At 42.4% G+C, this 63,830-nt stretch overlaps 2 protein-coding genes and 1 pseudogene across 2 annotated transcripts; 2 read left to right on the top strand and 1 right to left on the bottom strand.

Annotated features, from left to right (window-relative positions):
• Positions 1-14,562: 14,562 nt before the first annotated feature.
• Positions 14,563-16,161, bottom strand: LOC149284974 (uncharacterized; annotated as a pseudogene).
• Positions 16,162-26,012: 9,851 nt separating this feature from the next.
• Positions 26,013-37,757, top strand: LOC149284973 (zinc finger protein 311-like). The gene is made up of 5 exons (XM_089495907.1): positions 26,013-26,167; positions 26,456-26,614; positions 27,352-27,472; positions 30,612-30,755; positions 37,753-37,757. Exons 1-5 carry the CDS (start codon positions 26,075-26,077, stop codon positions 37,755-37,757), a joined length of 522 nt encoding a protein of 173 aa, XP_089352033.1. The 5' UTR covers positions 26,013-26,074.
• Positions 37,758-45,974: 8,217 nt separating this feature from the next.
• Positions 45,975-49,792, top strand: LOC149284972 (uncharacterized). The gene is made up of 2 exons (XM_089495957.1): positions 45,975-46,060; positions 48,335-49,792. Exons 1-2 carry the CDS (start codon positions 45,988-45,990, stop codon positions 49,639-49,641), a joined length of 1,380 nt encoding a protein of 459 aa, XP_089352083.1. The 5' UTR covers positions 45,975-45,987; the 3' UTR covers positions 49,642-49,792.
• The last annotated feature ends 14,038 nt before the right edge of the window (positions 49,793-63,830 follow it).

Below are 63,830 nucleotides of genomic sequence, written 5' to 3'. Positions count from 1 at the left end.
TTTTTAACTCAAGAGACAGTTAAATGGAGAGTCAAAATAACGAATATTGTTTATATCTCCTCAAAATGAATATATCTTAACTATACCCTTCTCAACGAAGAGGAATGGAACTTACCTAAGTTGATTAAAAAAGTAAACATTGAATTAAAGGAAAGGAAGGAAGCTACCTTTGAAGTGGGGAGAAGCTTGGAAGCGGGGAGTAGTTGTCTTTTTCCCCTCCTTTCTGTGGGAGCAAAGTGAGGAAATAACTTTGAAGACGCCCTCCCCCTTTGTTGTTTACTTTTATTTCGAAATATTGCTGGGAATTCCGCTGGAAACACCCTGGAGTCTACATAAAATCCTTATCTCTCCCCCCATGGAAGAGGAACTCATATTAAAGTAGAAAAGAAAAGCAATATAGACTAAGAAGCTTGCAACTATATTGGCTCCAGCTGTGGTTTGTTTCAAATAGAGACTCTGAAAGAGATTTAATCGGAGTATTTGCACTGCAGCCTCTCTTAGCCTGGGAAGGCAGCAAGAAGGACTGGGTAGGGAATAGAAAAGGACTGGGAGAAAGTGAGTGAAGGCTTTTAAAACAAAATAGTAAGCCAAGGAAAACAAAATAGCAAGCTAAGGAAAAAGAAGATCTCGGATTGAATCTGATGAAGGGCTTTCTCGGAAGGGCAGGCTGATTAGAGGCGCGGGTGAGGCTGCCCTCTACTGGATATCTTAAAAATTGCAGAGGCAAGAACCATCTAAGCTGCAGAAGCAAACGTGAGGCAGAAAAATAAAAGGAGTCAAAAGGAGAGGAGATCCGAGGGAAAAAAAAAAAAAAAGAAGGAACAGAGGAAGGGCTCTGACTTCTGTGTACCTCATCAGTGGGGAGAGAAAACCTATTGGAAAAGAAAGTAGGAAAGATCCAAACAAGCTGAATTACTTTGAGGCAACATTGCCCTAGGAGAATAGATACAGTAACAGTGAAAATAGCACTTAAGGCAACCTGAGAAAGAAACAAAATAACGGAGTAACAATACAGATAAACTGAAACTGTTGCAAAGGGGGGCAGTGAACATTTGAGACAAGAAGGCTATAAAAACCTGACAGGGAACTATAAGAATAATTATATTAACCACACTAAGAATAAAACAAAAAGGAATAATACCTAAGGGATAAATAATACAATAAATTATAAATAATAACAAGGTGAAACCAGTGCAGTACGAAAAGATAATGTATACAAGGAAAGCAAAAACAGAAGCCAGCCAACAAAGAAGACCATCATTTGGAACAAATCCCGGATCAACAGAACAGATGCAACTCTTAGAAGAATTAAAAAATCTTTATTATGAAATGAAAGAAGATATGAAGGCGATGAAGAGAGATATGAACGCCATGAGGAAAGAAATTAAACAAGAGATTCGTCAGGAGATAAGGGCTGAACTGAAAGATATTAAAGACACATTGGGCAGAGCAACAGAAGATATTACAAAAATGGGAAAAAATATGGAAAAAATTGAGAGTAAAACAGAAAAAATAAACAAAAAAGTTCTTGAAATGGAAAAAAACTACGAACGTGATCTTGATGAAAGAGCGCTACAAGATCAAAAGCAACGTGAACAGTGCATCAAGATCAGAGGCTTAAAAGAGAAAGATAACGAAGATTTATATGAATACCTCACACCGATTTTGGCTGAATATGTAGGAGCAGAGAAAGAACATTTTGAACAAGAAATAAGTAAAATGTTCCGCCTTAACTCTAAGATAGCGAAACAAAAAGGACTGTCTAGGGACGTGATCATTTATTTCACAAGGAAAAAAATTAGAGATGAAATCATTCAACTAAATTACGAACAACATCTTGAAGTAGAAGGGGAGGAGCTAATTCTATTAAAAGATATCCCTTTGAGGATCTTAAAAAAACGTAATGAGTACAAACCCCTAGCGATGTTGCTCAGGAAGAACAATATTCCATATAGATGGGATAGGCTGGAAGGGCTGATTTTCAAATATAAAACGGACTTATTTAGAATAAACTCAATTCCAAAACTAAAAGATTTCATGAAAAAACATAAGAGAGACCTGGAGAAATCGTCGAATACAGAGGAGAAAAAAGACAAAGATAACAATATAGGTGAACCTTCGGACTCAGAATTTGAACAGGAACAAGAAAGGGATGAGAATAAAGGAAAAGAGGAAAAAGCAAATAGTGAAGAGGAGGAAGAGACAGCAGAGGTGAATTGAGATAAGGTAAGAGATATAGCTTATTAACTATATATACAACTATGCATAACCTAAAAATACTCTCGTGGAACGTAAGGGGCATGAACTCCCCTCAGAAACGGAAAAAAGTAAATCACTATTTGAATAAAATTAAAGCTAATGTAATATGCTTGCAAGAAGTTCATATTAGAGAAAAAGATTTAAGGCTATTGAAAAATAAAAAATTAGGTCAAGAATTCACTTCAGTTAACATTAAGAAAAAGAATGGAGTAGTCATATATGTTAATTATAAATATAAAGCCAAAGAACTATTTAAGGACAATGAAGGCCGTTATGTCGGGGTAGAGGTTATGCTCCCAGGCGGTAAATATCTTATTGTTGGAATTTACGCCCCCCTGGATCAGAAAGAAATATTTTATAATAAATTGAGTGACGAATTGAGTAAAGTGAGTCTTGGAAAAATTATGATAATTGGAGATTGGAATGGTGTAGTAAATCCCGAATTGGATAGGAAATCAGATAAGGCAATCAAAAGGACACAAGGGAAACTACCCAAGTCTTTTGAAAACCTGTTAGAGGAACACGCACTTTATGATATCTGGAGATATAAATATAATGATTCTAGAGACTATACATTTTTTTCGGAACGCCACAAGTCATTTTCTAGAATTGATATGATGTTTGCAACTAAGGGGATCTGCAAGGAGACAATAAAGATAGATTCAGAACCGAGAACTATCTCCGACCACAGCCCTATGATTGCAACATTAAGACTAGAAAAGCAGGAATATTCTTGGAAATTAAACCTTGCCTTACTGCAAAATGAGGACATCTTAAAGAGAGCTAGACAAACGCTGAAACTATTCTTTAAAGAGAACCAAAAGGATGATATTGAGATGACGACCGTATGGGAAACCTCTAAAGCATTTATGCGGGGTTTCTTCATCCAGCAAAATCACATTTTACAAAGAATAAAGAGAGAGAAACTAGGTTGTCTATATGACAATCTTCAGCAAAAGGAGAAAGAACTTGAAAAGAAACCCTCAGAGAAAACAATCTTTAAAGAAATTAAAACATTAAAAAAACAAATAGAAATAATTGAAAATGAAGAGATTCAAAACAAAATAAAGGACATGAAGCAAGTCCACTTTGAGCAAGCAAATAAACCTGGACGTTGGTTGGCATACAGGCTAAAGAAACAAAGAGAAAGAAATATAATTTCAGAAATTGTGACAAAAGACAAGAGAAGGATAATGGATCAAAGTGGAATCAGAAAAGAATTTCAGAAATTTTATACAAACTTATATAAAGACAGCCTGACAAAGAAAGAAAATATTACAAGTTTCTTAGACAATATTAATCTATTAAAATTTAAAGATCATCAGAAGGACACTTTAAATGCTCCAATAACAATGGCTGAGATAGTGGAGGCAATCAGAAACGGGAAGAAGTCCAAAACCCCCGGACCTGACGGCATACCTATAGAGTATTATCAGAAATTGGAAGACGAACTGTCAATATCTCTAAAAGATACTCTAAATGCAATCGGATTAGAAAAATACCCTGCAACATGGCAACAAGCCAACATTACACTCATCCTGAAAGAAAACAAAAATCCCGAGGACGTAAATAGCTACAGACCCATCTCACTCCTTAATGTGGATTATAAAATCTTCACCACAATACTCGCAGAAAGAATGAAGAAAGTCCTTATGGAATGGATAGGGAAAGAACAAGCAGGCTTTCTCCCAAACAGACACATTAAAGACAACACTCGCATTGTCATAAACACACTTGAATATTATGAAAAACATAACGAAAAAGAAATGGCTTTACTTTTTGTGGACTTTGAGAAAGCTTTTGATAATGTGTCTTGGGAGATGATTTTTGCCATGTTGGAGAAAGTGGAGGCCGGGTTTCAATTTCAGAGATGGATCCATGAAATATATAACAAGCAGATGGCAAGGCTAATAATAAACAATAGTAAATCGGAAGAATTTAAAATTAAGAGGGGAACTCGCCAGGGGTGTCCTCTCTCTCCACTTCTATTTATCTTTGTTTTAGAAGCCTTAAACCACCTGATCCGAAATGAAAGAAGAATTCAAGGAATGAAGGTCAAGAATTATGAATACAAAATGAGACTCTTCGCTGACGACATTGTATATATTTTAGAAAACCCTTTATGTAGTCTGAAATACCTGACTAATATACTTAAAAATTTTGAAGAGATCTCTGGTCTCAAGGTAAACAAGGGGAAAACTAATATGCTAGTTAAAAATATGGAGGAAGAAAATATGAAACAGTTAGAACGGGATTCAGGATTTAAAATAGAAAAAAAGATCAGATATCTGGGTATTATTCTGACAAATAGGAACATAGATTTATTTCAAAATAACTATACCCCAACATGGAAAGAGATACGAAAAGATTTAGACAGATGGGGAAATATTCAATTATCATGGATGGGTAGAATCTCGGTGATTCAAATGTTAGTCTTGCCTAAACTTCTTTATCTATTCCAGACAATCCCAATCTTACATTCCTTTAGACCTTTAGATGCATGGCAAAATAATATAATGAAATATATCTGGAATAAGAAAAAGGCCAGAATTAACAAAAAAGTAATGTGTGATGATAGAGCAAGAGGAGGCCTGGGTGTCCCTGATATAAAAATGTACTACTTCTCAGCAGCTCTTTGGTGGATATCTGATTGGATACTATTGGAAAATGATCACCTATTAGCATTAGAAGGGGAAAATCTAAGATTCGGATTCCATGCTTATTTATTTTATAATAAAGACAAAATTCACAAAGAATGTAAACATCATGTAATTATAAAAGCACTATTGAAAGTGTGGGAGAAATGGAAACCTAGATTGTCAAACCAAATAGTGCAGCACTGTTCCCCACATGAGGCGTTCTTCAGTAGGGAAGGCATTCCGAAAGGGAAATGGCTAAGATACGTAGATTTAACCATAGAAGCTCAAGATAAAATAGACTTTAAAAACCAAGAGCAACTGTATGAATCAGGTATTGAATGCCATTGGTATCTCTACTTGCAACTGAGACAGAGATGGAAACTAGACATGATAGAGCCTGGATTAAAAAGAGAAATTACGGATTGGGAAACAATAATGGTAAAAGGGCAGAAAAAGAAAATGGCTAAACTGTATAAAATGATCCTCAGTTGGAATACTGAGGAGGAAATTATACGACACTGCATGATAAAGTGGGCTCAAAATGTAGGACATAGTATATCATACGAAAAATGGGAGAAAATTTGGAAATTAAATCTGAAGCATACAATATGTCAGGATCTTAAAGAAAACACTTATAAAATGATTTATAGATGGCATCTCTCGCCAAATAGAATTGCGTTAATCTATAAAACTAGTAACCCATTATGTTGGAAGTGCCAAAAGACTATTGGTACTTACTATCACATGTGGTGGACATGCGAACTTGCCAAATCCTTCTGGCAAAGAGTATATGACATTATCTCCAGAGAATTAGAAATTCAAATACCTTGCACACCAGAAGTTTGTTTGTTAGGTATCTTTGAGGATAAAGTTGGAAAAAAATTTGGTAAACTCTTATTTTATCTATTTACTTGTGCTAGAATTGTTTATGCAAGGTTTTGGAAATCGAATCAAATCCCCTCCATGGATAAGTGGTTGATGAAAGCCCTAGAGACGGCAGAGATGGACAAGATCTACTGCGGATCAAAAGAAAAAGAAAATGATGCAGAAACAAAAGGCATTTGGCAACCCTTATATACATACTTGAAAAGAAGATGGAACAATTTTATTCTGACATAAAGTAATGTTGTTATGCTGCCGTGCTCTATGTTACTTAGTAGATTAGAGTAGTTCACTCTATATGGGGGGGGCGGGATACAGGGGCGGAATACAGGGAATGCAGGAACTCTTAGAATGAGACTCTGTGTTTAAAATTTGTTTACAAGTACTTTGCGATAATTTAAGTTAAATAAATTTTGAAATCTAGGGTTGTGTAAAAAGTCAGGATGTCTCTTTAGAAAGACATATAGGGGAAAATAAGGACTAGGAATGTCCCAAAATGTTTACTATTTCATCTAAAAAACTAAAGTATATCTTTCTTTTTAAACGTATGTGAAGAAGGGCTTTTACTTAAGTTTCGATTCAAGATAGAACGAATAAATATAACAGATTAACATGGAGAGCTAAGCAATAGGAAGTATTTATGTGTTAAATGTTGTTTTAGGGAAAGAGGTGTGAAGGTACCCAAGTTAGATGGTCTGTATAGTTATGTTTATATTGTTACAAGATATACCTTTGTAATGTCTTTATGTGTTGTTTGTTGTATGTGCTATATGTGTAGAAAAATGCAAAAATAAGAATAAAAAAAAAAAAAGGAATGTGTGGGAATCACTCTTCTAACAGAGGCTTGAGTTTAAAAGACTGGTCTCTGGAAAAGGAGGGGAAACATAGAGAGTTATGGATATTTTTATATTATATTATGTTGCTATGGGTTTAGGCATATTATATTTTCATGTGGTATCATATTATGTGGAGATTGATAGGGTTTTATATTATAGATAGCTATATATATTGCTAAGCCATAATGCAAATTAAAACCGTTGTGTGGCTGAGTTCTGTGGTCCAAGGCCAGAGGTGCAGTGGTTGAGAAAAGGCACATGAGAGCTTCATTGCTTTTAGGAAAGCTGCCAGAATCCCGGATGGGAGGACACTGCACCTAAAAGGGCGGGAGAACGCTGTGCGGGAAAGGGCTACCCGATTAATTAGCTTCATTGGTAAATGGAGTGAGGTGGATGCATATGGTTATAAAAGGGATATGTTTATACCTTCTTTAATTCCTGACAAAAAAGTCACTTCCATTACTTCTTCTTCAATAAAAGCTATTCCTTTTTCAAAGTACTGCCTTTTGTGTTACAAGATGGGCTGCAATTAGGACCCTGACAGATATCTCTCTCCCCTTCCATTCACCCTTCTATCCCAAAAGGGCTGGAGAGCATACCAAACCAACCATGTGTAATGCCAGGTCAGTCAAAAATACAACGCAGATAGTCTAGGATCTCCTACTGGACGAAGAGGCTGACCTGGCTTGTTTCATGGAGACCTGGCTGCGTGATGATAGCTCAGCCACCTGGGATCAGGCCTTACCAGCCGGGTTCTCCATCAGTGAGCAGGTAAGGGGACATCGCTTTGGTCCATAAAGACAATCTTGCCTTGAGCAGGATACCTATCCATATGATCGACCACATCAAATGTATTTGCCTCAGCTTAAAGACTAGGCGAAGTCTAGGGATTCTGTTGGTTTAATGTCCACCCCGTTCCTTAACAGACTCCCTAGCGGAGCTGACACAACTGGTCTCTGAGATGCTGCTGGAGTCACCTAGGCTTTTGGTCCTGGGCGACCTCAACATCCCCCTCGAGGCCCCTCCTCAACATGCGCAGGATTTGCAAGGGCCTCTCTGCTGCTGCTGCTTATTCCACTGCTGGCCTTTGCGGGAAAGGAAGGTATGCGCTGGGGATTCAGCAGTCTCCCCTTTCTTCCCTTCTTTCTTCCTTTGAGGAGACTCCAGGCGAGCCCAAGGTGCAGAGCTGGACTCAGGAGGAAAAGGCAGGAAAGGAAGGCTCTGCTTTGGAAATAAAGCTCTCTCTGTGTATCTTCTATGTTTGTGTTTGTGTGTGTTTGCCTCTGCTGTTCTTATGGCTGGGAATGGAACAGAAAACTGAGGAGGGAATAAAGGGTCAGTTTAGCACAAATTCACAACTTCTGTGCATTTAAGAGTCCAGTGTGTTGAAATAGTAAAGAACTTTATTGAGAACACAGAGTCAAAAATTCAGTGGTTAAGCCAGAACTGCCCATTCCAAGCAAACAATACATTAAAACCCCAAACACCTAAAACTGCTCCCTCTTCCAAGCCTAGCTCCCCCCTCCAATTCCTACAGTCTATGCCCCACAGGTAACAAGCCCCCCTTTGCCATCCCTAGAAACTAGCCCTTTCTGTTAATACCAGCCTCCGACTTTCTTCAGCCAACATCCCACACAATGCAAAAGCTATCATTCCCATAAATATTCTAGACAGCTGCAACAAATCCCAGCCCCTCATCTAGCTAACCTATACCATGACCCACAATCCCCAGCCAAATAGACAACCCATAGCAACTATCTATACTATTAGCAAATAAAACCTAAACTTAACAAAATACAACTTTAAAACAAACAGACATATGGACAGAGAAACCTTACAAACAAAATCACAAGGGCCTTTTCTTAGCACCGTTGGATTGAAAATATTTTATATTCCTTACTGACAAAAATAATGTTAGTTTACTGCTGAGATTTGTGTGGCTTCTCTCCTGTGTGGACTCTCTGATGTGTCACTAGGTTTGACCTCTGAGAAAAACATTGCCCACAGTGCTGGCATTTGTATGGCTTCTCTCCTGTGTGGACTCTCTGATGTGTCACTAGGTTTGACCTCTGAGAAAAACATTGCCCACAGTGCTGGCATTTGTATGGCTTCTCTCCTGTGTGACCTCTCTGATGTCTCACTAGGAGAGTCTTTGAAGAAAAACATTTTCTACAATGCTGGCAGTACAAAGACACTGACTTCTTCAGCCCCAGAAAGGCCTCTTCTGAAGCCCTTTATGGCCGGAGCTTCCCTGGGTCAGAGGCCGTCCCCTCAGCCGTAGAGAAGGGTTGCTCTGAGTGCGAAGGAGGAGGAGGTCCACAGGGCTGAGGGAGGGAAGGCAATGGGAAAAGGTCAGTGCCAAAGGCTATGGAGGGCAGAAGGTAACAATGCCTAGGAAACTCCTCTGAGTCCCAGCCATTCTAGGAATGAGTGGCAGGAGTGAGTTCAGGGGGCTGAGGGGGTCTCCTTTCCCAAAGGGGGGGGCAAGGACCGGTGGGACCCCCCCAGCTAGGGCCCAAAGGGAAGGTCTCTGTCCCAACTCTCTGTCCCAGCCCCCAAAGCCCAGCCTCCCCACTGGCCCTGAGTCCCCAGAACATTATTCCCCACAATCTCAAGCAGCACAAAATGGCCACCAGAACACAAAATGGCTGCCTCTGCCTCAGCGCTTGGCAGTTGGCAGTTTGAGGCCTTCTGGGAACCCAAAATGGAGGATGAAAGGGCCTCAAAGTCGGAAGGGCCCCAAACAGGATTTCTGATCCTAAAGAAAGGTTTTCCTGATTGCACCCGATGGCTGTGAGAACACAAAAAGTCCCCAAACAGTCCCTTATCCTTGTTGTTTGTTTATATGTTTGCTTGTTTGTTTCATTCTTGATAATATGAGATGGTCTGGTCTTCCTTCTTGCCTGAAAATCTATTAATAAGGAAAATGGGGAGACTTTTAAAACCTCCCAAAGGAGCTCCTTTTGGCCTTTTTTGGGGAACAAGCCTTCTCTTAGAAGCCAAAGCCCAATGTTTGTGAAGAAGAAGAATAAGGCTTGTATTAAAACTCCCTATTTCTGATCCCTCTTAAAACCCATGATCCCCAGAAGAAGCAGAGCTGTGTAATAAGAAAACCCTCTCAGAAAAGAGACACAATGAGACACACTTCCTTCCTTTTGGCCCAAGGAGCCTGGCCTCCTTCTGACTCTGGAGCCTCAGGAGAGAAAGAGAAGCCTCTGTTCAACTGAGGCTCAGAGAAGGTTCTGGAACATTATTCCCACAGTCACAAGCACCACAAAATGGCCGCCAGAACACAAGGAGGCTGGGACTGAGACTCCAGCCAATCAGGGCCAAGGATGGTGGGAGGGACTGGGATTCCAGCCAATCAGGGCCAGGGATGGCTCATAAAGGTATAAGTCTGAGTGCACTTAAATAGAGATGCCTACACATACATATACATATATATACACAGATGTACAGATGTATATACACAAACACACATGCACACATACATCTCACCCGGAGGCCCAGCACCAGGAAGGCCAGTCCCCCCACCTTCACAAAGGCCCCATTCCCACTCCCTCATTTGCCCTGGACAGAACTGGGCAGATCCAGGTGCCCCCATATCGAATCTCCCCGGAAACAAGTTCCTACTACCCTTTACCTCAATCGGGGCAATCTACCCCCTGAACTTGATCTGATCATGACCGGGGCTGAGTTCATATTTGCCGGCAGCAGGGAAGAGCCGGTTGTTTCCAAAAAGAAAGGGTCAATAGTCTGCTTTCAGAAAAGCCGCGCTAAGGGGGATTTGCCCTGGATCTATTGCGCAAGCCCCTGATGGAGTTGTGTTAAAATCGGCGAGAGTGTGAACTTCCAACTTTTAAACCGGTTTGGGAAGCAGGGTAAAATGTACTCTGAATGGCCCCTACATTTAAGGGTGAAGGGAGCAAGAAACAACAAGCAAAGTCTAAACACTTCCTTTGACCATTGCAGCGTTGGAGCGTGTCGCCACCCTCGAACTGTCAATCGCTCACCTGCAGCAAAGCCAGGAGTAGCACAGAATGTGGCTATACAACTTGGTGTGTGGCGCTCCCCACAACAACGATGTGGGTCTTCCTTTTTTGACTTTCAAAAATGTTTATTACACTGAGATATTCCCATGATAGTATTTAAATTACTAAATATCGACCAAATATTAACTATTAATTTAACGGAGTGTTATCACCCGTTTCTTCAAATGTTTTAAGACAACTCCATTCCATTTCTAAATATCCTTTTGGTTTCCCTCTTAGTAAGGCAGATACTATGTCCATATTTCTAGCTTCATGTATCTTAATCAACCAATCTTCGATAGAAGGATTAACTGTAGATTTCCAAACTTGAGCAAATAAGATCCTTGCACATGAGACCATATATAAAATAATGCTATTGTATTTTACTGACTTTATGTTGTGTGTCATGTTTAGTAAAAATAAATTTGGTTCAAAGGGAATATTTATATCAAGAATGTTTTGGATAGTTCCATGAATCCTTTGCCAGAATCCTTTAGCTTTAATGAGTGTCCACCAATATGAAAGAAGCTTCCCTCAGGTTCCCCGCATTTCCATCACTTAGTATTGACAGTTTTGTATATCTGGTGGGTTTTGGGGGGTCAGATACCACCTGTATAACATTTTGATATAATTTCCTTTATAGTTTTGGCACAGAGTGAATTTATTTGTTCCTTTCCATGATTTTTCCCATTCCTCTATAGTTATAGTTCTATTTATATCACGTGCCCATCTTACCATGCTGTGTTTAATAATTTCATCTTCTAGATCTCTTTCAATAGTTTATAATATTTGGATATGTGTTTACCTTTTTTGTCCATCATAATTTTATCTATTTCATTGTTATCCATCGTTAACCCAGGAGCTTTATTGTCTGCCTTAAAACAATTGTTTAATTCGTTGTATAAAAACCAGTCCTTCATGTTTCCTCTTTCATTAAGTCCTTCCATAGATTTCATATTGTATTTTCCTTCTGGTGTTTGGTTTATTAAATCTCCGTATCTTAGTCATGGAGTATCTTTGTCCTTTGTTCTATTGTAATAGGCTTCTTGCAGTGACATCCAAAATTGATGTCTCATTTTATACCATACTTTAAGCAATGATCTTCTTATAAAATGATGGTTAAAAGTATTATTATCTTTTGGTTTTGTATACCACATATATGCATGTATACCAAGATTCAGGTTAGCTTTTTCTATATTCAATAAAGTCTTGTTTTTTAATTTGAATCATTCTTCTAGCCATTTCAGACAAGCTGCATAATAATACAGCTTAAGGTTTGGTAAGTTACATCCCCCCCTTGAAGCAAAGATCATTTACTAAGGCAACCATAACATTTCGACTCCGTATCCCATACTGAAGCCAGTTTGATATGGGTCCATATAATCTGTTTCATCCAAGACCTCTTGGAGATGAAGAGCAACTATCCTCAAAATTATGTTGGTTAGAAATAGAAGACAGGAGACCGGTCTGTAATTGTTCATGTCCAAGGGATCTAGGGAGGGCTTTTCCATAAATGGCCGTAACACTGCTTCTTTTAAACATGATGGAAAATAGCCCTAACTAAGAGATGCATCTATGATATATTTCAGGTGATATAAAAAGGGCAAGGGTTGGGAGGGCAAGTTATCCTCTTCACACTTACAAGGAGCTTGGCCACATCCTCAGTACTCAAATTCAAATTGATCCAGTATGATCTTACTCATGGACACCTCACTTATAGCCTCTGCAATAATGCTGATGTCCAATTTGGCTCTTATCTGAGACATTATCTGTGAAATAGTCATTTAAAGCATCATAGTTAGCTGTGAAAGGCTCTAATAATGGGTTCCAGGAGGAAGGTGCCTGAAACAGGTCCCAAAACACCCCCCCCCCCGACTTCAGCAGTCTCTTTATGCTTCTCTTCCCTTGGCACTTTTATTCCTTTCAGATGCCCCAAAGACCCCTTCTCAGCATGCGCAGGGATCGTAAGGCCTTTGCTGCTGCTGCTGTTTATTCCATTGTCGGCCTTTGGAAGAAGGGAAGGACTACAGCCTTTTTTCCTTCCTTCCGGAATGGAGCCCAAGCTGCGGAGCTGGAGTCAGGGGGGAAAGGCTGGGAAGGCTCTGCTTTGTACATATAGCTCTGTCTCTCTGAGTATATACAGTGGTACCCCGGGTTACGAAATTAATTCGTTCCGCCGCCGCTTTCGTAACCCGGAAACTTTCGCTAGCCGAAATGCCCATAGGCGCTAATAGCGAAAGCCGCGATTCCGTGTGAAATCGCGCCAAAAAGCACCAAATTTTTTTTCGTAACCCGAAATAACCTTCGTAACCCGGAAAAATGTTTTTAAATGGATTTTTTTCGTAACCCGGAAATTTCGTAAGGCGGCGCATTCGTATCCCGGGGTACCACTGTATGTGTGTTTGCCTCTGTTTTTATGGCTGGGAATGGAGCTGAGGGCTGAGGAGAGAAGAAAGGGTACATTTTGTGCAAATGCAGAATTTCTGTACACCAATGAGTCCAGTGTGTTGAAACAACAAAAAAAAGTCAAAGAGCCCTCCTCCAACCACCATCTTGAGGGGGAGAGAGGCCTGGCCTGGAAGACAAAGAGCCCTCCTCCAACCACCATCTTGAGGGGGAGAGAGGCCTGGCCTGGAAGACAAAGAGCCCTCCTCCAACCACCATCTTGAGGGTGAGAGAGGCCTGGCCTGGAAGACAAAGAGCCCTCCTCCGACCACCATCTTGAGGGGGAGAGAGGCCTGGCCTGAAAGACAAAGAGCCCTCCTCCAACCACCATCTTGAGGGGGAGAGAGGCCAGGCCTGGAAGACAAAGAGCCCTCCTCCAACCACCATCTTGAGGGGGAGAGAGGCCTGGCCTGGAAGACAAAGAGCCCTCCTCCAACCACCATCTTGAGGGGGAGAGAGGCCAGGCCTGAAGAAAAAGAGCCCTCCTCCAACCACCATCTTGAGGGGGAGAGAGGCCAGGCCTGAAGAAAAAGAGCCCTCCTCCAACCACCATCTTGAGGGGGAGAGAGGCCAGGACTGGAAGACAAAGAGCCCTCCTCCAACCACCATCTTGAGGGGGAGAGAGGCCAGGCCTGGAAGACAAAGAGCCCTCCTCCAACCACCATCTTGAGGGGGAGAGAAGCCTGGCCTGGAAGAAAAAGAGCCCTCCTCCAACCACCATCTTGAGGGGGAGAGAGGCCAGGCCTAGAAGACAAAGAGCCCTCCTCCAACCACCATCTTGAGGGGGAGAGAGGCCAGGCCTGGAAGACAAAGAGCCCTCCTCCAACCACCATCTTGAGGGGGAGAGAAGCCTGGCCTGGAAGACAAAGAGCCCTCCTCCAACCACCATCTTGAGGGGGAGAGAGGCCTTGCAATTTTTTGTATTGTTTTGCAATTTTACTGTACACCGCTATGATCATTGCGGAATAGCGGTCTACAAATAAAAATTATTATTATTATTATTATTATTATTATTATTTATTGAAAACACATAATCAGAAATTCAGTCTTTAAGTCAGAGCTGCCCTCCCCAAACCAAACATTAAAACCCCAAAACCTAAAACATCACACTCGTCCAAACCTGGCCCCCACCTCCAAATCCCACAGTCTATGTCCCACAGATAACAAGGCCCCCTTTGCCATTCCCACAAACTAGCCCTTTCTGTTAATACCTGTCCCCAACTTTCTTCAGCCAACATCGAACAAATTCCAAATGCTATCATTCCCATAACTGTTCTAACCAGCTGCAGCCAATCCCACCCCTCTGTTTAACTAACCTATTCCACCACCATGATCGCCACTCAGATTTATAAACGAAAGCAATAAGCTATAATAAAGGCAAATAAAACCTCAAAATAACAAAATATAATTGAAAAACATAAACAGGCATATGGACACACAAACCTAACACACGAAATCACAAGGGCTTTTTCTTATCACCACAAGATTTAAAATATATTCTTTGTTTTGCTTCTTGATAAATATAATGTTAGTTCATTTCTGGAATTTGTGTGGCTTCTCTCCTGTGTGGACTCTCTGATGTCTCACTAGGTGTGACTTCGAAGAAAAACATTTCCCACAATGCTGGCATTTGTAAGGCTTCTCTCCTGTGTGGACTCTCTGATGTCTCACTAGGTATGACTTTGAAGAAAAACATTTCCCACAATCCTGGCATTTGTTTGGGTTCTCTCCTGTGTGGACTCTCTGATGTGCCAATAGGTATGACTTGGAAGAAAAACATTTCTCACAATCCTGGCATTTGTTTGGGTTCTCTCCTGTGTGGACTCTCTGATGTGCCAATAGGTGTGACTTCTGAGAAAAACCTTTCCCACAATGCTGGCATTTGTATGGCTTCTCTCCTGTGTGGACTCTCTGATGTGCCAATAGGTGTGACTTCTGAGAAAAACCTTTCCCACAATGCTGGCATTTGTATGGCTTCTCTCCTGTGTGGACTCTCTGATGTTTCACTAGGTCTGACTTGGAAGAAAAACATTTCCAACAACGCTGGCATTTGTATGGCTTCTCTCCTGTGTGGACTCTCTCATGTGCCAATAGGTGTGACTTCCGAGAAAAACATTTCCCACAATGCTGGCATTTGTATGGCTTCTCTCCTGTGTGGACTCTCTGATGTTTCACTAGGTCTGACTTGGAAGAAAAACATTTCCAACAACGCTGTCATTTGTATGGCTTCTCTCCTGTGTGGACTCTCTCATGTGCCAATAGGTGTGACTTCCGAGAAAAACATTTCCAACAACGCTGGCATTTGTATGGCTTCTCTCCTGTGTGGACTCTCTCATGTGCCAATAGGTGTGACTTCTGAGAAAAACCTTTCCCACAATGCTGGCATTTGTATGGCTTCTCTCCTGTGTGGACTCTCTGATGCTTGACAAGGACTGACTTGTAGGCAAATCTTTTTCCACAATGCTGACATTTATGTGACTTCTTTCTTGTGTGGACTCTCTCATGACTGACAAGTTCTTCTGTAAACAAGGACAATGACAGACAAGACTAAATCTCAGCATTAAGAGAGGAAGGTGTTACCCCAAGATTTAGCCCCATGTTCAACCCTCCCTATGTGAGATTAAATTAATAAAATTGGTGTGAGTGACCCTGGGAATGACACTGTTCTGGATGCCCCAAATCCATATAATGACTGTATTCTTACTCAGAGCTACCAAAGAAGAAATTGAAGGGGAACTGTCATGAGGAAATCAGTAGAAGCAGATAGTCAGGCATTTGAAAAATATTCCAATATATATATATGTAAAAATACTTTGATTGAAAAGTGGCATCATTTCCTGTGAGACTGCCATAGAGTGTTGAGTCAGAGCACATGGCATGATGCAAGCTAACTGCAGAGGATGCTTCATGCTGTGTGGCACCAGGAGATGCCTCACAACCAATACAGTATACAGCTCACATGTGGATTGATGTGGGTTGGAGTTGTGTGTACAAGAGATTGTGAAGTATAGGAAGGGCAATGAATTCAGCTTCCTTACCCACATAGGTCACATTTTGGTAATTCTCCATCATCACATAATTGTACATAAGTCTCTGCTTCTTTGTCAATAGTTTCCATTCATCCTCAGTGAAATATACCGCCACATCTGCAAAGGTCACCTGCAACAGAAAATAGCCCTCATTTAGAGAATGACTAAAAAAAAAAAAAGGGGGGGGGGAGGAGCACATGAAGCATCCCAAAAATTATTTGATCACCTAAGAATTTAGTCCAGGAAATAAACTTTAAATTCTGTCAGCAAGAAAAAAGCTACTGCCTTTGAAATCCAGTTTGTCTCAAATTCTTTCAATGTAATATACCATATATTAATCAATATAATTTAGGCCATGGCTGGGATATAGAGGATGGATTATGATACTGACTATCCCAACACATACAGTACATTTAGCCACCAAAGAATTATAGTGCATTTAGACATTTCTTGCCACATTTCAGAGGCAAAAGTTAATTTTAAAAAACTGTTCTGGGGAGCACTGTGGGGTTGAGGGCCATGGGGCCACCCCCACTTTATATCCAGTGATATTCTCCCATATCACCCAATGTTTCACAGCTGGGAAAAACAAGACACATGTGGAAAAGGAAAACCAGAAAGTGGTGAAGATGGTCAAAGTTGTTTATGAGGAAGATCCCACAAGCGGGAAAGGGCACAGCAGTTTGCTTTTGCCTCAGACTCCTAGCAAAGGAAAGTCCCTGACCCTTTCTGTCTTCTCCTCTCCCCACTTTTGAGTGGATGGGGTGCAAACTCCTTTGCACACTTTATGCAGAAATTGAAGTGACTGAAGACGGGGGAAAGTAGTAATAGGAGACAGAAACCAGAACATTTGAAAAGCCCCTGAAAAAGTGGGGTGACAGAGGATTAACCAGGACTGTCTCTGCCAAACTCCAACAGTATTTTATTTGCTTCCTTTCATAAATTGGCCCAGCAGTGACCCAGATGAAGCTAATAGGATAGTGACTCACCAAAGAGTTTTTGTTCCTGGGCAGCCTCTTTCCTTTGGAGCCCAACTCCCTCTGGTTGGCCTCTGTGTCGGCCATCAGGTGGGCAGGGGTCCTGGTGGTCCTGCACTTGGGTCACTTCCAGCAAGAGAGGCCCCAAAGCTGTGTCCAAGGGGGCCGAGATGAGGTTCCTGAGAAAAGAGACCAGAGATTCAAAAAAGGACATAAATTGGATCTCCTATAAAGAATCAATGCAAACAGATAGAACTGGTTATATAATAAATACATGAGAAGATCCTAATGATCTTCTCGTGTCTTGATCTTTCATGGTTCTTTGGCAGACAATTAAGAAAGCTCTTCCTAATGGATAAAAAACAATACGGTATTTGCAAATCAGACTCTGATCTAGAACAGGAAATAATTCCTTTAAAAGAAATAAACAGTTTGCTTTTCTGTCTAATTCTTATTTTTGTTCTTCTTGTTTGTTTGTATGTTTGTTTGTTTCATTCTTGGTAATATGAGATAGTCTGGTCTGCCTCCTTCCTTCTTGCCTGAAAATCTCTTAATAAGAAAAGTGAGAAGACTTTTAAAACCTCCCAAAGAAGCTCCTTTTGGCCTTTTTTGGGGGGCAAGCCTCCTCTTAGGAGCCAAAGCCAGATTTGTGAAGAAGAAGAATAAGGCTTGTATGAAAACCATGCTCCCCATTTCTGTATAAAAAAACCCTCTCAGGAAAGAGACACAAAAGACACACCAAGAAACACACTGACTCCCTTTTGGCCCAAGGAGCCTGGCCTCCTTCTGGCTATGAAGTCTCAGGGAGAGAAAGAGGAGGCCTCAGAGAAGGTTCTGGAAGATTATTCCCCACAGTCAGAAGCAGCACAAAATGGCTGCCGGAAGACAAAATGGCCCAGAACACAAAATGGCTGCCAGAAAACAAAATGGCTGCCGGAACAGAAACTGGATGCCTCTGCCTCAGAATGAACGTGGGGGGGGGGGTGGCATTAATGATGATTAAGGTCTGGCGGCAGCTTCATCCTCTCCCCCGCAGGCCTGATAATATCATCATCACCACCACCAGCACCATTGCTACTGCGTGAGAGCCACCATTAAAAGCATTGAAATCCCCTTTGGGGAGTCCCACTCTCCCACCTTCAGAGAGAGTGGGCCATGCCTAGAAGGACTCCTTCCTCCCCACCTTAATGGCAGTGGCCAAAGAAGAGCAGCAGCAGTAGACCCAAGCCAGCCCCAGCCAGACCTCAGTGCAGCAGTGAAGCCTAGTGGTTCCAGGCCTGGTCCCTCTGCTGTCACTTCACTCACCTCACTCCTTCCTCCCTCTCTGTCTGTCTCTTTCTTTCTATTACACCCTGCTCCTCTCTCCTCTTTCCTTCCTTCCTGTCTCTCTGTCTGTCTCTTTCTCTCTCTTACACTCTGCTCCTCTCTCCTCCTTCCTTCCTTCCTGTCTCTCTGTCTGTCTCTTTCTCTCTCTTACACTCTGCTCCTCTCTCCTCCTTCTTTCCTTCCTGTCTCTCTGTCTGTCTATTTCTCTCTATTACACCCTGCTCCTCTCTCCTCCTTCCTTCCTTCCTGTCTCTCTGTCTGTCTCTTTCTCTCTCTTACACTCTGCTCCTCTCTCCTCCTTCCTTCCTTCCTGTCTCTCTGTCTGTCTCTTTCTTTCTATTACACCCTGCTCCTCTCTCCTCCTTCCTTCCTTCCTGTCTCTCTGTCGGTCTCTTTCTCTCTATTACACCCTGCTCCTCTCTCCTCCTTCCTTCCTTCCTGTCTCTCTGTCTGTCTCTTTCTCTCTCTTACACTCTGCTCCTCTCTCCTCCTTCCTTCCTTCCTGTCTCTCTGTCTGTCTCTTTCTCTCTCTTACACTCTGCTCCTCTCTCCTCCTTCCTTCCTTCCTGTCTCTCTGTCTGTCTCTTTCTCTCTCTTACACTCTGCTCCTCTCTCCTCCTTCCTTCCTTCCTGTCTCTCTGTCGGTCTCTTTCTCTCTATTACACCCTGCTCCTCTCTCCTCCTTCCTTCCTTCCTGTCTCTCTGTCTGTCTCTTTCTCTCTCTTACACTCTGCTCCTCTCTCCTCCTTCCTTCCTTCCTGTCTCTCTGTCTGTCTCTTTCTCTCTCTTACACTCTGCTCCTCTCTCCTCCTTCCTTCCTTCCTGTCTCTCTGTCTGTCTCTTTCTCTCTCTTACACTCTGCTCCTCTCTCCTCCTTCCTTCCTTCCTGTCTCTCTGTCTGTCTATTTCTCTCTATTACACTCTGCTCCTCTCTCCTCCTTCCTTCCTTCCTGTCTCTCTGTCTGTCTCTTTCTCTCTTTTACATTCTGCTCCTCTCTCCTTCCTTTCTTCCTTCCTGTCTCTCTGTCTGTCTCTTTCTTTCTCTTACACTCTACTCCTCTCTCCTTCCTTCCTTCCTGTCTCTCTGTCTGTCTCTTTCTCCCTCTGACACTCTGCTTCTCTCCTCAGTCACTCTTCCGCACGCAGAGCTAAATAGAGAAGCAGAAGCTCCTCCTCTTCTTGAGGCTGGCCAATGGGGGCAGAGCAGCTGGAATACCCCGCCCCCTGCCCCAGACTCACATTTTGTGGTCTGGTGGCCATTTTGTGTTCCGGCGTGCATTTTGTGTTTTGGCAGCCATTTTGTGTGCTGCTTGTGACTGTGGGGAATGTTCCAGAACCTTCTCTGAGGCCTCCTTTGAACTGACCATTGGCTTCTCTTTCTCTCCCTGAGGCTTTAGAGTGAGAAGGAGGCCCAGCTCCTTGGGCCAAAAGGAAGGAAGTGTGTCTCTTTGTGTGTCTTTTCAGATTGCAATCCTATATATATACATATTATGAGACATAACTCCAGAGAGTGTTAGCCTTTTGGATGCCACAAGGTTCCTCTCATTCTTCAATGCAAGAAGCAACACCTCAGCTGCCTTCTAGAAGATAAAGCAAAAAGGCTTCCAAAAGAACTGAAGCCTTGGGCAAGTCACACTCTCTCAGCCTCAGAGGATGGCCATGGGAAACCCACTCTGAAGGAACCTGCCAAGAAAACCCCTTCAGAGACTCCCATCAGGTCACCATAAGACCTGGAAACAACTGGAAGGCACACACACACCAGTCACAATATTGGGAAATAGGCGCAAGTCTTGCCCTGGGCAAGTCACACACTCTCAGCCTCAGAGCACAATAGTTACAGGAAATGCTCAGCCAAGGGTGCCCCAGCCTTTCCCACTGCAGCAGCCATGGAGCACTTGATGGTGGAAAGGTCAACAGTGCCCCGGCCACCGGCCACTGCCTTCTTGGCTGAGGCAACAGTTGGACAGAGGCTCAAGTCCATGGCGGCTCCCTTGATCCCAGCCATTAAGCACCAAAGCTGACGGGAAGGTTAGGATTCCTTTCTTCCCTGGAGAAGTCACACTCTCTCAGCCTCAGAGGAGGGCAGGGACAGACCTCCTCCCTGGCCTAAATCTTGGCATTTAAGAATCAATCCAAGGACAGGATGGGCAGGAGACATCTGCCCCTTTTCTGGAGGGACTATTTTGGATCTAGGATCCATTTTAAGGCCACCAGGCTCAAACGTAAACACTGATCTCCGTCAGAGTCCTTGGTGAGGAGATAGGTTTGATCCTGCTATAAATCTGTGGATATAAGGATCCAATAGTACCAGCGGATCCACATATGCACACGTTCAGAACAAGACTGCACCTGTCTATTCACAAGCAAGTCTCACTGAGGTCAGGACAAGCATGTTGTTGTTGTTGCTGCTGTTGTTGCAGTGTGCCTTGGCAAGATTTCTTCAGAGTGGTTTTGCCATCATATCCATCCACTGACGGGTGAGAGAGTGTGGCTTATTGCCTCAGTTCATCCAGTGGGTTTATACAGCCAAGCCTGTACTCGAACCCTGGGCTCCAGAGTCACCCAGGACATGATTTGGTTTCCTAGAAATACAGTGCTCAGAGGAAGCCTTTTGGTGCTGGACTAGGACTCAGGAGACCAGAGTGTGGATCTTGTTTGCTGAGCTTCAGAGGGTGGCAAAGGCAAAAAACCAAGGAGTCTTTAACAATGTGATTTCCAGAACTATATCTCCCAATCCTCCCTCCTTCTAAGGATCTCTTTTGGCTGCCCTCCCTGCCAGGATCTCCCCCCAACTCTAGGATTCTGTGAATTTTGCATGGCAGAAGGAGGCTGGACTGGATGGCCCTTCATGGTCTAGGATTTTGGGTATTCCTGCATGGTAGAAGAGGGTTGTACTGGATGGCCCTTGGGGGTCTAGGGTTCTGTGTATTCCTGCAAGGCAGAAGGAGGCTGGACTGGATGGCCCTTCGTGGTCTAGGATTTTGGGCATTCCTGCATAGTGTTTTGGACTTAGGTGACCCTTGGCAAGTCACAGTTTCTCAGCTTCAGAGGATGGCAATGGCAACCCCTCTCTGAAGAAACCTGCCAAAAAACCCCATGATAAGGTTGCCTTAGGGTTGCCATAAGTTGGAAACGACTTGAAGACACACATGAAGAACAGAAAAAAATCTGCACTTATTTCTCAGGTTGTACATGGGAATGGGAGGCAGTGTTGTGCAGTGGTTTGAGTGTTGGGTTACAACTCTGGAGGCCAGGGTCCAGTGCCCCAATCCTCCATGAAACCAGCTGGGTGTCCATGGGCAAGAAGCCTGCCTTAGGGTTGCCATAAGTTGGAAACGACTTGAAGACACACATGAAGAACAGAAAAAAATCTGCACTTATTTCTCAGGTTGTACATGGGAATGGGAGGCAGTGTTGTGCAGTGGTTTGAGTGTTGGGTTACAACTCTGGAGGCCAGGGTCCAGTGCCCCAATCCTCCATGAAACCAGCTGGGTGTCCTTGGGCAAGAAGCCACACTCTCTCAGCCTCAGGGGAGGCAATGGCAAACCTCCTCTGAACAACTCTTGCCAAGGAAACCCCACGAGAGGCTCCCCAGAAGTCAGCAATGACTTGGAGCCACACCACAAAAAACTACAAAGACTCAAGAAAGAGACAGCATGGTTTAATGGATGGAGCATTGGACTATGACCCTGGAGCCCAGGGTTTGAATGCCCTCTTGGCCACGGAAACCCACTGAGTGACCTTAGGCAAGTCACACTCTCTCAGCCTCACAGGGAGGCACTTGCAAAACCACTTCTGGACAAATCTTGCCAAGAAAAGCCTGCGAAGGGCTTCCCTTACAAGTCAGAAACAACTTAGAGGCACACAATAACAACAAGAGGAGTAACACTAACAGGGCTTAATCACACCTCACAAGCCAGCTTTGGAGAAAGAAAGAAAGAAAGAAAGAAAGAAAGAAAGAAAGAAAGAAAGACTCTGACTATGTGTCTGGTCAAGAAGACGCTGGAGTTGTAATCCTCGGTTCAGAGGGATTGGAGGGGCCTTACTGCAGGGCAGGACCCCTCCTCTCTCTGGCCATGTGGGTGCTGGGAGATCCAGTCCAGGAAATACACTATAAATCCCTTTCGCAAGAGAAAAGGCTACTACTGCCTTTCAGATCCAGTTTGCCCCAAATCCTTTATGAGGCCAGAAACGCCTTTGTTAGGAAGCAAACCTCGAATATCTCAGGAAGGCCCTATATCTCCCAAGGCCCCCTCCCTCCAGGACCTCCTTCCTCTCTTCCCCTCAGTCTCTCTCTCTCCCTTGAAGGCCTCAAACTGATAACTGTCAAGCGCTGAGGCAGAGGCAGCCATTTTGTGTCCTGGTGGCCATTTTGTGCTGCTTGTGACTGTGGGGAATAATGTTCTGGAACCTTCCTCTGAGCCTCAGTTGAACAGAGGCCTCTCTTTCTCTCCTGAGGCTCCAGAGCAAGAAGGAGGCCAGGCTCCTTGGGCCAAAAGGAAGGAAGTGTGTCTCTTTGTGGGTCTTTTGTGTCTCTTTTTTGAGAGGGTTTTCTTACACAGCTCTGCTCCTTCTGGGGAACGTGGGTTTTAAAAGGGATCAGAAATGGGGAGGATAGTTTTAATACAAGCCTTATTATTATTCTTCACAAACATTGGGCTTTGGCTTCTAAGAGGAGGCTAGTACCTCCAAAAAGTTCAAAAGTAGCTCCTATGGGAGGTTTTAAAGGTCTCCCCAGTTTCCTTATTAATAGATTTTCAGACAAGAAGGAAGGAGACAGACCAGAATAACTCATATTACCAAGAACGAAACAAACAAACATAGAAACAAACAAGAACAACAAAAATAAGGATTAGACAGAAAAGCAAACTGCTTTTATTTAAAAAAGCAAAACCATTTTTAACAGGATAAAAAATCGACTTGGGTTCTTCTATCCTTTATAACCAACTGAGGCTGTATCTGAACTACAGAAATAATCCGGTTGGAAACCACTTTTTTTTCTTTTGTAATTTATTTATAAATAATCCTTTACAAACAAAAATGAAAAAAAAACATACCAAGACATTTCCATAACAAATACAGCTACAACAACAAAAAGTACAAAAACCTATAACATACACATACAACATGCAATATATAAATCCTGATATACAAAACTGTCAGAAATGTACTATTAAGTTACTTCCAAGTTAAGCTAAGGTGACCCTTTTATTTAATTTACTTAAATTCCTACAAGGTATCCATACGTGTTAAACCTCTAATGTTCATGTAGACTTTCCATATGATATCTGGAATTGTAAATTAATAATTAGTATTACAAAATAAATCAAAGCATGACCAGTCCTCTTTAGTTTTCTCAACTGGTTTATCCCTCATGATTGCGGTTAAAATGTCCAATCCCTTTGCTTCTCTTAGTTTAATTATCCACTCTTCTATTTTAGGAATTTGGATGTTTTTCCAATACTGTGAGTGACCATCTACAAAATTAGTCTGGAAAATCTTTTAGCTACTTCCTTTTCCAGTTTATATGTCATATTGAGCAAAAAGATCAAAGGGTTTAAAGGTATTTCTTCCTGTAAATTCAGTTAAAGAAAATATCATCAACGAAAATGCCATCAAAGAAAACCATTATCCTGAAACATGGAAACAAGCTAATATAACTTTGCTGCTAAAAGAAGATAGAGATGCAACTGAGGTAAAGAGCTATAGGCTAATTTCCTTATTAAATGTGGATTATACATTATTTCCTATGACTTTGGCCCATAGACTCAAAAAAGTTCTTAAACACTGGATTCATAAGGACAAGTCAGTGGTAACATTCAAAACGTCTGAAATATAATTGAATATTTTCAAAGGCACAACAAAAAAAACACATATCTTTTTAGAAAAGGCCTTCGATAACATAGGATGGGATATGTTATTTGTGACACTTGAAAAATGGAAATAGGAGCTTCTTATTATAGATGGATAAAGGCAATGTACAAAGATCAAAGACTAATTGTTAACTATAAAAACCAGAAGAGTTTAAGATTTTTAAAGGTAAATGGCAAGCTTTCCCACTATCACCCTTTTTCTTCATTCTGATCCTAGAAGCACTGAATAATAGGATAGGATTAGACAATAAGATCAATGGGATAAAAATTAAAAACAACTGAGTTTAAAATGAGAGTCTTCTCAGACGACATTTGTATTCCCTGGAGAACCCAGAAAAGAGCACAAGGCAATTGATGGATGTAATAGTGGAATTGGAATATGATTCAGGACTAAAAGGAAACAGAGACAAAACAACATTAATAAAAAAATATGGGGAAAAGGAAGAACAAATGCAGGAAGAAATTAGTGGATTTAAAGTGGGAAATAAAGTTAAATATCTAGGAATCAATTTAAGAAATACAAACACAGATCTATTTCACAATAACTATGAGACACATGGAAGCAAATCAGAAAAGACCTAGAAAAATGGGGGAAATTACACTTATTGCTATTAGGAAAAATATCACTGATCCAAATGAGTTTCCTTCCTGAAATACTGTTTCTGTTCCAAGCGATACCCATCATCCAGAATGAAAAACCCTTGAATCTATGGCAAAAGGAAATCTCAAAATTTATTTGGAATAAAGAAAAGAGCCAGGATAAAAACGAAAATACTTTGTGATGACAAAAGTAGAAGAGGACTTTATTATGCTGCTTGTTGTTTAGTTTGGATTAGAGAATGGGTTCTGTTAGAGAATGAACAATTGTTATGTCTGGAGGGTGAACATTTAAGATTTGGGTGGAATGGATACCTAATTTACGGCAAAGAGAAAGTTCATAAAGAAAGCACAAATCATTTAGTAAGAAAAGCTCTATTGAAGATCTGGGGGAAAACAAGTGTAGAATACGTCCAAAAATACGTTTATGGTGTTTGCCGCATGAGGCTCTTTTCGGGAGGAAAAGTATCCAGAAAACTAAATGCTTAAGATACAAGGATGTACTGAAAGAATCACAAGGAAAACTAGAGATCAAAACACAAGAAGAACTTAAAGAATCTGGCCTAGATTGTCACTGGTATCTTCATCGTCAAATGAGGGAGAGGTTTAAAATAGATGTGAAATTAGAAGGACTACAAAATGAAACATGGGAATTGTGGAAGCCATGCTCCATGTTCATTCCATGCCTGATGAGAGCGTTGGGTGCGAGGCATTGGAGAAGCATCCAGCTGTGTTTCTCTAGCCAGAAGCCAAAGGAAGGCATTCTCCTCTGAGGGCCACTGGGGAGGTCAGGAGGTTTCAGCAGATGATGCGCTCATTTCACATCTAGCTACAGGGACATAGCCAGGGTCCTCTCCAATTCCCCATCCCCTGACCCCCCTCCACTCTCACAAGGCATGGAGTGTCAGGACCATGGTGAACAGGTCTGAGGAAATGACAGGCATGTGGCCACTAGATGGAGCTCTTGTGGAAGTCATTGACAGCTCTAGTGGCAGTTAGATGTGTCAGCATTTAAACAGTGCATCATTGGAATGTTGATGCAACTGTCAGCTGTCATTCTCAACTGTCACTGAGGAAGAGTCAGACAGTGTGTGCCTCAGAGTGGGTTGTTACTGGTGTGGATGGTGGAAGGTGTCGATGTGTATAGTGTTGTACACAGTGGAACTTCTTATATGAATAAATGCCTCATCTGAGAGAAGATTACAGTGTCTCTTCGCTCATTGAGAAAGCGACAGGTGTTTCTTCACCTCACAAGCTACTGACTACAGTCAAGGTGCAGAATTTGGCGCCATACAGTAACGTGTTGCCTCACATGCTGTGCAACATAGCAACGTCAAAAATGTTTTAACATGGAGTATCTGTTGTGTAGGGGAGTTGCAGTGAATCTATGCTAGGTCCATTGGGCTGTTTGGTGCAGAGGGAGGAAAGAGACACCCACCTCTGCATTGGATCAAAGGCATATGTCACCTGCGTATCTCACCAGCAGCATGCTGTTCTCTTTGTCTTTGAGTGGTGCAGGATTTCTTGCCAAACCAAGCCTAACCCTAGTCTCTTTTCTCAGGAACTTCATCTTGGTCTCCTTGTACACAGCTTTGGGCCATATTTTACTGGAAGAGACCACCAGGACAACCTCCCCCTTGCCCACCTAATGGCCAACACAGAGGCCAGGCGGAGAAAGTTGGGCTCCAAGAGAAAGAGGCTGTCCAAGTACAACTCTTTGGTGAGTTGCCATCCTGACTATTAGTTTCATTTGTGTCACTGCTGGGCCAGCTGATGAAAGCAAGTGGAGAACATATTGTCCCAGTTTGGCAGAGGAAGTCCTGGTTAATCCTATGTCACCCCACTTTTTCAGGGGATTTTAAAAATGCCCCAGTTTCTCTCCCCTCCTCCCACTTTCCCCCTTCTTCTCAGCTGTTTCGGGTTGCTGCAAAATGACTTCCAAGGAGTTTGCACCCCATCAACTCAAAAAGGGGGACAGGAGAGGAGATAAGTTGCCAGGGTCTTCCCTTGCCAGGAGGCTGTGGCAAAAGCAAACTGTTGTGCCCTTCCTAGCTTGTGTGATCTTCCTCCTAAACAACTTTGGCCATCCTCACCACCTTCTGGTGTTGCTTGTCCACATGTGCCTTGCTTTTCCTGTCTGTGAAATGTTGGGGATATGGGAGACCACCTCTGGATCTAAACTGAGGGTGGGCCCAGTGGCCCTGAAGTCCAGAGTGCTCCCCAGAACTGTATCCCAGCCATGGCCTAAATTATATTGTTTGTTATAGTGTATATTATATTGAAATGATTCGAAACAAACTGGATCTCAAAGGCAGTAGCTTTTTGCTTGCTAACAGAATTTAAAGTTTATTTCCTGGACTGAATTCTGAAGTGATGAAATAATATTTGGGATGCAACATGTGCTTTCCTCCCCTTTTGCTTAATCACTCTCTGGATGAGGGCTATTTTCTATTTCAGGTGACCTTTGCAGATGTGGCAGTATATTTTTCTGAGTATGAATGGAATCTGTTGACAACGAAACAGAAACTTTTGTACAATTATGTAATGATGGAAAATTACGAGAATGTGGCTTCTGTAGGTAAGGAACCTGAATCCATTGCTCTTTCTACAAAGACAGGGCCCTTTCATACTATATTATTATGCCGCTATGGTTCCACTAGAATTATAGAATCATAGAGTTGGAATAGAGCACAAGGGCCATCCAGTTCAACCCCCTTCTGCCATGCAGGAATACACATTCAAATCACTCCCAAGAGATGGCCATCCAGCCTCTCTTTAAAGACATCCAAAGAAGAGGACTCCACCAAACTAAGGGAGTATATTCCACTGTCAAAGAGGTCTTACTGTCACAAAGTTCCTCCTAATGTTTAGGTGGAACCCCTTTCCCTGTGGCTTGCATCTGTTGTGGTGTCTCTACCCTGTAGCAGAAAAAAGCAAGCCTGCTACTTGCGCAAAATAACACCCTCTCAAATATTTAAACTTGGATATCATATCCACTCTTTATCTTCTTTTCTTCAGGCTAAACATAACCACCTCTCTAAGCTGCTCCTCATAGAGCTTGATGGTTTCCAGACCCTTCACCACTTTGGTTGCCCTCCTTTGGACATGCTCCAATTTGTCAACATCCTTTTTGAATTGTGGGCCCCAGAACTGGACACAGGATTATTCCAAGCGAGGTCTGACCAAAGCAGAATAGAGTGGCACTATTACTTCCCTTGATCTAGAAACTATTCTTGTAATGATGCAGCCTAGAATCACATGGGCCTTTGTAGCTGCTGCATCACACTGTTGGCCCATGTTCAACTTGTGGTCTACTTGGAATCCTAGATCCCTTTCATACGTAGTTTAATTGTGATAGCAACATATTGTAAATATTTGAATCTGTAGTTCAGAAAGGCATTATTGCTCTCCAGTTTCTACAGATTCTAAATACCCCATCCTAAACTGCCTATTCTAGGATTTTGTGAAAAGACGCCATTGAGATTAATGCTTTTCACACCCAAATGGTACTCAGAACACCCCTGAACAAGTTTCCTTTTAAAGCTCTGGAGAGTCTTCTGGGGGAAAGACCTCTCTTGGGCCTGCAGTGGCAAAATGGCCTCCACTTCCCAAAAGGGATGCTATGGGATGCTGAGGAGCAAAATATTGTTTCATTCTGCCCCCCCCCCCAGGCAATACAATGTAGGGTTGCCCCTGAGAACTCCTCCAAACCCCATCAGTAGTCCATGCCTGTCTTATAAATGTTTTAAGGCTGTTTTAAGGCTGCTCCCTGGCACTTCACCCTCACCAAAATTGGAGTCCAGGTCCCAGCTCCTTTGCTCTGCCTTTGCCAATGAATTATTTGTATATTGATTATCCCGCCTTTCTCAACAGATGGGCCTCAAAGTGCCCCTTTTATGTATCACACTCTGTGGGTGTATGTCTGTGATAAAGAGACAGACAGAAAGTGAAAAATTGAAAGGCAGGGAAGAGATGCTGAAAATGAGATGCTGATGGGCAAGAAGGAAGGTTAGAGAGCAGAGGGGAAGGGGATCAGGCCTCTGGGAGCCAGGAGGGGAAGGCAGGAGCAAAGCCAGGATTGCCTAGCTCTGTGCGGAGAGGAAGGGACCCCTGGGAAGGGCCAGGTTTCAGTTAACTGGTTTTAGTGAACTATTGAGAACCGGCTCAGGTCCTTGTTTTCAGACATATTAAGTGGTTCTATTTAGCAATTATGAGTAATATTTCGGAAGGAAGGAAAGGAGGACACAGTTAGAGAAAAAGCACTTTTATTTTCCAACCTGAGCTTGCTTAGCTGCCTTTTTGGTTCCAGGGGCCCTTTGTTACCCAAAATGATGGAGTCTGGGGAGGACACTTGCAAGTGCTATGCTTTTTTTTTGGGTGGGGGGGATTTTGTACTTAGCTCAAAGAAGAGACATAATTTTGTTCAGGCAACAGTGACCTTGGAGGTCAGCCCAACTATACCAGGCACGCAATCTCACATAACTCCAGAGGCATTTCAAATGGGTTTTTATGTTTTATTTAGGGAAAAGCAAAATACACGCACCCATGCACACGCACACACACACACACACAAGCATTCATACATACACACAAGAGGAAAGTAACAAAGGTGGGATTGGTGAATAATGTAAAGCTATACTAATGGTAATACATTTCCTAGAATGTTCTTGATTCCAATTGCTGAGGGTCCTGCAAGGGAACGGAAAGTGGGTTTTTTGAGTATATTGAGGCGCTTAGCCATGTAAATCAGCAGAGTGTCTCTCTGCAACGGGACTGACACCAAAGAACAGTAAATATGGGGGCAGACATTTATACTGAAATCGTTGCTTACGGACAGAGACTGAGGGTTCAAAATGGTTTAAATCACTTTAGTATGTTTCCTGGGTGGGAAAAGAATTGTCTGAATCCAAACTGAATGCAATGGATGTTTGACGCAAATACCTCAGACAAAAGGGATTAGCACACCGGCTCTCAGGTCCTTCTTGGCTCTGAATTCCAGTCCTGTTCATAAGCCAATGTACAGCGTGATCTGAAAGCAACACTTCCAGATGCAGCTCAACAATAACATAGCAAAGTATGGAAACAAATATCCAGATATAGGTTTTGGCAATGCACTGACTACTGTCCACACTTAAAAGTAACTCACAGACACAGTTGATTTCACCCAAGTCCTTGGAGGTTCTCTATCCTGAGTTGCAAAATAATACAAATCTTTGCAAGCTCTCTGACTTCCATCAACTTCACCATCTCTTGTACACACAACTCCAATCCAGTCTACACCAATCTGCAGATGAGCTGTATAGTGTATTGGTTGTGAGTCATCTGGTGCAAAAGAGCATGAAGTGACCTCTGCAGTTAGATTGCATCATGCTTTGGGCTCTGACTCAGGAAACTATGGCAGTTTGATTGATTTGTCAATCAAAATATTTTTAATCATGTTTAATGGAATATTTTTTTCAACAGCCCTTTGACTATCTGCTTCGACTTATTCCCTCAAGGCAGTTCTACTACAATCTCTTCTTTTCTCCTGTCAGTAGGGATACAATTGTTCCATGGATTTGGGGACATCTGCAATAGTGCCATGCTTGGGTCACTCTCAGCAACTTTATTAATTTAATATCAAATAGGGAGGGTTCAACAAGGGCTAAATCTTGGGGTAACACACTCCTCTCTTAATTCTGATATCCATTCTTTACTGTGATTGTCCTTCTTTACAGAAGAACTTGTGAGTCATGAGAGAGTCCACACAAGAAAGAAGTCACATAAATGCCAGCATTGTGGAAAAAATGTTGCTTGCAAGTCAGTCTTAGTCATACATCTGAGAGTCCACACAGGAGAGAAGCCATACAAATGCCAGCATTGTGGGAAATGTTTTTCTCTGAAGTCACACCTAGTGATTCATCAGAGAGTCCACACAGCAGAGAAGCCACACAAATGCCAGCATTGTGGGAAATGTTTTTCTCTGAAGTCACACCTAGTGATTCATCAGAGAGTCCACACAGGAGAGAAGCCATACAAATGCCAGCATTGTGGGAAAAGTTATGCCTACAAATCAGTCCTTGTCATGCATCAGAGAATCCACACAGGAGCAAAGCCATACAAATGCCAGCATTGTGGGAAATGTTTTTCTTCAAAGGGACACCTAGTGAGACATCAGAGAGTCCACACAGGAGAGAAGCCATACAAATGCCAGCATTGTGGGAAATGTTTTTCTTCAAAGGGACACCTAGTGAGACATCAGAGAGTCCACACAGGAGAGAAGCCACTCAAATCTCAGCAGTAAACTAACATTGTTAGTTTCCAATAAGGAATACAAAAAGTATATTTTTAATCCAATGGTGCAAAGAAAAGGCCCTTGTGATTTTGTGTGTTACGTTTTTCTGTCTATATGTCTGTTTATGTTTTAAAGTTATAGTTTGTTAAGTTTAATTGCTATTAGTATAGATCATTGCTTCAGGTTATAAACTTGGCTGGGGATTATGGGTCATGGTATAGGTCAGCTAGATAGGGGGTGCTGGGATTTTTTTACAACTGGCTAGAATAGTTATGAGAATGATAGCTTTTGGAAAGTGTGGGATGTTGTCTGAAGAAAGGTGGGGGCAGGTATTAACAGAAAGGGGCTGGTTTCTGGGAATGGCAAAGGGAGCCTTATTCCCTTTGGGGCATAGACTGTGCAACTGTGGAGGTGGGGGCTAGATTTGGTAGAAGGTGGAGTTTTAGGTGTTGAGGTTTCAATGTATTCTTTGTCTTGGGGAGGGCAGTTCTGGTTTAAACACTGAATTTCTGATTATGTGTTCTCAATAAAGTTATTTGTTGTTTCAATGTGTTGGACTCTTTGATAGACAGAAGTTCTGAATTTGCACAAAATACACTTTTTTCTCTCATCAGTCCTCAGCTCCATTCCCAGCCATAAGAAGAAAAGAGGCAAACACACAGAAACACGTACCAAACAGACAGATAGAGCTATATGTACAAAGCAGAGCCTTCCTTCCTTCCCTTTCCCTCCTGAGTCCAGCTCCTCCTTGGGCTCCATTCTGGCATCCTCCAAGTCTCCTCAAAGGAAGGAAGAAAGGAAGGAAGGAAGAAAGGAAGGAAGGAAGGAAGGAAGGGTGCACTCCTTCCCTTTCCGCAAAGGCTGCCAACGGAATAAGTCTCAGCAGCAGCAGCAAGGCCCTGGCGATCCCTGCGCATGCTCAGGAGGGGCCTTCGGGGCATGTGCACATGCTCAGTCTCAGGCCCTGAAGCCATTACTGCCCTCACAGTCTGTTCAGAGGGAGGAAGAGATGGAAGTGGGGGAGAGAAATGTATGAGAAAAAGGGGGCAGGGGGCACTTGAGGAGAGGCATGGCCATGGGGGGAGGGGGCAGGGTCCTTTAGATGTAAAAAGGGTTTGAGGAGCCCCTCCCTCCTGGAAAGTGGGGCAGAGGAGAGACCCTCCCTCCCTTCCTCCTCATTTGGGGGGAGATAAGGGCTGGCAAGCCCCCCTCTTTGGTCTTCCAATGGGGGCACCCTCTTCATCTCTGGGAAGAGGAGAGGCTCCCAGTCAAAAGACTTTTGTGACAAATAAAAAGCATCAGATAGCATAGGCTTCAATAGCATTGGAAACAACAGCTTTTTTTGGGGAAGGGGTTTTCCCTTGGGGGAAGGGGGCTCTGTCTGTGGGGGAGAGAAGAGCCAAGAGCAGTTAGATAGAGGGAGCTCAAAGCCCCTTCTGGGGAGAGGGATACCCCCCTGGCAACTAGGCTTAGAGTCCCACAGGATCTGAATTAGCCCCCCCCCAACACATCCTTTCCTTACCCTTCACAACAACCCTGCAAAGATCAGTCATCCTCCTCTGGGAACATGCAGAAAGGACATGGAAGCCATTGTTAGTTCTTTGCCTGAAAGCCCCTTCCTTGAAGGGATGGAGGTTAAAGGAAGGAAAGAAGGAAAGTGCCAAGGGAAGAGATGGCATAAAGGGGCTGCTGAAAGACAAAGGGCATTTGGATAGGAATCCCTCAGCAGCCATTTTGGGAAAGAGGGCTCTGCCTCTGGACAGAGAGACGGAGAATGTGCTCATTTGGGGAAATGTTAGGGTCCCTCTATTGGGCCACATTCTCCTCTTCCCTGGAGCCTTCTTTTGAAGCCCCATAGACAGGGAAGATCTAGACCATGCCCTCCCCAGGAAAGGAAGCCCCCTCCCTTTGCAGGCCCCATAGACGGAGGGAAGATAAGAAGATTATAAAGAGGGGAAATCCCCTGGAGTGGATGGATTTACAGCTAGGTAGTATAAAATATTTCAAGGGGAACTAGTGGATCCACAATATAAATGGTTTAATTCTATTAATGCAGAGGGGATTCCAGACTCATGGGAGCTAGCGAGTATCACTTTAATTCCTAAAGAAGGAAAGGACAGCTTGTTAATGACTAATTATAGACCTATAAGTTTGCTGAACACTGATTATAAGAGATTTACACAAATACTTGCCAGCAGACTGAAGGGAATTTTGAATTCGACAATTGGGAAGGAGCAAAACGGATTTTTACCAGGCAGACAGATTAGGAACAATATCAGAACGATTATCAATTGTCTTGAATTTTACCAGGTCAATAATGAGAAAAAAATGTGCCCTAATTGCTATTGACACGGAGAAAGCCTTCGACAGCGTGAGATGGGATTTTTTGATAGAAGTGGTAAAAAGATGGAAATGGGAGACAATAAGGCAAATATATAATCGGCAAAGAGCTTCCTTAATTATCAACGGAGAAAGATCCCAAGGATGTATGATCAATAAGGGCACAAGGCAAGGATGCCCGATATCACCGCTCTTATTCTTAGAAGTGATGGACATTTTGATTTCCTCTATTAAAGGTAATCCAAATATAAAAGGGATTAACAGGAAAGGAAACCAAGATAAGAGCGTTTGCGGATGACGTGGTAACAGTTTTGGAGGACCCAAATCGGGGCAGAGAACCGCTGCTACAGGAGCTAACAAATTCGGCAAATTCACAGGACTGAAAATCAATAAAGACAAGACAGTGTTGATAACTAGAAATATGACTGGAGAAGAGGTAGAGGAATGAAAGAGGAAACCGGGCTTCCAAGTAGGAAAGAAACTGAGGCGCTTAGGAATTTGGATCTCTAAAGACAATAATTATTTAGGGGTATGGAAAGACATAAGAGAAAATTTAAGGACATGGGGCTGGTTAAATCTTTCACTACTAGGCAGAATTGCCGTCATCAAAATGGCAGTTCTACAGAAAATTATGTTTCTGCTACAAAATTTGCCAATAGAGATTAAGGATAAGATATTTAAAGGTTGGGAAGCCGAGCTAAAAAAATCAATATGGAAAGGACACAAACCTCGGATTAAATGGGAGGAGCTCAAAGATGCTTCAGAGAGAGGGGCTATTCGCTCCCAGACTTCAGATTATATTATTGGGCATGTAATCTAATTTGGATCCAAAACTGGATTAAATCAGAGGACAAAGAAATGCTTGATCTAGAGAATGTGCAGTTAAGATTTGGTTGGCAGGCCTTCTTATGTTATGAGAAGTTGGGGATGAATAAAGATTTCAATAATCATCCAATGAGGAAATCTTTACTACTCACTTGGAAAAAGATTAAAAAGACATTTTGTTTTAAGTTCCCACTTCGGACATTGGCCCAGAAGGCACTCTTCGGTAGATGGATAAGCATCAGTAATTGGCTCACTTACAAACATTGGCTTAAGAAGGATCAATTAGGGAATTGGTCAATAAGATCTAGGGAAGATATTAACAAGGATGGACATAATATACAGTGGTTTAATTCCTACCAGCTAAAACAAAGATTTCTGGTAGACAACAAAACAATAGGGATCGAAGCTAGACTAAACGGATTGGATGATTTGTTCTGGCAACCTGATAAGAAAAAGATATCCAAATGACACAAACTACTGCTGAGCAGGAATATGGAACAGGAGACTGTAAAAGAGTATATGGGGAAATGGGCGCAGGATATGGGATGCAAAATAGAAATGGAAGAATGGCAAAACGCCTGGAATAGAACAAATAAATTTACAGTAATGCAGGATCTAAAAGAGAATCACATGAAAATAATGAACAGGTGATATTACACCCCATGGAAGCTAAACAAACACCTTATAAATTAGCACAGGGGAATTGTTGGGGGTGTTATTGTGAAAAGGGAAACATCTATCATATATGGTGGCATTGCAGGGAAATTCAGACATTTTGGAAGAAAGTACATGACTCAATACAGCAGATATTGGGAATAAAATTCCCAATGAGCCCTAAGTTGTACTTACTCCATATAACTTCGATTTTAAGCCCACAGGACGAAAGACAATATTGGAGGATTATATTATATCTTGTAAAAGCAGTTAGAATTGAAATAGCAAAGTTATGGAAGTCAGATGAGACTCCAAGACGGGAAAATTGGATGCAGAGAGTCAATGATTGCAGGGAACGGGACAAACTCTCTTGTAGGGCTCAGAATTACGATATGGAAAAAGAGAAGAGGAATGGGAAAAGAATGGAACTGAAATCTGAAGCTCATTGAGGTCTGAATTAACTGGAATTGAATCTACAAAGTCTGTTCTTCAAACCTTTCTTTAAATGTGTATTTTTATTTCCTGATTAATTATAGGTCAGTAGAAGAAAGTTTGAGTCTCCTGCTTAAAGTAAAGCATGATAAAGAAGGAATCGAATACTGCGAAGTTATGCATACGGTATTTTGACAATAGATAAGAACATAAATAGAAACCGATATTATCAATAAGCAATTGGGATATATTGTGTTCATACGTTTTAGAGTTGTGCATAAAATTTGTGTTTAAAAGCAGGGTTAAGTTATAATATTATGAAAGTGAGCTCTTTGAAAGGCCAAGAAGACAGAAAGCAGAAAGTGGGTCCAAGGAAACGGAAAGATTTGTGACAGTGATGTTATGGATACTGGATTTGTGTCGTTTTTTCTATTTTTATGACTCAGAAAATAATAAAGATTATATAAACGTCAAATTTGTAATGAAGATTACTATGTATTGTGGGAAGAAATGGTAATATCTGGGGGAATATGTACAAAGGATTTACATTGAAAAGGGGAGGGAATAATTCCAGTTCAAAATAAAACTGGTATAGGTTAAGTATGAAGACAAATAGAGAATTATGGACTCTCATCCATAGGGTCGCCATGAGTCTAAATCGACTTGAGAACAAGAAAAGATGTAAAGACTAATTAGCCAGAGATAAAAGAGGATTATTTAAAGAAAGGAGCTAGCTGTCGCTTTAGGTTTGGAAGTTTATTCTAATGTATTTTGCATTTGGAATTATATGTATCTATGGCATTCCTATGTATGTATGGAAATTTAAAGGTTGTTCATTTGTTTGTTATAAGTTATGTGTATTTTTCAAATTCATCTTTATTTAAGTTTCCAAATACATAAAACACGACCAATACATAATCCAAATAAAAATTGCTTGTAAAAGCAAATTTGAGTCTTGACTGGTCATTTGGGACCCTCTTAAGTCTTCCTTTTCCGTCTTCTGAATTCGAGCCCATTTGAATGTCCTTTGCCTTGAAACCTTCCTCCGAAATATGAAGTCTAGCTGTGAATTATTCCTTTACAATTTAAGTAAAAAAAAAAAGAAACTGTAATTTTTTTCTTTCAATTTTACAAAGAAATTTTGTCTACTTCTCTTACTATTTTGTAAGGTTAACAACAACTGAAGAAATATATATTTATACAGATGTTTACATCAATTTCATTGTATGGATCTCACTCTATTGTTTTTAATATACACAGCGATTCATTCAATCATTCTTTGTTGACCTGGGATTTATATAAGAAAGCAAAGAGAAACAGAATATTCTTATATTCAATTTTTAACATGCATAGCATAATATTCTTAAAGATACTTAAATTTCATTCTCCCAAATCCATTGAGAACAGTAAAAAGAGAGGACTTTGATTATTCCTCCACTAGCGACAAGTTTAATTCCCATTCTTTTCCCCACTTTATCAAAACTTTCTTCCACTCCTCCTTTCTTCTGCCTTTATCATGATTTTGGGATATACATGAAAGTCTATCCAATTCCCTGCACTCTTTTACTTTCACATCCAGTTTCCCCAAGTTGGTATCTTTTCATATTTCCATAATTTAGCTATTTCTGTTCTAGCTGCTGTCACAAAATATGTATTTTAATACAATAAAGATTTAAAAAAGAAACCTTCTGGGTGACCTTGGGGAAGTCGCACTCTCTCAGCCTCAAGGGAAGGCAATGGCAAAGCTCCTCTGAACAAATCTTGCCAAGAACAATCCAGGATAGCGTCGCCATAAAGTCAGAAACCACTTCATGACACACAACAAAAACAACGGTTGTTTTAATGGTTAGAACCTGCCTTGTGTCCCAAATCAGGGGAAGCAGAATATTAATGAAAATGGCAAGACTAAGAAGGGGTCCCAACTCCTGAGAGCAGCCTCCAAGCAGCCCTCTCCTGCCTTCCCCCCAAATGCAGCTGAGAGTTTCCTGGGACAGCAACCAGGGCCTCCCCAGAAGATCCCAAAACCAGGACAGGTTTCATGCAAGAGAGTAGAGGAAGATGGGTTGCAAAAGACATCTCTGGCACATTTTTTGAATGAGGAAGAACAAGAGTCTCTCAGTGTAAGATCCAACAACTTCCACCAGTGATCCACAACAGCAACTTGCTTAAAAGCAGTGAAGTTTATTGAGATACAGATGAAAGTGATCAGACAGACTTTTCAGTGAAATCTGAAAGGCAAACCTCAAACACCAAGTTAAAAGTACTCAAGCCCCCACCTTTTTTTCCTCTCCCGCCTTTTCTCCTCTCCACCTTCTTCCCCCCTTGCTTCCCAGGCTAACTAGGCTTGAGAACCCAACCTGACCTTGGACAGGCTCCGCAGATGTCTCCAGCTAATTAAACAGTGCATTCCAATCCTAAGTTGCAATCCTCCCCATCCCCCCTAGCAAAGCAAGCAAAGCTGGCAGAACTACAATTAAAGCCATTACCCAGAATATGAACAGTAACCAAAGGGAATGTGAATATTGATCAGTAATTGGCTTTGGAGTTCTGACACTCAGATGACGGCCTGCTCCCTTGCAGCTGAGGAAGACCTTTTGTCTTGAAACGTCCTCCATCAGTTCCCAAAGACAGGGATAACAGCACTTTATTCAGTTTCATATCATCTATTTTAGCATGTCACCTAGAGCAGATATATTGGAGGGAGTTTGTGTCTTGTAATTGTTCCTTTTGTTGTTTTGTTGTAGCCCATTCTTAATTATATGTATTGTCATTGTACTGAAGCCTTTGTGTAACTGTACTCACAATTGCCCTTGTTTATATACAGTCATTCTGTATTACTTACATTAGTAGGTTATTCATAGTAATAAACTGAAATTAGTTTTTACATTATCATTGTTTAGCTGTTATTCTGCATTACATCAGTATGTTATTCAGAGTAGATAAATTGAAGCTGATTTGTGTATTGTAATTGTTCTTTGTATACATACCTTTTCCTCTCATTACATAGCATTACTTTCTTATTACATGTTTCATGTTCACTTAGAATCATAGAATCATAGAGTTGGAAGGGACCCCAAGGGCCATCCAGTCCAACCCCATTCTGCCATGCAGGAACTCTCAATCAAAGCATCCCCGACAGATGGCCATCCAGCCTCTCTTTAAAGACCTCCAAGGATCACTGCACTCCCAGGAAGGAGTGTGTCCCAATGTCGAACAGCCCTCACTGTCAGGAAATTCCTCCTAATGTTGAGCTGGAATCTCTTTTCCTGTAGATTGCATCCATTGTTCCGGGTCCTAGTCTCTGGAGCAGCAGAAAACAAGCTTGCTCCCTCCACAATAAGACATCCCTTCAAATATTTAAACAGGGCTCTCATATCACCTTCTCTTCTCCAGGATAAACATTCCCACTCCCTCATAGGGCATGGATTCCAGATCCTTCACCATTTTAGTCGCCCTCCTTTGGACACGCTGCAGTTTCTCAATGTCCTTTTTGAATTGTGGGGCCCAGAACTGGACACAATATTCCAGGTGGGGCCTGACCAAAGCTGAATAGAGTGGCACTATTACTTCCCTTGATCTAGACACTCTACTTCTATTGATGCAGCCTAAAATCGCATTGGCCTTGTTAGCTGCCTCATCACACTGTTGACTCATGTTCAACTTGTGGTCTACTTGGACCCCTAGATCCATTTCATAAGTATTTTCATTCAGCCAGGTGTACCTCATCCTATATCTCTGCATTTCATATTTCCACCCTAAGTGCAATACCAAACATTTCTCGTGTCGAATTTCATTTTGTTAGCTTTAGCCCAGCTTTCTAGTCTATTCAGAACATTTTGAATTTTGATCCTGTCTTCTGGGGTATTAGCTACTCCTCGTAATTTGGTTTCATCTGCAAATTTGATAAGTATGCCCCCAACTCAGTCATCCAAGTCCTTGATAAAGATGTTGAATAGCACTGGGCCCAGGACAGAACCCCACTGGACACCCCACTGGTCACTTCTCTCCAGGATGAAAAGGAGCCACTGTTGAATATCCTTTGGGTTCGGCCAGTCAACCAATTACAAATCCATGTAACAGTTGCCTTGTCCAGCTTGTTTCATGTTTTTGTTTTATATACTGTTTAATTTGGTTAACTGCTATTAAGAGACATATCTATGAGAGTCTATGATATGGGGTGCACTATAAACATTTTAATAAATGAACAGGTATTTCAATTCGATATATTCATATTATCAGACATAACTCCAGAGAATGTTAGCCTTTTGGATGCCATAATGTTCCTCTCATTCTTCAGAGCAAGAAGCAACACTTCATCTGCCTTCTAGAAGATAAAGCAAAAAGGCTTCCAAAACAACCGAAGCCTTGGGCAAGTCACACTCTCTCAGCCTCAGAGGATGGCCATGGGAAACCCACTCTGAAGGAACCTGCCAAGAAAACCCCTTCAGAGACTCCCATAAGGTCACCATAAGACCTGGAAAAAACTGGAAGGCAGACACCAAGAACAACATTGGGAAATAGGTGCAAGCCTTGCCTTGGGAAAGTGTAATGACTGGGCTCCAGTCAATGGAGGTCTTCTTCAGGCAGAAAAGGGAGGTTTATGCAAATGCAGAATGACATCACTGCTACGGAAGGCTCTCTTGACCAATCAGAGAGCAAGATAAAGGTTCTTCTGGAAGCTTCCGTGAGAAGGAGATATAAGGCCTGAGAGACCAAGAGACAGTTGGGGGAATTGTGTCGGTTGGAGATCGAGAGAGAGAGTGAAAGAGCGGATCTTGGAAGTTAGTCTCAGAATTAGACCCTTAGGTTTAATTATTTATTTAATAGCTTGTATGAATTGAATATTATATACTTACAAATATTATACATGCAAGATTCTTAATACCTTGTATGACTTATATTTAGTTATATTTTGTTATTTATAGTAAATATCTCCTTGGAGTATCTACTACTCGACTCTCCGTTTACACGTCTTTTGGCTCAGTTGATGCTTGGGAAGATCAGTAAAGAAGTAGAAATAAGGTTCCTTAACTGGTCCCAGTGTAGGTTAAGGGAAACCCATTTATAATTCACTGGATGATGGCAGTGTGATTTCAGGAATTTAAGGGTCTGCTGGGCTAAGAGCCATAATGTCTAAATGTCTAATTAACAATTTGTAAGCCACTCTGGTAGCCTTTTGGCTGAAGAGAGGGGCATAAAACTATTATTATTATTATTATTATTATTATTATCATTATCATTATTATTACAGGGCCGCAGTTTGGCTGCTTGGACCACCGGAGATCATCACAGAGAGTCAGTTGGAAAAGCCCATCTCACTCCAGAAAATAAAGGTACTTGAGGAGTTTGCGCTCTACGTCTTTCTGTAATAACAGCTACAAAACTGATAATAGCATTTGGGACATTTAGTCTTTTAATAAAATATGGGAGATTTAAATGCTGCTTTAAAACCTCTTTCCATCTGCCAGCTTTGTGCTGGTTTTGGGGGTAAATGAGAAAGTGTTGGGAGGGAGGGACTGCCAACAGAATTAGGAGATGCATTGCAGGATATGGACAGTTTGCGGCCAAGAAAGGTCCAAAGCACACGGCAGCAATAGTCCATTTTGAGAGCGCTTTAACTGCCCTGGCCCAGTGCTAGGGAATCCTGGGAACTGGAGTTTATTGTGGCACCAGAGCCCTCTGACAGAGAAGGCTCAATGTCTCACAAAACTACATCTCCCACAATACCCTAGCACTGAGCCAGGGCAGTTAAAGCAATCTCAGATTGGATTATTGCTGCAGTGTGTTTTGGACTTAGGTGACCCTTGGCAAGTCACACTCTCTCAGCCTCAGAGGATGGCAATGGCATCCCCTCGCTGAATAAACCTGCCAAGGAAACCCCATGATAAGTTTGCCTTAGGGTTGCCATAAATTGGATTAGACTTGAAGACACACATGAAGAACAGAAAAAAGTCTGCTATTATTTCTCAGGTTGTACATGGGAACGGGGGGCAGTGTGGTGCAATGGTTTGAGTGTTGGGTTACAACTCTGGAGTCCAGGCTCCAGTGCCCCACTCCTCCATGAAACCAGCTGGGTCCCTTGGGCAAGAAGTCTCACTCTCTCAGCCTCAGAGGAAGGCAATGGCAAACCTCCTCTGAACAACTCTTGCCAAGAAAACCCCAGGGAAGGCTCCCCAGAAGTCGGCAATGACTTAGAGCCACTCCACAAAAAACTACAAAGCCTCAAGAAAGAGCCAGCGGTGGTTTAGTGGCTGGAGCATTGGACTATGACCCTGGAGCCCAGGGTCCGAATGCCCTCTTGGCCACAGAAATCCACTGAGTGACCTTAGGCAAGAAGTCACACTCTCTCAGCCTCAGAGGGAGGCACTTGCAAAACCACTTCTGGACAAATCTTGCCAAGAAAAGCCTTCAATGGACTTCCCTTAGGGTCACCATAAGTCAGAAACAACTTAGAAGCACACAACGACAACAAGAGCAGTAACAGCACTAACATAAGGCAGCTTGGGAGAAAAGAAGGAAGGAAGGAAGAAGGAAAGTAACAAAGAAAGAAAGAAAGAAAGAAGACTTGGGAGTTGTAGTCCTCGGTTGAGAGGGATTGGAGTGGCCTTACTGCAGGGCAGGACCAGTGTTGGTAAGAAGCCTTGAACTTATTTCCCGGCATGTTTTACCAAAATCCATGGAATCCACCCCATATTACACGGAATATTTAGTCAAAATCCCTTGAAAGTTCCCGTAATGTTAATAATAATAATAATAATAATAATAATAATAATAATAGGATTTATTTATATTTTTATTAATATGGTGGATCTTTAGCAAATAAATGTAAACCTAATTGAATAAAAATAATTGTAACTTATTTCAACTCTCAAAATTACCATTGGACCAAACAAAGAATCTTTCAGTCCTTCTAATACCTTTAAGATACTTATTTGGACATGAAGGGGGGCCAGGAAGATTTATGCAAAATAGAAACGTGTTCGGCTGCAACCACACTGCAGAAATAATCCAGTTTGACACCCCTTTAATTGCCCAGGCTCAGTGCTATGGAATCCTGGGAATTCTCGTTCTGTGAGACATTGAACCTTCTCTCTCAGCAAACTCTGGTATGATAACAAACTACAATTACCGGGACTTCATAGCACTGGGCCATGGCAGTTAAAACGGTATGAAACTGGATTGTCTCTGGAGTGAAGATGCAGCCTGAGTTGGTTCCAAGACACACTGCAGAAATAATCCAGTTCAAGACCACTTTAGCTGCCGTGGCTCAGTGCTAGGGAACCCTGGGAATTGTAGTTTTGTGAGAAAGAGCTCTGGTGCCACAATAAACTACAATTCCCATACATCTGAGGAAGTACGCTTAAGTCTAGGAAAGCTCATGCTGCCAACTTTTCTTTTAGTGAGTCTCAAAGGTGCTACACGATCGATCTATCTATCTATCTATCTATCTATCTATCTATCTATCTATCTATCTATCATCATCACCATTATTATTATCATTATTAAATTCAAATGCAGCTGAAAAAGTGGACTTAAATTGGCAATGCTGATATACTGTAGAGACTCTTTCTCTGGGGCTGTGATCTGGAAGCGTGGAGGCAATTCCCTTCTCAAATCAGGGAATCCTGGGAACTGTAGTTTGTTGTGACACGTATGTATATATACAGTATATGTATGTGTATATATGTCTCTGTGTGTGTGTGTGTGTGTGTATATATATATATATATTTAATGTGTGTATATGTGTGTCTGTATGTCTCTCTCTCTGTGTGTATCTGTGTGTGTTTATGCATGTTCAACTGAGGACTCAGAGAAGGTTCTAGAACATACTCCATAGTCACAAACAGCACACAAAATGGCTGCCAGAACAGAAAATGGCCGCCCGTGTGGCTGGGGCTCCAGGGTCCCTCAGTCCCTCCTGCCTTGTTCCATATTAACTGCAGGAGGAGCCTGTGAGGGTGGGGCAGGGGGCGGGGTCTTCCAGCTCCTCTGTCCCCATTGGCCAGACTGAAGAAGGGGAGGAGCTTCTGCCTCTCTATTTAGCTCTGCACGCGGAAGAGTGAGTGAGAAGGGGACAGAGAGAGGGAGGGAGGGAGGGAGGGAAGGGAGGGAGGGAGGGAGGGAGGGAGGAAGGAAGGAAGGAAGGAAGGAGAGAGAGAGAGAGAGAGAGAGAGAGAGAGAGAGAGAGACAAGGAGGAAGGAAGGAGGCAGAGAGAGAGGGGAGAGGGAGCAGAGGGACAAGGCCTGGAAGTTGTAGGTTTCACTACTGCACTGAGGCCTCCAAGTGCTGAGCCAGAGGTGGCCATTTTGTGTTCTGGCAGCCATTTTGTGTTCTGGCAGCCATTTTGTTCTGCTTGTGACTGTGGGGAATAATATTCCGGAACCTTCTCTGAGGCCTCAGTTGAACAGAGGCCTCTCTTTCTCTCCTGAGGCTCCAGAGAGAGGAGGAGGCCAGGCTCCTTGGGCCAAAAGGAAGGAAGTGTGTCTCTTTGTGTCTCTTTTGTGTGTATATTTTCTGGGAGGGTTTTTACAAAGCTCTGCTCTTTCTGGGGAACAAGGGTTTTAAAAGGGATCGGAAATGGGGAGGATAGTTTTAATACAAGCCTTATTCTTCTTCTTCACAAACATTGGGCTTTGGCTCCTAAGAGGAGGCTAGTCCCCCCAAAAAGGCCGAAAGTGGCTCCTTTGGGAGGTTTTAAACTCTCCCCAGTTTCCTTATTAATAGATTTTTAGGCAAGAAGGAAGGAGACAGACCAGAATAACTCATATTACCAAGAATGAAACATAAAACAAACAACAAAAATAAGGATTATAGACTAAAACAAACTACTTAATTTTTTAAAGGAAAACCATTATTAGGAGGATAAAAACAAGACATGGGTGCTTCTATCCTTTTACAATCGACTCAGGATGTATCTGCACTGCAGAAATAATCCAGTTTGAAACTCCTGGCTCCATTCTATGGAATCCTGGGATTTGTAGTTTGTTGTGGCATGAGAACTCTCTGGTAGAGAAGGGTAAGTGTCCTAAAGGTAAAATCCCAGGATTCCATAGCACTGAGCAGTTAAAGCGGTCTCAAAGTGCCTTATTTCCATAGTGTGCATGCAGCCTTCTTCTGAAAGGGGCTGATGCTGGGGAAAAGCACTGTCGACCTCTGCAGGTTTCAGCAGATGGTTTATTTATTTATGATGGACTGATTTCACATCTATCTATGGGGACATAACCAGGGGCCTCTCTAATTCCCCATCCCCTAATCCCCCCCCCCCCCCACTCTAATAAGGCATGGAGTATCTGTTGAGTAGGGGAGCTGAAGTAAATCTATGCTAGGTCCAGGGAGCTTTGTTTGGTGCAGAGGGAGGAAGGGGATGCCCACCTCTGCATTGGGCCAAAGGAGGCATATGTCACCTGCGTATGTCTCCAGCAGGATGCTGTTGTTTGTGTCTTTGAGTGCTGCAGGGTTTCTTGCCAAGTAAATCCTAATCCTGATCCCTTTTCTCAGGACCTTCATCTCGGCCTCCTTGGACACGGCTTTGGGCCTCTCTTGCTGGGCGTGACCAAGTCCAGGACCACCAGGACCCCTGCCCACCTGATGGCCGAAACAGAGGCCAAGCGGAGGGAGTCGGGCTCCAACAGAAAGAGGCTCCTGAGGTACAACAGCTCTTTGGTAAGCTGCCATCCTTACTATTAGTTTCATCTATGTCTGGTCCGGCTCATGAAAGCAAGCGGAGAACATACTGTCCCAGTTTGGCAGAAAGAGTCCTGGGTAATCCTCTGTCACCTCATTTTTTCAGGGGCTTAGAAAATGTCCTATTTCTCTCTCCTCCTCCCACTTTCCCCATTCTCCTCAGGTCAGTTCAGTTGCTGAAAAATTTGTTCCAAGTTCAAAAGAGTGTTCATCCCTTCCACTCAAAAGAGGGGAGAAGGGAGGAGAGGAGGAAGCAGGGTCTTGCCCTTGCCAGGAGACGGAGGCAAAAGCAAACTGCGGTACCCTTCCTCGCTTGTGTGATGTTTATCATACAACTTTGGCCATCTTGACCACCTTCTGGTGTTGCTTAGCCACATGTGTCTTGCTTTCCTCATCTGTGAAATGCTGGGGGATATGGGAGAATATGTCTAGGCCTAAACTGAGGGTGGGCCCAGTGGCTCTCAGACCCAGAGCACTCCCCAGAACTGTTTTTAACAATGAAATATACCTCTCAAATTAGGTGACATATGGCTAAATGCTCTATAATTCATTGGTGACTAAATGTATTATACATGTTGGGATACTCAGTATCCTAATCAATCAATAATATTCCAGAAATGGCCTAAATTATATTCTTTATTATATTGTATATTATATTGATAGGATTCGAGACAAACTGGATCTCAAAGGCTGCAGCTTTTTTCTGGCTTGCAGAATTTAAAGTTTATTTCCTGGACTGAATTCTAAAGTGATCAAATAATATTTGCAATGCACCATGTGCTTTCCTCCCCTTTTGTTTAGTCACTCTCTGGATGAGGGCTATTTTCTGTTGCAGGTGACCTTTGCGGATGTGGCGGTATATTTCACCGAAGAGGAATGGAAAATGTTGACGAAGAAGCAGAAACTTATGTACAGTAATGTGATGATGGAGAATTACGAGAATGTGGCCTCTGTGGGTAAGGAACCTGAATCCATTGCCCTTCCTGTTAAGACTGAGGGCCCTTTCATAATTTACTGTCAGAGCGCTATGATTCTGCTTTAGAATGATATAATCAAAGAGTTGAAACAGACCACAAGGACCATCCGTTTCAGTCTTCTGCCATGCAGGAATAGACATTCAAAGCACCCCCCCAAGAGATGGCCATCCAACTTCTGTTTAAAGACCTCCAAAGAAAGAGACTCCACCAAACTCTGAGGGAGTAAATTCCACTGTTGAAGAGCCCTTACTCTCAGGAAGTTCCTCCTAAAGGTTAAGTGGAATCTCTTGTCCCTGTGGCTTGCATCCATTGTTCCATGTCCTTTCCTCTGGAGTAGCAGAAAGCAAGCCTGCTCCATCCTGAATATGACATCTCTTCAAATATTTGAACAGGGCTGTCATATCCACTCTTAACCTTCTCTTCTCCAAGCTAAACATGCCCAGCTCCCTAAGTCGTTCCTCAGAGAACATGGTTTCCAGACCATTCACCATTTTGGTTTCCCTCCTCTGGACATGCTCCAGCTTCTCAACATCTGTTTCAATTGTCGTCCCAGAACTGGACACAGGATTATTGCAAGTGAGCCTTGACCAAAACAAAATAGAGTGGCACAATTACTTCCCTTGATCTTGACACTATACTCCTATTGATACAGCCTAGGATCACTTTGGCCTTTTTAGCTGCTGCATCACACTGTTGACACATGTTCAACTTGTGCTGTACTACAATTCCTAGTTCCATTTCAAACGTAATTTAATTGTCATAACAACTTCCTGTGGAATCTTGGAATTTCTAGTTTTAGTGAGGAACTATTGTCTCCACTTTGTAAGGTTTCTAAATATCCAATCCTAAACTGCCAATTCTGGAATGTTGTGGGACGCAAGCGCTATGCTTTTAGGGGAGTTTGGTACTTAGCTCAATAGAAAGAAATAGTTTTACTGGGGCAATAGTGACCTCTGGACTCAGCCAATCTATAGCAGTTCCTGAATCAAACAGATCTTCAGTGGGATTTGAAATAGGTTTTTGTGTTTTATTTAGGGGGAAAGCAAAACACACAGACACATACATATAAGTGTTCACGCACACACACAAGAACTAGGTAACAAAGGTGGAGTGGTGAAAACATGTAAGGCTTTGATAATGGTGATATGTTATCTATCCAGATCTTTATTCCAATTGCTGAGGATTTGAAATAAGGAGAGATCAGTAGTTCCCATGACAATTGGGGTTGGTGAGTGCATTGAGGTGTTTAGCCATGAAAACAAACAGAGTGTCTATCTGTAACTGGACTGACACCGAAGAACAGCAAGTCGGGGCTGATATTTATACTGAAATTGGTTTCTGCTTGGGAGCAGAAACTGTGGGTTCAGAAAGGTTTATATCACTTTAGAATATTTCCTTTGTGGGGGAAGAATGGTGTGAAACGAACTGAATGCAATGGGTGTTTGATGCAAATACCTCAGACAAAAGGCATTAGCTCACCGGCTCTCAGATTCTTGTTGGCTCTGAATTTTGATCGCGTTCACAAGCCAATGTACACTACAATCTGAGGGTGATGCACCCAGATACAGCTCAAAAATCATAGCAGAGTACGGACGCAAATATCCAGATATAGGCATTGGCAATGCAATGACGACTTTTCACACTTAAAAATAAGTCACAAACACAGTCGATTTCATCGAAATCCTTGGAGCTTCTCTATCTTGAGTTGCAAAATAATACAAATATTTGCAAGCTCTCCTCTCCGACTTCCATCAACTTCACCATCTCTTGCTCACACAACTCTGATCCAATCCACTCCAATCCTCATGTGAGCTGCATACTGTATTGGTTGTGAGTCCTCTCCTGGTGCCAAACAGCATGAAGCATCCTCTGCCGTTAGCTTGCATCATGCCTTGGGCTCTGACTCAGCATTCAGTGGCCGTCTCACAGGATATGATGCCACCTGTCAATCAAAGTATTTTTGCACATGTTTAATTGAATATTTCTTTTCAACAGTCCTTTGACTATCTTCTTCCACTGATTCCCTCAAGGCAGTTCCCATATGGTCTCTTCTTTGCTAGCTCCTAGGAGTAATAATGCAACTGTTCAATGGATTTAGGGGCATAAGTATCAGGGTCATGATTAGGTTACTCACAGCAACTTTATTAATTTAATCTCTAAGAAGGAAGGATTAATGAGGGCTAAATCATGTGGTAACACCCTCCTCTGTTAAGTCTGATTTTCAGTCTCATCTGTAATTGTCGTTCTTTACAGAAAAACATTTGAGTCATGAGAGAGTCCACACAGGAAAGAAGTCACATAAATGCCACCATTGTGGGAAAAATTTTGCTTACAAGTCAATCCTAGTCATGCATCAGAGAGTCCACACAGGAGAGAAGCCATACAAATGCCAGCGTTGTGGGAAATGTTTTTCTCAGAAGTCAAGCCTAGTGACACATCAGAGAGTCCACACAGGAAAGAAGCCATACAAATGCCAGCATTGTGGGAAAAGTTTCTCTCAGAAGTCAAGCCTAGTGACACATCAGAGAGTCCACACAGGAAAGAAGCCATACAAATGCCAGCGTTGTGGGAAATGTTTTTCTCGGAAGTCAATCCTAATGATACATCAGAGAATCCACACAGGAGAGAAGCCATACAAATGCCAGCGTTGTGGGAAATGTTTTTCTTGTAAGTCACACGTAGTGTCACATCAGAGACTCCACACAGGAGAGAAGCCATACAAATGCCAGCATTGTGGGAAAAGTTTCTCTCAGAAGTCAAGCCTAGTGACACATCAGAGAGTCCACACAGGAGAGAAGCCATACAAATGCCAGCGTTGTGGGAAATGTTTTTCTCAGAAGTCAATCCTAATGATACATCAGAGAGTCCACACAGGAGAGAAGCCATACAAATGCCAGCGTTGTGGGAAATGTTTTTCTCGGAAGTCAATCCTAATGATACATCAGAGAGTCCACACAGGAGAGAAGCCATACAAATGCCAGCATTGTGGGAAAAGTTTCTCTCAGAAGTCAAGCCTAGTGACACATCAGAGAGTCCACACAGGAAAGAAGCCATACAAATGCCAGCATTGTGGGAAAAGTTTCTCTCAGAAGTCAAGCCTAGTGACACATCAGAGAGTCCACACAGGGAAGAAGCCATACAAATGCCAGCATTGTGGAAAATGTTTTTCCTCGAAGTTGCACCTAGTGACACATCAGAGAGTCCACACAGGAGAGAAACCATACAAATGCCAGCGTTGTGGGAAATGTTTTTCTCGGAAGTCAATCCTAATGATACATCAGAGAGTCCACACAGGAGAGAAGCCATACAAATGCCAGCATTGTGGTAAATGTTTTTCTTCAGAGTCAGACCTAGTGAAACATCAGAGAGTCCACACAGGAGAGAAGCCATACAAATGCCAGCATTGTGGTAAATGTTTTTCTTCAGAGTCAGACCTAGTGAAACATCAGAGAGTCCACACAGGAGAGAAGCCATACAAATGCCAGCGTTGTGGGAAATGTTTTCCTTGGAAGTCATACCTAGTGAGACATCAGAGAGTCCACACAGGAGAGAAGCCATAAAGATGCCAGCACTGTAGGAAATGTTTTCCTCAGAAGTCACACCTAGTGGCGCATCAGAGAGTCCAAAGAGGAGAGAAGCCACACAAATCCTAACATTATATTTGTCAATAACGAATACAACAAATATATTTTCAATCCAGCAGTGCAAAGAAAAGGCCCTTGTGATCTTATTTGTAAAATTTGTCTGTCAATCTGTCTCTATGTTTTCAAGTTGGATTATGTTACGTTTAGGTTTTAATTGCCAATAGTATAGATAATTGCTTTGGGTTGTCAATTTCGCTGGGGATTGTGGGTTGTGGTATAGGTTAGGTAGATGGGAGGTTGGGATTTGTTGCAGCTGGTTAGAATAGTTATGGGAATTATAGCTTTTGCAATGTGTGGGATTTTGGCTTAAGAAAGTTGGAGGCCGGCATTAAGAGAAAGGGCTAGTTTCTGGGAATGGCAAAAGGGGGCCTTGTTACCTGTGGGGCAGAGACTGTGGGAATTGGAGGTGGGGGCTAGGTTTGGAAGAGGGTCATGTTTTTGGTTTTAGGGGTTTTAATGTATTGTTTGGATTGGAGTGGTCAGTTCTGGCTTAATCACTGAATTTCTATGTGTTCTCAATAAAGTTCTTTACTGTTTCAACACACTGGACTTTGATGCACAGAATTTCTGAATTTGCCCAAAACTGACCCTTTCTTCTCTCCTCAGTTCTCATCTCCATTCCCAGCCATAAGAACAGCACAGACACACAGACACAAACATACAGGATACACAGAGAGAGCTATATTTCCAAAGCAGAGCCTTCCTTTCCTGCCTTTCCCTCCTGAGTCCAGCTCTGCACCTTGGGCTCCATTGCGGTCTCCTCAAAGGAAGAAAGGAGGGAAGGAAGGGGAGGCCACTGAACCCCGGCGCATACCTTCCTTTGCCACAAAGGCCGCCAGCGGAATAAGCAGCAGCATCTAGGACCTGGCAATCCCTGCACATGCTGAGGAGGGGCCTTTGGGACTATATGCGCCTGCACAGTCTCAGCCCCAGAAGCTATTGCTGCCCTCACAGTCTGTTCTGAGGGAGGGAGAGAAGTGGGGAGAGCCCTTGTTCATTCAGAGGAATGGCTGGAGGGGAGAAGCCCCTCTTCTCCCCACAAAGAAAGGCAGGGGTCCTGCAAGGCCTCCTATCCCTCTTTCCTTCCCTGCCCCCTCCTTGGGGGATTCCTTGGGTCCAGGGTACTAGGGGAGTTGTTATGATAAATGAAGGCTGGTGGGACTCTTGGAGAGAGGCATGGCTATGGAGGGGAGGGGGATCCAAAGGTAAAAAGGTCTTTGAGGAGCCCCCTCCCTCGTGGAAAGTGGGGCCGAGGAGAGACCCTCTCTTCTGATGCTTCATTTGGGGAAGAGTTTTGTGCCAAATAGAAAGCATCGCACAGGATAGGATTCAATGGAATTTTTCTTTGGGGAGGGGAGTTTTCTCTGGAGTCCTGAGGGAGGGGGCTCTGGGGGGGTGGAGAGAAGAGCCAAAATCCTCTTGGCCAAAGCCAAGAGGAGGGAGACGGAGGGACCTCAAAACTCTGGCAATCCCTTGTCAACCTGGGAAATAGGCTTAGAGGCCCACAGGATCCAGATTGGGCACCCCCTCACATACTTCACAACAACCCTGCAGAGGAGGACCAACAGAGAGACCCACAACCCCAGAACACCCCCCCCCCCCCCAGTTCTGGGAGCATACTGAAAGGGCTTTTGACCCCCTTGAAGAGATGTTGTTATTATTATTATTATTATTATTCTACTTTTTCCTAAATGGAATCAAAGAGGATTACAGTAATAAAATAACATACAATTTAAGAAATACAATTAAAATTCCAAACCCCCAACCCTTCTCCCAATTATAAAAACATTAATCAACCTTTAAAAATCCTATTAAACAGCAAGAAAATTACAAACTTTCATAACACAATACAGTAAAAAAGTTTTATTCGGGCAAGAAACGGGTTATTTTCTGAAGGAGAGGTGGGAGGGCAGGAACGATATACATCAATAGCAATTTCCATCACACTAACGATGGCAAGGGTAAGGGTCAGGAGGAGGGGGAGGCAAGTCAATAGATCTAATCTAGTCTGGAAAGAGGTCCGTCTTAATAGCCTTCCTAAAGGCTTCCAAGGTGTTAATAGGACGGATCTCATCCGGAGGTCGTTCCAGAGTGAACCAACACCTTGTATCTTGTCCAGAAACTAATGGGCATCCAGTGGAGGGATTTAAGAACCGGTGTAATGTGGGCAGTTCTAGAAGAGCCCGTAACCAACCTGGCTGCCATATTCTGTACCAATTGAAGTTTCTGAACTTGGCACAAGGATAGCTCCATGTAGAGTGCATTAGAGAAGTTGAGCCGTGAGGTGACCAGCGCATGTACTACTGTTTCAAGGTCTCCCTGCTCCCCGCCCCATGTCTCCGAATGATCTCACCCAGCAGCTACATGTAAATGTTGAATAGCATTGGGGACAGAATCATGCTTTGAGGGACGCCCGACTTGAGCTCCCTCTTGGACGAAGAACTGTCCCCAAGTGACAGGAATCTGCCTGAGAGGTAGGACCTCAACCATTGGAAAGCCGTGCCCCAATTCCCAACTCTCCCATATGTTCCAGAAGGATACTGTGGTCAATGGTATTGAAGGCCACTGAGAGGCCTTCAATAGCACCAGAAGGGTCAGACTTCCCCTTTTCAAAGAGCTGTCGATGCTCAGACGGAGGTCATCGACTAAGTCGACCATGGCTGTCTCAGCTCTGTAACCCATCCTAAATCCAGTTTGAAATGGATGTAGAAAAATCCATTCCTTCCAAGACTGCTTGGAGTTGAATGTCGACTTCCCTCTCAATTGCCTTGCCTAAGAACATTAAGATTCAAACTGGCCTGTAATTGTTTCTGTCCAGACGGTCAAGGGGAAGGCTTTTTGTAGAAGTGGTTTAACCACCGCCTCTTTGAAGCAAGATGGAAGACAGCCTTCCCTGAAAGATGCATTAGTTATATGTTTAGCAGCATCTTGATGGTATCTCCCCCTGGACAGCCAGCCAAGACGCACAAGGATCAAGAGAGCAAGTCCTCTTTTTCATACTCCCAAGGAGCTTCTCCACATCCTCTGTACTAATGACTCAAATTGATCCAGAATAACAGTATAGGTGGAGGCTCTGGATACCTCTTCTGTCACTTCTGTCGTAAGGCCAGCATCCAAATCGGCTCTCATCTGAGAGATTTTGTCTGCGAAGTAGTTATTAAAAGCATCACAACAGGCTTTTGTAGGTTCTAATAAAGAGTTCAGGGTTCTGGAAGCTATATATTAAATGGGACAGTGTTGAAAGATATGTAGTTTGGCAAATGGCTGATATAACCCAAGAAAAAGGTTTAGTTCACAGAGACTGGAAGAATCTTAAAGTAAAAGTTGAAAGAATAGATATGTATATGCAGAACATGTTCACGTTTATAAACTTCACTGTCAAACATACTGGTGGCGACCAGATGACAGACAAGCGTTGGTGGGACCCCAAAAGCCATCAACCAACTGGAAAAGTAGATTCAACAGAGGGAAAAAGACCAAAGATTGTGATGAACTATCTAGAGAACGGGATGATTTTGATAAGGGACACTTTCCGGTCTACAGAAGAAGATGTAAAGATTGCTCAATGCACTCAAGGAATGTGGTCCAGTGAAACAGGAGGAAGCAAAGACTTTTTACTAGATGAGGTGTTAAGTCCACAGCCGGTAAAAAGAAACACGCGGTCAGTTACAAGGACTGATCCAGAGAAGACTCCTAAAAAGGACAAGGATATAATTGAGTTGATAGACTGGAAAACCAATATATTGTTGTTTGCCATTAGTATAATGGAAGGTGAAATATTTTCAAAACCATACTGGGAACGGGGCAAAGTAGTTGGAGATAATGCTCCATCAATAAGAGAAAAGGGTTAAAAGATTAAATATGTTTGATAAAAACATTTAAATGGAACATATAAAGATCTAAAGTTGGGAAAAAAGGTTATTTAAGTATTATTAAAATATTAAAATAATAATAATAATAATAATATGTTTTATTTATAGACCGCTATTCCGCGATGATCATAGCGGTGTACAGTAAAATCGTTAATACAATAAAAATACAGTTAAAGGAGGGAGAAGTCTCATCCTTCAGGCAGTCCAAGATGTTGCTGGTCTGCCTGCTGGCTCCCTCTGAGGCCGAGATGACAGTTGAGGAGGGAGGGGCCTCTTCCTTCAGGCAGTCCCTGAGGTTGCTGGTCTGCCTGCTGGCTCCCTCTGAGGCCGAGATGACAGTTGAGGAGGGAGGGGCCTCTTCCTTCAGACAGTCCCTGATGTTGCTGGGTCTGCCTGCTGGCTCCCTCTGAGGCCGAGATGACAGTTGAGGAGGGAGGGGCCTCTTCCTTCAGGCAGTCCCTGATGTTGCTGGGTCTGCCTGATGGCTCCCTCTGAGGCCGAGATGACAGTTGAGGAGGGAGGGGCCTCTTCCTTCAGACAGTCCCTGATGTTGCTGGGTCTGCCTGCTGGCTCCCTCTGAGGCCGAGGTGACAGTTGAGGAGGGAGGGGCCTCTTCCTTCAGGCAGTCCCCGATGTTGCTGGGTCTGCCTGCTGGCTCCCTCTGAGGCCGAGATGACAGTTGAGGAGGGAGGGGCCTCTTCCTTCAGGCAGTCCAAGATGTTGCTGGTCTGCCTGATGGCTCCCTCTGAGGCCGAGATGACAGTTGAGGAGGGAGGGGCCTCTTCCTTCAGGCAGTCCCTGATGTTGCTGGGTCTGCCTGATGGCTCCCTCTGAGGCCGAGATGACAGTTTAGGAGGGAGGGGCCTCTTCCTTCAGACAGTCCCTGATGTTGCTGGGTCTGCCTGATGGCTCCCTCTGAGGCCGAGGTGACAGTTGAGGAGGGAGGGGCCTCTTCCTTCAGGCAGTCCCTGATGTTGCTGGGTCTGCCTGATGGCTCCCTCTGAGGCCGAGATGACATTTGAGGAGGGAGGGGCCTCTTCCTTCAGGCAGTCCAAGATGTTGCTGGTCTGCCTGATGGCTCCCTCTGAGGCCGAGATGACAGTTGAGGAGGGAGGGGCCTCTTCCTTCAGGCAGTCCCTGATGTTGCTGGGTCTGCCTGATGGCTCCCTCTGAGGCCGAGATGACAGTTGAGGAGGGAGGGGCCTCTTCCTTCAGGCAGTCCAAGATGTTGCTGGTCTGCCTGATGGCTCCCTCTGAGGCCGAGATGACAGTTGAGGAGGGAGGGGCCTCTTCCTTCAGGCAGTCCCCGATGTTGCTGGTCTGCCTGATGGCTCCCTCTGAGGCCGAGATGACAGTTGAGGAGGGAGGGGCCTCTTCCTTCAGGCAGTCCCCGATGTTGCTGGTCTGCCTGATGGCTCCCTCTGAGGCCGAGATGACAGTTGAGGAGGGAGGGGCCTCTTCCTTCAGGCAGTCCCTGATGTTGCTGGTCTGCCTGATGGCTCCCTCTGAGGCCGAGATGACAGTTGAGGAGGGAGGGGCCTCTTCCTTCAGGCAGTCCTCGATGTTGCTGGTCTGCCTGATCACTCCCTCAAAAAAAAAACCAACAAAAACCTCAAAAAACCCAACAAGTGATAAGGGATATGGTTATAATATGCTAAACTTAGAAGAAAATGATGGTAAGTTGTTATAACAGGTAGAACTGATATTAGACATATGTTTAAAAGGGGAACATACAGGAAAATCCCAAAGATATTTAAGTTGGAAATGGTTACTGATAAAACAAGTATATGAAGTATATCACATGTGTCACCTGATGTGTGTATAATGTTATATATAATGGGTAAGTATAATTGATAACTGGGAGTTCCTTGGACCATAGAACGGTTTGGTTCTGTGTCTCAGTGAACCTATTAAAGGGGGGAGGCGTGTGACGGACTGACTTCCAAACCAGCCAATCAGAAGCCAGAGACTCTAAGCCAATCAGGTGCTGGCTGAGGAGTTTGAAGATTCCGCTTGGCAGTTGGGTGGAGTCAGTTAGGGTTTGCAATCCTGAGGGATGAAGCGGGAGTTCAGTGGGAGATAGTGATAGAGAGGATGGGAACAGTAGAGTCCAAGAGAGGACTGGGTTCCCATAGTTCCTGAGGGATGGTTACTTAAGGAACTGCTTTGTCCAGAGAGGGACAGGATTAGTTCTGGAGAGTCTAGAGAAGAGAGACTCAGTGGAACCAGACTCAGGAAGAGGGCTTTGGCTTACATCATTTCTTGAGTGACAGTATAGCCTGCGTGGCGGAGTTATTATTCTTATTATTACTATAGAGTTAAAACCAGACCTGTATATAAATAACAAAAGAAGACATAGTAACAACTCCATGTCAAAGATACCTTTGCCTGTTCTGTTTTAAAAATAAACTTATATTCTTGTTTAACCAGCCGCTCGGTCTGTGTTTTACAATCCATCCACACGACTGTCCTTCAAACACCCAAAGAGGTGTCAGGTCAAAATAGAGGAGAGGATTGTGAATCGTTACATCATCTATGAGAGATTTAAATCTGGTTCTAGGTCTTTTTAGTTTGGCTGCTGCGGCTCCCTCGCGGAGCAAACAACAGCGCCGGCAGACCTCCGCAAAGCGGCGGTCTGTAAAGCACCAAAGTCTCATTTAGTCTTCATATCAGTTCGTTAGGTTTATTCTTCAAAGACAATAAAATTGGATTGTGATCCAATAGGATTTTTGGTAAGGTTTCTCCTGCTTCCACCATTGTGCTAATAGTTGGGGAAGTCAGGAACATATCTATTCTCCACCAGGATTGATGGGTGTTTGAAAAGAACGTGAATCCCTTAGACAGACCATACTTCATTCTCCAGTATCTTCTAACATGAAGGCTTCTTTTAATTCAAAGAAAGATTCCGGCAATTTCCCTTTCTTATATAAGTATATTTTGTTGTCTGCTTTTTTATCTATCTGCGGGCATATCACCCCACCCCAATCTCACATCATTAAGGTCCTATAGCAAATATGGTCTGGCATTTGTTTTTTCCGTTTTCCAAAAAACAGGCCTTTATTTCCTAAGGGTACATAAACTCCCACCATTAGGATCCTTTGGTCTTGTAAAGTAACTTCTACACCAACCAAGTATCCATTGGGGTCTGAGAATACCTCTTTAGATTCTCATTTATCCTTTACATAAATCACTACACCTTTTTTCCTCTTTTTTGAGGCTGCTATGTATTCTTTCCCCAATTTGTCATTTTCCAACAATCTTATATCCTCTTTCTTTATATGGGTTTCCTGAAGGCAAATGACATCAACTCTCTGTTTCCCTCAATAATGAAAAAGTTTACCTTGTTTTTTGGGCTGTTAATTCCTTTAACATTCGATGATAGGAGGTCCGTCTTTTTCCGTTTCATCTTCATATTCTCCATCTATATCGTCCTCTCTTGTGTTTGGATCTGGTTTCCTAAGCAATTCTCCTTCTTCTGTTTCTTCTTCTAAGCTCTCTTCCTCCTTATCCTCTTATCCTTTTCTGGGGTTGTTTCTTTCTTCTTTCTGACTGTCTCCGTTATTAAGTTCTTTTTCATTCTCATGTAGAAAATGTCTTGCTTTTTGTACCAAGTTGATTTGGTATCTTTTTTGCTTGAATTAAAAGATAGACCCTGAGTTAGTTCCCATTTGTAGTAGATTCCATTGCTGCGCAAAATCTTAGTCAGTGGTCCATATTCCTTCCTCTTCTTTAACAGTTTCCCAGAGATATATTTAAACAATAAAATTTCATTTTCTTCCATTTTGAATCTTGTATGAAAGTGTTGTTGTAGAATTGCTTCTTTCATTTGAGTCCTAACAAAATAAATCACGATATCTCTGGGCAGTCTCTTCTGTTTTGCAACCCAGGAGCTTACTCTAAACATCTTGTCCACCTCAAGGAGAAAAGTTTCATTATCTAGGTCCATAAATTCAGCCAAGGCTGGTATTATCCTTTTATATAGATCTTCGTCCTTCTGTTCGGGAAGACCTCTTATTCTAAGACATCTCTCCCTAAATCTTTGCTCTAATTTAATTCTTTCTGCTGTATCTTCAGTATGTTCTTTTGTTAATCTCTCTATCTCTTTTCCCAATTTTTAATATTCTTCCTCCAGGAATGTCACTCTTTCCCTGGTTTGTGTTAATTCTGATGTTATCTTTTCCAGAGAGTATTTATGTTAAGCAACGGGGTGGACATTAAACCAACAGAATCCCCAGACTTTCCCTAGTCTTTAAGCTGAGGCAAATACATTTGATGTGGTCCATCTTATGGATAGGTATCCTGGCCAAAGCAAGATTGTCTTCGTGGACCAAAGCGATGTCCCCTTACCTGCTCACTGATGGAGAACCCGGTTGGTAAGGCCTGGTCCCAGGTGGCTGAGCTATCATCACCCAGCCAGGTCTCCATGAAACAAGCCAGGTCAGCCTCTTCATCCAGTAGGAGATCCTGGACTATCTGCATTGTATTTTTCATTGACCTGGCATTACACAACAGCAGGGATAGGTTCTGTGGTTGTTTTGGTATGCTCTCCAGCCCTTTTGGGATAGCAGGGTGAATGGAAGGGGAGAGAGATATTTGTCAGGATCCTAATTGCAGCCCCTCTTGCAACACAAAAGACAGTACTTTGAAAAAGGAACAGCTTTTATTGAAGAAGATACATGCAATAGAAATGACTTTTTGGTCAGGAATGAAAGTAAGTATAAACATATCACTTTTATAACCATATCAATTAACCTCACCCCATTAACCAATAAAGCCAATTAATTGGATAGCCCTTTCCTGTGCAGTGTCCTCCCATCCGGGATTCTGGCAGCATTTCTAAAAACAATTAAGCTCTCATGTGCCTTCTCTCAACCACTGCACCTGTGGCCTTGGACCACAGAACTCAGCGACTTAACATTATAGCTTAACTATATATATATATATATATATATATTGAAACCCCATCAATCCCAATCTAATATGATACCATATGAAAATATAATAAGCATAAACCCATAACAACATAATACAATTTAAAAATACCAATAACCCTCTATGTTCCCCCTCCTTTTACAGAAACCAGTCTTTTAAACTCAAGCCTCTCTTAGAAGGATGATTCCCACACATTCCAATCCTAGCAAACAAGAACATTCTTTAGGCATGATCTCCCTACCTCTTTCTAGTATCTTCTATTAAAGCACATATTAAAACATATTATTTTAACCCACCATAAATCCCATCTGTCTTAACTCTAATTTAAACCTAAACCTATAACCCTTATGGCATGAATCACTAAATGAATAAATGCATGAATAAAGGGATTCATGACATATTGTGACTTCAGGCTGGTGCTCCTTACCTGAATGAGACTGGCCCATTGCGACCTGAGGCTGCTGCTCCTTTCCTGCAGCAATGAGATGGGACCATTGTGAATTTAGTCTAATGCTGCTTACCTGAAAGTTTGATATGTGACCATTGCAACCTCAGGCTGATGCTGCTTACCTAAAGGACTGAGATTGGCCCATTGTGACCTCAGGCTGAATCTCGTTGCCTGAGAGATTAAGACTGGCCCATTGTGACTTCAGTCTGATGTTCTTTGGATGAAGGATTGAGACGGTAATATTGTGACTTCAGGGCGGTGCTCTTTACCCAAAGGATTGATACTGGCCCATTGCAACCTCAGGCTGATGCTCCTTGCCTGAAAGGTTGAGATGGGAGAGTTGTCACTTCAGACTGGTGCTGTATACCTGAAGGATTGGGACTGGCCCATTGCGTGTCAGAAACAGTGTATAAGATTTCTGTCATAAAGAGTAAAAATATTAGGCCTTGGTTATTAGAGTTAAAGTAGGAGTTATAGTTGTCGTTCATAGTAGGTAGAGTGATGGGTTATAGAAAGCATGTACTGGGGAATGTTAGAAAGACGTATAGAGTGGCTTTTACAATAAGGAGGGCATTTGAAGAGGGGCTGGGGTTGCAGCTGGAGACTGGCTATCAAGGAGGAGTGAAGCTGGTTTGGAACATCACTCTTCAAGATGAGGCTGTTTGGGAGAATATTGGTTTGGTTTGAATATTGACAAATTCAAGAGAGAACACAATGTGATTTAAAAGAAATATTAGAAATTAGAGAAAACAAAAAAGGAATGATGGGCAAAATTTATAAAGTATTAATATTATTGTGGGACACGGAGAAAGAAACAGTTAAAGAGGTAGTGCTCAGTTGGGCTAAGGACATAGGACACGCGATTGATTACGATAAATGGGAAAACATATGGAAGAAAGATGTCAAATTTGCATTGGCACAAAGCTTGAGAGAAAACTGGTTGAAATTTACTTGAGATGGCATCTAACCCCAATAAAAATAGCCAAAATATATAAGAAAACGAATGATGTATGTTGGAAATGTGGAAAAGCAGCAGGCTCCTATTTTCATTGTTGGTGGAAATGTGGAAAAGCGAAAGAATACTGGAGCAGATAATGGATGCAATAAATACGATACTAGAAATTACACCAGAAGAAACACCAGGATGAATGTTATTAAGGATGTTGGAGGACAATACAGATAAGAAGTATGGGAGGATATGGATGTCTATGTTAGCTAGCGCCAGGGTTTATACACAAGGAAATGGGAGACAAAAGGAATACCAGAAACAGAAGAACGGATTAACTCTCTCTATGATTTATTGCAGATGGACAAACTATCACGGATACTGAGAGAAAATTCGGGAGAAAGTATATCAGAAGACTGGGGGAAAGTATTAGGTTTCATTAGGAAGAAATGGAGAAATTTTGAAGACACACCCAACTAAAGGTGGTGGCAGGTTTGGGTGTGCAACGCCGGTACCCTGGTGAGATCAAACTCTTTTACCCAAAAAGGCTCTGAAGCTGAATGTAAAGTTCAAAAGGGTGGAAATTTAATTTAACGGACAAAAATAAAGAGTTTTCTCCTCCCCAGCTCTAAATAAAAGATACTTGACAGTTTCAGCAATCTTCCGGATGTCATCTTTCTGGGTCTGATGTTGGTTTACTCTCCTCACTCAATGGAGCTGGTGCAGGGTCTTTCAGCTCCTGAATTCCTTTATTCGCTTGCTGATGGTAACTAATTTGGCTAAATTGGTAACTAAAATGGCTAAAGTGTAAGAAATGCTCTTTCCGGCCTGTTTGCCACCACAAGACAGCTCTCTGCCTGCTCACAGCAAAGACTGCTCCAAAACTAAAAGCTTCCAGCTACAACAGAACATCGTGGGAAAGGGCAAACCAAACCTGGAAATAATGCAGGGGAATCCTACAGCTCCTCCCACAAACAATGACTTTCCTACACTAAAATATTCTATGGCCTGAACCAACACGAAAGAAAATGCAGGCGAAATTCAATCAGTCCTGGCAGGACATCACAGAAATTATTTGATTATCTATTGACGATCCTTCTTCTTGCACTTTAATTTACTAACTATGTAATTGTACAGTGTATTTTTAATTTTATGATATAAGAAAATAATTTGTATTTTTGTTAGAGGGAGAAAGAGATAAACTAAGGAAGAAGTATAGAAACAAACGAACAAATAATAAAGCAATATAGTGTATTATAGAATCTCGACGATGATGATTATAGAGGAAGAAAAAGAAGACTGGAAAACCTAGTGGTTATCTGTGTCAAAGATATTCATATCAGATACAAGAGAATAGTTGGGACATTTAGAAAGTATAGTATTGTTAAGATATTGAAGGAGGAGGGTATAAGTGATAGAGCAAGGTATAAGAGAGTATTTAGTTGGATCATTCTCACAAAGTGGAGGAAGTCACAGATAAGTAGGAATGTGTGTGTTATGAATGTAAGAGTAGGGAGAAAGTGTCAGTGTTTAAGAAGAAAGGGGCGAAAGGCAAAGCAAGTGACTGACTTACAAACAAGAAAATGACAAGAAGAATCAAGGAAAGCAAAGGTTCGGGTTAAAGAATGAGAGGTTAAAGAAGAAAGAAAGAGAAAGAAGAGGATCAAGATAGAGTGTCTCTCATAATGTAAATAAGAAGCTTAAATATGACTCTGTCTTGAGGAAAAAAGACCTTGTATTAATTTAAGGAATGTACTGTGTGTTACGTAATTTTTTTAAACTAGTAAAAATTTGTCAATTTAAAAAACCAGCCCTTTCTGTCAGGAAGTTCCTCCTAATGTTGAGGTGGAATCTCTTTTCTTGGAGATTGCATCCATTGCTCCGGGTTCAAGTCTCTGGAGCAGCTAAAACAAGCTAGCTGCCTTCTCAATATGACATCCCTTCAAATATTTAAACAGAGCTATCATATCACCCCTTAACCTTCTCTTCTCCAGGATAAACATCCCCAGCTCCCTAAGGCCTTCCTCATAGGGCTTCATGGGCCCTCCACCATTTAAATCGCCTCCTAAAATCAACATCCTTTTTGAATTGTGGGGCCCAGAACTGGACACAGTATTCCAGGAGGGGGCTGACCAAAGCAGAATAGAGTGGCACTATTACTTCCCTTGATCTAGACACTATACTTCTATCGATGCAGCCTAAAATCGCATTGACCTTTTTAGCTGCTGCATCGCACTGTTAACTCATGTTCAACTTGTGGTCTACTTGGACTCCTAGATACCTTTCCCATGTAGTCTCCTTAAGCCAGGTGTCACCCATCCTATATCTGTGCATTTCATTTTTCCACCATTAACCTTACATTTCTCTGTGTCAAATTTCATTTTGTTAGCTTTGGCCCAGCTTTCTAGTCTATTCAGGTCCTTTTGAATTTTGATCCTGTCCTCTGGGGTATTAGCTGCTACTTCTAATTTGGTGTCATCTGAAAATTTGATAAGTATTCCCCTGTTTCTGTCGTCCAAGTCATTGATAAACATGTTGAATAGAACTGGGCTCAAGACAGAGCCCCACTGGACACAGCACTGGTCACTTCTCTCCAGGATGAAAAGGAGCCATTTGTGAGCACCCTTTGGGTTTTGCCAATCAACCAATTACAAATCCATGTAACAGTTACCTTATCTAGGTTGTTTTCATATATTTTTTTTGTTTTATATACTGTTTAATTTGGTTAACTGCTATTAAGAGACATATCTATGAGGTTCTATGATATGGGTGCACTATAAACCTTTTAATAAATGAACAAGTATTGCAATCCTATATATACATATTATCAGACATAACTCCAGAGAATGTTAGCCTTTTGGATGCCAGAAGATTCCTCTCATTCTTCAGAGCAAGAAGCAACACTTCAGCTTCCTTCTAGAAGAGAAAGCAAAAAGGCTTCCAAAAGAACTGAAGCCTTGGGCAAGTCACACTCTCTCAGCCTCAGAGGATGGCCATGGGAAACCCACTCTGAAGAAACCTGCCAAGAAAACCCCTTCAGAGACTCCCATAAGGTCACCATAAGACCTGGAAACAACTGGGAGGCAGACCCCAAGAACAACATTGGGAAATAGGTGCAAGCCTTGCCTTGGGAAAGTGTAATGACTGGGCTCCATTCAATGGAGGTCTTCTTCAGGCAGTAAAGGGAGGTTTATGCAAATGCAGAATGACATCACTGCTACGGAAGGCTCTCTTGACCAATCAGAGAACAAGATGAAGGTGCTTCTGGAAGCTTCCGTGAGAAGGAGATATAAGGCCTGAGAGACCAAGAGACAGTTGGGGGAATTGTGTCGGTTGGAGATCGAGAGAGAGAGTTAAAGAGCGGATCTTGGAAGTTAGTCTCAGAATTGGACGCTTAGGTTTATTTATTTTCTAATAGCTTATATGAATTGAATATTATATACTTACAAATATTGTACCTGCAAGATTCTTAATATCTTGTAGGACTTATATTTTAGTTATATTTTGTTATCTATAATAAATACCTCCTTGGAGTATCTACTACTCAGGCAGAGGCAGCCATTTTGTGTTCGGGGGATTTAATACATGCCTTATTCTTCTTCTTCACAAGCATTGGGCTTTGGCTTCTAAGAGGAGGCTAGTCCCCCAAAAAGGCTAAAAGTGGCTCCTTTGGGAGGTTTTAAAAGTCTCCCCAGTTTCCTTATTAATAGATTTTCAGGCAAGAAGGAAGGAGACAGACCAGAATAACTCATATGACCAAGACAAACATACAAACAAACAACAAAAATAAGAATAAGGATTAGTCAGAAAAACAAACTGCTTATATTTTTAAAAATCAAAACCATTTTTAATAGGATAAAAATTCAATTTGGGTGCTTCTATCCTTTTCCAACCGACTCAGGCTGTA

This window comes from Sceloporus occidentalis, unplaced genomic scaffold (assembly GCF_023333645.1).
Source record: "Sceloporus occidentalis isolate IW3139 unplaced genomic scaffold, rSceOcc1.0.p SCAF_86, whole genome shotgun sequence".
In the NCBI taxonomy this organism is placed as follows: Eukaryota; Metazoa; Chordata; class Lepidosauria; order Squamata; family Phrynosomatidae; genus Sceloporus; species Sceloporus occidentalis.
This window is presented reverse-complemented; position numbering and strand designations above follow the sequence as displayed.

Excerpts from the sequence above, each read along its gene's own strand:
- LOC149284973 (XM_089495907.1), top strand. The coding sequence starts at position 26,075 with ATGCCTCATCTGAGAGAAGATTACAGTGTCTCTTCGCTCATTGAGAAA. Across the intron at positions 26,168-26,455 it reads AGCTACTGACTACAGTCAAG|GAACTTCATCTTGGTCTCCT; the intron begins GTGCAGAATTTG and ends CTCTTTTCTCAG. Across the intron at positions 27,473-30,611 it reads CGAGAATGTGGCTTCTGTAG|AAGAACTTGTGAGTCATGAG; the intron begins GTAAGGAACCTG and ends CCTTCTTTACAG.
- LOC149284972 (XM_089495957.1), top strand. The coding sequence starts at position 45,988 with ATGTTGACGAAGAAGCAGAAACTTATGTACAGTAATGTGATGATGGAG. Across the intron at positions 46,061-48,334 it reads CGAGAATGTGGCCTCTGTGG|AAAAACATTTGAGTCATGAG; the intron begins GTAAGGAACCTG and ends CGTTCTTTACAG.